Below are 72,089 nucleotides of genomic sequence, written 5' to 3'. Positions count from 1 at the left end.
ATGAATAGACATGATGCATTTCTAAATAGTATTAAAGGTTACTTGCATGGCCCTTTTTTAATCAAATCGATGGGCCTATTTGACCATCAAATAATCATTGCTAGGCCTTTTTTTGGGCCGCGAGCCACATACGAAAAACGTAATCTCCAGTCCAATAGGCTGTAAAGCATTGATATTTCATGTGAAACAATCCCATCTCGTTTCTTTAAGACAATTTCCACCAGTTTATATAGATCCACAAAGTTGGTTGTAATATCAACAAGAAAGCTAGAAAAAAGAAAGGTGACAACGGACAAGAGGGTGATCAAACCGTTGAAAAGAATGATGGATTGTGGATGTGTTGCACCATGCAAAGAGGGACAAGTGGGCTGAAAGAATTGGCTTGACTACGAAGGATCGTGTGTATGTGGGCTGGAAGGAACATCCAAGGAAGGAAGCAAGAAGATGAATTCTAGGGCTGCAAAGAGGGACATATGTGTGGGCTAAAAGAAAAGAATTAACTTGAGTAGGAAGGATTGTGTGTGTAGGCTGCAAGGAAAGAAACAACTAGCTGTGTTCTAAAAGAAGTAACAATGATTTGTGTGTGGGCTGGAAGGAATATACAAGGAAGGAAGCAAGGGAATTTGAACTAGGGCTGCAAAGAGGGACCTAACTTGAGTAGGAAGGATTGGCATATGTGCTACGTGTTGGGGAACGTAGTAATTTCAAAAAATTTCCTACGCACACGCAAGATCATGGTGATGCATAGCAACGAGAGGGGAGAGTGTTGTCTACGTACCCTCGTAGACCGGCAACGGAAGTGTTGACACAACGTAGAGGAAGTGGTCGTACGTCTTCCCGTTCCGACCGATCCAAGTACCGAACGTACGACACCTCCGAGTTCTGCACACGTTCAACTCGGTGACGTCCCTCGAGCTCCGATCCAGCCGAGTGTTGAGGGAGAGTTTCGTCAGCACGATGGCGTGATGACGGTGATGATGTTCTACCGACGCAGGGCTTCGCCTAAGCATCGCTACGATATGACCGAGGTGGAATATGGTGGAAGGGGGCACCGCACACGGCTAAGGAACGATCACGAAGATCAACTTGTGTGTCATGGGGTGCCCCCTTGCCCCCGTATATAAAGGAGGGAGGGGGGAGGTGTGGCCGGCCCCTAGGGGTGCGCCTGGAGGAGTCCTACTCCCATTGGAGAAGGAAAGGGGAAGGGGGAAAGAGGAAAGGGGGGCGCTGCCCCCCCTTCCTTGTCCTATTCGGACTAGGGGGGAGGGGCGCGCGGCCTGCCCTGGCCGGCCCTCCTCTTCTCCCTTAGGGCCCATGTAGGCCCATTAACCCGGGGGGGGGGGGTGGTTCCGGTAACCCCCCGGTACTCCGGTAAAATCCCGATTTCACCTGGAATGATTTCGATATCCAAATATAGGCTTCCAATATATCAATATTTATGTCTCAACCATTTCGAGACTCCTCGTCATGTCCGTGATCACATCCAGGACTCCGAACAACCTTCCGTACATCAAAACATAAAAAACCCAATTACGATCGTCACCGAACTTTAAGCGTGCGGACCCTACGGGTTCGAGAACTATGTAGACATGACCGAGACACGTCTCCGGTCAATAACCAATAGCGGAACCTGAATGCTCATATTGGTTCCTACATATTCTACAAAGATCTTTTATCGGTCACACCGCATAACAACATACGTTGTTCCCTTTGTCATCGGAATGTTACTTGCCCGAGATTCGATCATTGGTATTCCAATACCTAGTTCAATCTCGTTACCGGCAAGTCTCTTTACTCGTTCCATAATACATCATTCCGCAACTAACTCATTAGTTGCAATGCTTGCAAGGCTTAAGTGATGTGCATTACCGAGTGGGCCCAGAGATACCTCTCCGACAATCAGAGTGACAAATCCTAATCTCGAAATACGCCAACCCAACAAGTACCTTCGGAGACACATGTAGAGCACTTTTATAATCACCCAGTTACGTTGTGACGTTTGGTAGCACACAAAGTGTTCCTCCGGTAAACGGGAGTTGCATAATCTCATAGTCATAGGAACATGTATAAGTTATGAAGAAAGCAATAGCAACAAACTAAACGATCAAGTGCTAAGCTAACGGAATGGGTCAAGTCAATCACATCATTCTCCTAATGATGTGATCCCGTTAATCAAATGACAACTCATGTCTATGGTTAGGAAACATAACCATCTTCGATCAACGAGCTAGTCAAGTAGAGGCATACTAGTGACACTCTGTTTGTCTATGTATTCACACATGTATTATGTTTCCGGTTAATACAATTCTAGCATGAATAATAAACATTTATCATGATATAAGGAAATAAATAATTGCCTCTAGGGCATATTTCCTTCAGTCTCCCACTTGCACTAGAGTCAATAATCTAGATTACATAGTAATGATTCTAACACCCATAGAGCCTTGGTGCTTATCATGTTTTGCTCGTGGAAGAGGCTTAGTCAGCGGGTCTGCAACATTTAGATCCGTATGTATCTTGCAAATTTCTATGTCTCCCACTTGGACTAAATCCGGAATGGAATTGAAGCGTCTCTTGATGTACTTGGTTCTCTTGTGAAATCTGGATTCCTTCGCCAAGGCAATTACACCAGTATTGTCACAAAAGATTTTCATTGGACCCGATGCACTAGGTATGACACCTAGATCGGATATGAACTCCTTCATCCAGACTCCTTCATTTGCTACTTCCGAAGCAGCTATGTACTCCGCTTCACATGTAGATCCCGCCACGACGCTTTGTTTAGAACTGCACCAATTGACTGCTCCACCGTTCAATATAAACACGTATCCGGTTTGCGATTTAGAATCGTCCGGATCAGTGTCAAAGCTTGCATCAACGTAACCATTTACGATGAGCTCTTTGTCACCTCCATATACGAGAAACATATCCTTAGTCCTTTTCAGGTACTTCAGGATGTTCTTGACCGCTGTCCAGTGATCCACTCCTGGATTACTTTGTTACCTCCCTGCTAGACTTATAGCAAGGCACACATCAGGTCTGGTACACAACATTGCATACATGATAGAGCCTATGGCTGAATCATAGGGAACATCTTTCATGTTCTCTCTATCTTCTGCGGTGGTCGGACATTGAGTCTTACTCAACTTCACACCTTGTAACATAGGCAAGAACCCTTTCTTTGCTTGATCCATTTTGAACTTCTTCAAAACTTTGTCAAGGTATGTGCTTTGTGAAAGTCCAATTAAGCGTCTTGATTTATCTCTATAGATCTTAATGCCCAATATGTAAGCAGCTTCACTGAGGTCTTTCAAAAAACTCTTATTCAAGTATCCCTTTATGCTATCCGGAAATTCTATATCATTTCCAATCAGTAATATGTCATCCACATATAATATCAGAAATGCTACAGAGTTCCCACTCACTTTCTTGTAAATACAGGCTTCTCCAAAAGTCTGTACAAAACCAAATGCTTTGATCACACTATCAAAGCGTTTATTCCAACTCCGAGAGGCTTGCACCAGTCCATAAATGGATCGCTGGAGCTTGCACACTTTGTTAGCTCCCTTTGGATCGACAAAACCTTCTGGTTGCATCATATACAACTCTTCTTCCAGAAATCCATTCAGGAATGCAGTTTTGACATCCATCTGCCAAATTTCATAATCATAAAATGCGGCAATCGCTAACATGATTCGGACAGACTTAAGCATCGCTACGGGTGAGAAGGTCTCATCGTAGTCAATCCCTTGAACTTGTCGAAAACCTTTCGCAACAAGTCGAGCTTTGTAGACAGTAACATTACCGTCAGCGTCAGTCTTCTTCTTGAAGATCCATTTATTCTCAATTGCTTGCCGATCAACGGGCAAGTCAACCAAAGTCCACACTTTGTTCTCATACATGGTTCCCATCTCAGATTTCATGGCTTCTAGCCATTTTGCGGAATCTGGGCTCACCATCGCTTCTTCATAGTTCGTAGGTTCATCATGATCTAGTAGCATGACTTCCAGAACAGGATTACCGTACCACTCTGGTGCGGATCTTACTCTGGTTGATCTACGAGGTTCGGTAGTAACTTGATCTGAAGTTTCATGATCATTATCATTAGCTTCCTCACTAATTGGTATAGGTGTCACAGAAACTGGTTTCTGTGTTGTACTACTTTCCAATAAGGGAGCAGGTACAGTTACCTCATCAAGTTCTACTTTCCTCCCATTCACTTCTTTCGAGAGAAACTCCTTCTCTAGAAAGGATCCATTCTTAGCAACGAATGTCTTGCCTTCGGATCTGTGATAAAAGGTGTACCCAACAGTCTCCTTTGGGTATCCTATGAAGACACATTTCTCCGATTTGGGTTCGAGCTTATCAGGTTGAAGCTTTTTCACATAAGCATCGCAGCCCCAAACTTTTAGAAATGACAACTTTGGTTTCTTGCCAAACCACAGTTCATAAGGCGTCATTTCAACGGATTTCGATGGTGCCCTATTTAACATGAATGCAGCCGTCTCTAAATCATAACCCCAAAACGATAGCGGTAAATCAGTAAGAGACATCATAGATCGCACCATATCTAATAAAGTACGATTACGACGTTCGGACACACCATTACGCTGTGGTGTTCCGGGTGGCGTGAGTTGCGAAACTATTCCGCATTGTTTCAAATGTAGACCAAACTCGTAACTCAAATATTCTCCTTCATGATCAGATTGTAGAAACTTTATTTTCTTGTTATGATGATTTTCAACTTCACTCTGAAATTCTTTGAACTTTTCAAATGTTTCAGACTTATGCTTCATTAAGTAGATATACCCATATCTGCTTAAATCATCTGTGAAGGTGAGAAAATAACGATATCCGCCACGAGCCTCAACATTCATCGGACCACATACATCTGTATGTATGATTTCCAACAAATCTGTTGCTCTCTCCATAGTACCGGAGAACGTCGTTTTAGTCATCTTGCCCATGAGGCACGGTTCACAAGTACCAAGTGATTCATAATCAAGTGATTCCAAAAGTCCATCAGTACGGAGTTTCTTCATGCGCTTTACACCGATATGACCTAAACGGCAGTGCCACAGATAAGTTGCACTATCATTATCAACTCTGCATCTTTTGGCTTCAACATTATGAATATGTGTATCACTACTATCGAGATTCATCAAAAATAGACCACTCTTCAAGGGTGCACGACCATAAAAGGTATTACTCATATAAATAGAACAACCATTATTCTCTGATTTAAATGAATAACCGTCTCGCATCAAACAAGATCCAGATATAATGTTCATGCTTAATGCTGGCACCAAATAACAATTATTTAGGTCTAATACTATTCCCGAAGGTAGATGTAGAGATAGCATGCCGACTGCGATCACGTCGACTTTGGAACCATTTCCCACGCGCATCGTCACCTCGTCCTTTGCCAGTGTTCGCTTAATCTGTAGTCCCTGTTTCGAGTTGCAAATATTAGCAACAAAACCAGTATCAAATACCCAGGTGCTACTCCGAGCTCTAGTAAGGTACACATCAATAACATGTATATCACATATACCTTTGTTCACCTTGCCATCCTTCTTATCCGCCAAATACTTGGTGCAGTTCCGCTTCCAGTGTCCAGTCTGCTTGCAGTAGAAGCACTCAGTTTCAGGCTTAGGTCCACATTTGGGTTTCTTCTCCTGAGCAGCAACTTGCTTGCTGTTCTTCTTGAAGTTCCCCTTCTTCCCTTTGCCTTTTTTCTTGAAACTGGCGGTCTTGTTGACCATCAACACTTGATGCTCCTTCTTGATTTCTACCTCCGCAGCTTTTAGCATTGCGAAGAGCTCGGGAATCGTCTTATCCATCCCTTGCATGTTATAGTTCATCACGAAGCTCTTGTAGCTTGGTGGCAGTGATTGAAGAACTCTGTCAATGACACTATCATCAGGAAGATTAACTCCTAGTTGAGTCAAGTGATTATGATACCCAGACATTTTGAGTATATGTTCACTGAAAGAACTATTCTCCTCCATCTTGCAGCTATAGAACTTATTGGAGACTTCATATCTCTCAATCTGGGCATTTGCTTGAAATATTAACTTCAACTCCTGGAACATCTCATATGCTCCATGACGTTCAAAACGTCGTTGAAGTCCCGATTCTAAGCCGTAAAGCATGGCACACTGAACTATCGAGTAGTCATCAGCTTTGCTCTGCCAGACGTTCATAACATCTGGTGTTGCTCCAGCAGTAGGCCTGGCACCCAGCGGTGCTTCCAGGACGTAATTCTTCTGTCCAGCAATGAGAATAATCCTCAAGTTATGGACCCAGTTCGTGTAATTGCTACCATCATCTTTCAACTTTGCTTTCTCAAGGAACGCATTAAAATTCAACGGAACAACAGCACGGGCCATCTATCTACAATCAAACATAGACAAGCAAGATACTATCAGGTACTAAGTTCATGATAAATTTAAGTTCAATTAATCATATTACTTAAGAACTCCCACTTAGAAAGACATCCCTCTAATCTTCTAAGTGATCACGTGATCCAAATCAACTAAACCATAACCGATCATCACGTGAAATGGAGTAGCTTTCAATGGTGAACATCAATATGTTGATCATATCTACTATATGATTCACGCTCGACCTTTCGGTCTCAGTGTTTCGAGGCCATATCTGCATATGCTAGGCTCGTCAAGTTTAACCTGAGTATTCTGCGTGTGCAAAACTGGCTTGCACCCATTGTAGATGGACGTAGAGCTTATCACACCCGATCATCACGTGGTGTATGGGCACGATGAATTTTGGCAATGGTGCATACTCAGGGAGAACACTTTTATCTTGAAATTTATGAGAGATCATCTTATAATGCTACCGTCAATTAAAGCAAGATAAGATGCATAAAAGATAAACATCACATGCAATCAATATAAGTGATATGATATGGCCATCATCATCTTGTACTTGTGATCTCCATCTCCGAAGTACCGTCATGATCACCATCGTCACCGGCGTGACACCTTGATCTCCATCGTGGCATCGTTGTCGTCTCGCCAATCTTATGCTTCAACGATTATCGCTACCGCTTAGTGATAAAGTAAAGCATTACACGACGATTGCATTGCATACAATAAAGCGACAACCATATGGCTCCTGCCAGTTGCCGATAACTTGGTTACAAAACATGATCATCTCATACAATAAAATATAGCATCATGTCTTGACCATATCACATCACAACATGCCCTGCAAAAACAAGTTAGACGTCCTCTACTTTGTTGTTGCAAGTTTTACGTGGCTGCTACGGGCTTAGCAAGAACCGTTCTTACCTAGGCAACAAAACCACAATGATAGTTTGTCAAGTTGGTGCTGTTTTAACCTTCGCAAGGACCGGGCGTAGCCACACTCGGTTCAACTAAAGTTGGAGAAACTGACACCCGCCAGCCACCTGTGTGCAAAGCACGGCGGTGAAACCAGTCTCGCGTAAGCGTACGCGTAATGTCGGTCCGGGCCGCTTCATCCAACAATACCGCCGAACCAAAGTATGACATGCTGGTAAGCAGTATGACTCATATCGCCCACAACTCACTTGTGTTCTACTCGTGCATAACATCAACGCATAAAACCTGGCTCGGATGCCACTGTTGGGGAACGTAGTAATTTCAAAAAATTTCCTACGCACACGCAAGATCATGGTGATGCATAGCAACGAGAGGGGACAGTGTTGTCTACGTACCCTCATAGACCGGCAACGGAAGCGTTGACACAACGTAGAGGAAGTAGTCGTACGTCTTCCCGATCCGACCGATCCAAGTACCGAACGTACGGCACCTCCGAGTTCTGACACGTTCAACTCGGTGACGTCCCTCGAGCTCTGATCCAGACGAGTGTTGAGGGAGAGTTTCGTCAGCACGACGGCGTGATGACGGTGATGATATTCTACCGACGCAGGGCTTCGCCTAAGCACCGCTACGATATGACCGAGGTGGAATATGGTGGAAGGGGGCACCGCACACGGCTAAGGAACGATCACGAAGATCAACTTGTGTGTCATGGGGTGCCCCCTTGCCCTCGTATATAAAGGAGGGAGGGGGGAGGTGCGGCCGGCCTCTAGGGGTGCGCCTGGAGGAGTCCTACTCCCACCGGGAGTAGGACTCCCCCCTCTTGCCTTGTTGGAGAAGGAAAGGGGAAGGGGGAAAGAGGAAAGGGGGGCGCTGCCCCCCTTCCTTGTCCTATTCGGACTAGGGGGAGGGGGCGCGCGGCCTGCCCTGGACGACCCTCCTCTTCTCCCTTAGGGCCCATGTAGGCCCATTAACCCCCCCGGGGGGGGGGGGTTCCAGTAACCCCCCGGTACTCCGGTAAAATCCTGATTTCACGCGGAACAATTCCGATATCCAAATATAGGCTTCCAATATATCAATCTTTATGTATCGACCATTTCGAGACTCCTCGTCATGTCCGTGATCACATCCGGGACTCCGAACAACCTTCGGTACATCAAAACACAAAAAACCTAATTACGATCATCACCGAACTTTAAGCGTGCGGACCCTACGGGTTCGAGAACTATGTAGACATGACCGAGACACGTCTCCGGTCAATAACCAATAGTGGAACCTGGATGCTCATATTGGTTCCTAAATATTCTACGAAGATCTTTTATCGGTCAAACCGCATAACAACATACGTTGTTCCCTTTGTCATCGGTATGTTACTTGCCCGAGATTCGATCGTCGGTATTCCAATACCTAGTTCAATCTCGTTACCGGCAAGTCTCTTTACTCATTCCGTAATACATCATTCCGCAACTAACTCATTAGTTGCAATGCTTGCAAGGCTTAAGTGATGTGCATTACCGAGTGGGCCCAGAGATACCTCTCCGACAATCGGAGTGACAAATCCTAATCTCGAAATACGCCAACCCAACAAGTACCTTCGGAGACACCTGTAGAGCACCTTTATAATCACCCAGTTACGTTGTGACATTTGGTAGCACACAAAGTGTTCCTCCGGTAAACGGGAGTTGCATAATCTCATAGTCATAGGAACATGTATAAGTTATGAAGAAAGCAATAACAACAAACTAAACGATCAAGTGCTAAGCTAACGGAATGGGTCAAGTCAATCACATCATTCTCCTAATGATGTGATCCCGTTAATCAAATGACAACTCATGTCTATGGTTAGGAAACATAACCATCTTCGATCAACGAGCTAGTCAAGTAGAGGCATACTAGTTCTATGTATTCACACATGTATTATGTTTCCGGTTAATACAATTCTAGCATGAATAATAAACATTTATCATGATATAAGGAAATAAATAATTGCCTCTAGGGCATATTTCCTCGACGTGTTGCGGATGACGTCGATGTTTGACCCTCTCGGCATGATTCATGGCCCCGCCGATGTCGCCAACGGTCGACCCGCTCGGCGTTCTTTGGTCGGATCGTCTTCAACAACTCCAACCCACGTGGCCTAGAGGCTTGCAGCCTTGCAATCTTTAGCCGCGACATGCATGCAATACTGGTTACCGGAGTCTCAACATGTACATGCACGACTTGACTGCCCATCCATACCGTAGAATGGTCACCTTTCATGTTCTACTAAGGAGAGATAAACAAAAGCCACACCCACTACTCGGTTCTTACCCCAATGTTGTTGGGGAACATAGTAATAATTCAAACTACGTGTCACCAAGATCAATCTAGGAGATGCTAGCTACGAGAGAGAGGGAGTGCATCTTCATATCCTTGAAGATGGCTAAGCGGAAGCGTTACAAGAATGCGGTTGATGGAGTCATACTCGCGGCGATTCAAATCGCGGAAGATCCAATCCAAGCGCCGAACGGACGACGCCTCTGCGTTCAACACACGTACAGTCCGGGGACGTCTCCTCCTTCTTGATCCAGCAAGGGGAGAGGAGAAGTTGAGGGAGAACTCCGGCAACACGATGGCGTGGTGGTGGTGGAGCTCATGGTTCTCCAGCAGGGCTTCGCCAAGCACTACGAAGGAGGAGGAGGTGTAGGAGGAGGGAGGGGTTGCGCCTGGGAAGGGGTGTGGCTGCCCTCCCACCCCCCACTATTTATAGGGGGAAGGGAAGAGGGGGCAGACTTGCCCCCCAACAAGGTGGGAGGCGCCCCCTCCCCTAGGGTTTGCAACCCTAGGCGCCTTGGGACCTTGGGGGCGCACCAGCCCACTAGGGGGCTGGTTCCCTTCCATATTCAACCCATTAAGTCCTCCAGGCAGGTGGCCCCACCCGGTGGACCCCCGGACACCTTTCGATGGTCCCGGTATAATACCGATAACCCCCGAAACCATTCCAACGATTGAAACTGGACTTCCCATATATAAATCTTCACCTCCAGACCATTCCGGAACTCCTTATGATGTCCGGGATCTCATCCGGGACTCCGAACAACCTTCGGTAACCACGTATAATTTCCCATAACAACTCTAGCGTCACCGAACCTTAAGTGTGTAGACCCTACGTGTTCGGGAACCATGCAGACATGACCGAGACATCTCTCCGACCAATAACCAACAGTGGGATCTGGATACCCATGTTGGCTCCCACATGTTCCACGATGATCTCATCGGATGAACCACGATGTCGGGGATTCAATCAATCCCGTATACAATTCCCTTTGTCCATTGGTATGTTACTTGCCCAAGATTCGATCATCGGTATCCCCATTCGTCGTTCAATCTCGTTACCGGCAAGTCTCTTTACTCATTCCGTAACGCATGATCCCGTGGCTAACTCCTTAGTCACATTGAGCTCATTATGATGATGCATTACCGAGTGGGCTTAGAGATGCCTCTCTGTCATACAGAGTGACAAATCCCAGTCTCGATTCGTGCCAACCCAACAGAAACTTTCGGAGATACTTGTAGTGCACCTTTATAGCCACCCAGTTACGTTGTGACGTTTGATACACCCAAAGCACTCCTATGGTATCCGGGAGTTGCACAATCTCATGGTCTAAAGAAATGATACTTGACATTAGAAAAGCTCTAGAAAAAGAACTACACCATCTTGTGCTATGCTTAGGATTGGGTCTTGTCCATCACATCATTCTCCTAATGATGTGATCCCGTTATCAACGACATCCAATGTCCATGGTCAGGAAACCACAACCATCTATTGATCAACGAGCTAGTCAATTAGAGGTTCACTAGGGACATATTGTGATCTATGTATTCACACATGTATTACGGTTTCCGGTTAATACAATTATAGCATGAACAATAGACAATTATCATGAATAAGGAAATATAATAATAACCATTTTATTATTGCCTCTAGGGCATATTTCCAACAGTCTACCACTTGCACTAGAGTCAATAATCTAGTTTTGTGATGAATCGAACACCCATAGAGTTCTGGTGTTGATCATGTTTTGCTCGTGGAAGAGGTTTAGTCAATGGATCTGTGACATGCAGATCCGTATGCACTTTACAAATATCTATGTCTCCATCTTGAATATATTCATGAATGGGGTTGAAGCGACGCTTGATGTGCCTGGTCTTCTTGTGAAACCCGAGCTCCTTGGCAAGGCCAATAGCTCTAGTGTTGTGTAAGTGCATCTAGTGCCCCTTAGTGATTTTGGTGTATTGAAGACTTATAGGTTAAGGGACTAATGCGTTTGTGAGTGTACACAGGTCTATAAGTCTATGAGGAGTTTGATATTTACAGAGAAAGTTGACCCCTAAAAATGAAGTTCTTCAACTGAAGACTTTGGATTTCTAAAGACTTTCTGAAGACTTTGAAAGTGAAGAAATTGGTGTGACCTTGAAGACTTGGTATTCATTCGAGGAACATGAAGCGTGAAGACTTTTGTTTTCGTAGTTTCATTTTTCTCTTTCTTGAGTCATAGGAAACACCGTACTGTTAAAGGGGGTCGAGGAAATACTAAGGAAAAATTTCCATGTGATGCTCAACTCAAAATCCTACACCTACCAATCCCTTCGAGTGAAGCCATTGGAAATCTCATACAGTCCAGTCATATTCTTCACTGACAGAGACGAAGTTCTTCTGGTCTATGAGGAATTTGTTCTGACTGAGGAGTTAGGAATTCACCAGTGCGGATTGCCTACATAGTGAGGAACATGATAGCCCTGAGGATTTTGCTACTCAAAATTCCGACCGTTGCTGTGCTATGCGCCAGCTGTCCCAAAATATCTATCCACCTAACGGTCATATCGTTGAAGGGTATTTATGTCTTATCATGTCGGGCTGCTCCCTAGGCTATAAATAGCCGCCCCCTACAACCACTAGCTGGTTGGCTGCTCTAAGAGAAACTGACACTTGTCATTTGAGAGCAACCCATCCTCCGCGGACTTTGAGCGAAAATCATCAAGTGAGGAAAAACCCAAACCCAAACACCTACAAACCCCAAGTGATTGAGCACCACTGAAGAGATTGATCCTGCATGGATCATACGCTTGTTACCTTTGAAGACTGTGCTTTTTCCAGATGGTTAGGCGTCATGGTCTAGAGCATCCAAGAGGAATTGTGGATCGCCGAGTGACCAAGTTTGTGAAGGTTTGGAAGTCGCCTGAAGACTTACCACGAGTGATTGGGTGAGGTCTGTGTGACCTTAGCTCAAGGAGAATACGGTGAGGACTTGGTGTCCTGAGCTGCGTGTTCAGGACTGGGTATCCGAGACTGTGTGTCCTCGAGTTTAAATACTCAGCCGCTCAAACCAAACGTACAACTGAGACAACAGTTGGAACTGGTCTACCAAATCATTGTCTTCACCAAGCTTATTGGTTCTATTCCCTCAACTCTTTCATTTCCTCATAAATGTGTTGTGTGTTTGTTCATATCTGTGTTTGAAGACTTTGAGTGAAGACTTTCTCAATTTCCTCAGTTCAATTTCTTCAGTCTGTTTGTCTTCATCCTGTGTTATCCTGTGCTTACGCTTCCTGTACTCTGTGCCTGTCTTCATTTCATCATGATGACTATGCTTGTATTCTTCTATGTTTACTTTTGACTACTTATTCTGCTGCTAGTAGTTCTTCGCTAAGGAATTTCCTCACCGACAAATTCCTGAGTGAAGAATTTCATAAAAATCGCCTATTCACCCCCTCTAGTCGATATAACGCACTTTCAATTGGTATCAGAGCAAGGTACTCCCTTGTTCTGTGTGATTTTGGTTTAACCGCCTGGAGTTTTAGTTATGTCGACCGCAGGTATGATCAAGGTCTCTGCTGGGTGTCCTACCTTCGATGGGACGGACTACCCCTACTGGAAGAATAAGATGCGAATGCATCTTGAGGCAATTGATAACAATCTCTGGTATGTTGTGGAAAATGGTGTTCCCTCAGTTACACCTTCTCTGAATGCTGCTGCTGATGTGAAGAGATTCAAGCAACTCGATTCTCAAGCAAAGAATATCATCTGTGGCCATCTGAGCAAAGGACAGTATGGAAGAGTGAGTGCTTTGGAAACTGCTAAGCTTATCTGGGATAGACTGTCCAAGGTGAATGAAGGAGTCTCAACACAGCGTGACTCTTGAGTTGATGTTCTTTGCAATCTCTTCAACCGCTTCAAAAGACTCGACAATGAAAATGTTCAACAAACCTTCAATCGCCTCACTGACATCTCAAATGAGCTTCAAGCACTTGGTGCCACTGACATCACCGACCATGAGGTGGTGAAGAAATTGCTGAGATCGCTTGATTCCTCATTTTACACTCTGGCATTGATGATACAAGAACGTGCTGATTACAAGTCACTTGATCCCGCTGATATTCTCGAGAGGCTAAATACTCATGAGTTCCAACTTGCTGAAAAAAGAGATCTCTATGGTTCGAGCTATGGCAGATCACGTGCACTGAAGGCCAAGGCACTATCTGAGTCCGAAGATGAAGACTCTGGTAGCAGCCTTGGTGATCCTGAAGAACTAAGCCATGATCTAGCTCTGCTCGTGAATAAGTTCCAAAAGTTCTCAAGACATGGTCGCCTTGGAAGACCCTCAAGGAGCAATGATTCCTCATCCAGTGACTACAAGAGGAGGCTCTGTCACAAATGCAAGAAACCTGGACATTACATTCAAGATTGTCCTCAGTGGGAAAAGGAATCAAAGAAGAAGAAATACAAGGATTACAGTTCTGATGATGTGAAGAAAAAGAAGAAATCCACAAAATCTTCATCGTCAAAATCCTCAAAGTCTTCATATCACAAGAAGAGCAGCTCCAAGAAGGCTAGGGCATTCATTGGCAAGGAAATGGACCCTGAGGCTGAATCTGAAGAAAATGAGGAAGAGGAGACATCTGAGGATTCCGAATCCGGAGTGGCGAGCCTAGCTCTTGCTACTGCATTCGTCAGCAAGTCTATCTTCAACACTAAAGAAAATGACCTCACCAACAAGGCTGATGAAGGCGATGATGACTACGCTCCCACCTATTGCTTCATGGCAAAGGGTGCCAAGGTACTCAAATATACCTCTCTGAATCAAGTGAGAATGAATCTGATGAAAACCTTAAGCCCAGCTATTCTAAACTTCCTAAGATTGCTGTAAAACAACAACAGGCTTTTGAAAAGGTTCAAAACATGATAGACAAAAGTGATGATAAGAAATGGATCGCACTGAAGCTTTGACTGAAAATCTTCAGAGACTTCAGACTAGGTTTGACAATCTTTAAGGTCATCATAACACTCTCTTATCTGATCATGAGAAGCTTTCTTATGAATTTCTTCAAAGAAAGCAAGACCTTGAGAAGCTAAGAGTGAGTTATGAAGATCTTCAGAAGGAGCGCGATTCATTACTTTCTCAACAAATCAGCGCTTCTCAGGAAGAATTTGTTCCTCCTTGTTTGAAATGCATTGAACGTGAATTTGCTAATTCTTCACCTGAATGTTCAAATGTTGCTAATGTTTCAAATTCTTCACATGCCTCTGCTATCACTAATTCCTCATTTGAGGACACTGCTAGTATCACTGATGATGCAGGGCTGAAGGAATTGTACATGACAGGCATGTACAAAAGCCTCAAAGGGCATCAGACTCTTTGTGATGTGCTTAAAAAGCAGATCCTCAACCGGAACCCTAGGAAAGAGGGTATTGCCTTTGAGAGGAAACTTAATGCTGATGGTACATATTGGAAGCCTGAGCAGTACCCCCAAAATACATGGGTTGCTGCAAAGGGACCTCCAGTTGATCCATCTAACTTATCTAGATTTGCATGTGAATCTCCTCGTTCTGATGATGAATCAATTGACTCCAACTATAAACTGTTCAAAAATCAGAATGGTGAAGTATTTGCTACATATGTTGGCACTAACTGCAGGAACGGTCCCCCTATGAAGAAAATCTGGGTTCCCAAAAAATGCCTTGAAAATCTTCAGGTGAATGTCATCATGACGCCACCTGTGAAGAATAGGAACCCCAGATAAAATTCTTCGTATGGACCAAATTATTCATATGGATCCAAGTCCTCATACAGACCAAACTCCTCACATGGATCATATTCCTCAAAAGGATCAAAGTCCTCATATGAACATCATCGTGCTAACCCGTATGTTTCGCAGGGAAGACCTAAGGATTATGGATATGTGCATTATTCTTCAAATCATTATGTCCATAAGTCCTCGAAGAATTTCTCTGCTTACTCTTATGCTTACTCTAACCCCTCTTATGTGAAACGAAATGGACTGTCATCTATGCCACCTTCCTCTTATGGAGCTCGCAGAATGATGAACTCTTTGCCACCCCTTCAGATGCGGGTGGTGAAGAAAAAGAACTAATCTCTTCTGCAGGGTCAGGTCTCCAGACATACGTAATCGTCTGAAGAATTTGCTGGAGACCTGAGCATGCCTGAAAGGACACGGGCTAATCATGAAGAAATGAACTTTCATTTCTCACGTCCTCATACTGCTTCATCTGTTCTTTTGCTTGATGAAATTGATCTGATGAATTGATGTCATATTCTTCACTAATGAAGTATATGAGTTTGTAAGCTGCACTAATTCATCTGCAGGATGATCAACCCAAAGCCACTGAGTGGGTCCTCGATAGTGGATGTACAAATCACATGACTGGTGACAAGAATCTATTGATGGATGCTCCATTATCTCCGTCGCATCTAAAGCATATCATCTTTGCCGACAAAGGCAAAAGTCAGGTATTGGGTCTAGGTAAGGTTATGATCACAAAGGATCGACACATGGACAAAGTCATGCTTGTTGAGTCCTTAGGAAACAACCTTATGTCTGTCTCAATGCTTTGTGATCTTGATATGGTTGTTGTCTTTGGTAAGTACCGTTGTGTTGTGGTTATGGAAGCTGACAATTCCAAAGTCTTCGAAGGCTTTAGGAGAGGAGACATGTATATTGTTGATTTCTCTACAGGACCACAACCAGCCGTGTGCCTACTTGCAAAAGCTTCAGAAGGCTGGCTCTGGCATCGGCGACTTGGTCATGCAGGCATGAGGAATCTGCACACGCTTGCGAAGAAGAAGCATGTCATCGGCATCGAGAATGTCAAATTCCTCAAGGATCACCTATGCGGAGCCTGTGAAGCTGGGAAGATGAAAAAAGCCAAGCATCCAGCGAAGACTATCATGATCACTACTCGTCCATTTGAATTGCTTCACATGGATCTCTTTGGTCCTAACCATTATTCTGCTGTTTCAAATGATGCATCTCAATATGGCTTTGTTATTGTTGATGATTACTCTCGATAAACATGGGTACACATTGTTACTTACAAACATGAAGTGCAGGAAGTCTTCAAACGATTTTCCTCGAGGGCTTTAACCAACTTTAGTGTGAAGATCAAGCACATCGGAAGTGACAATGGAACTGAGTTCAAGAATTCTGGTCTAGATGACTATCTTGATGAACTTGGTATTAATCATGAGTTATCTGCTCCTTACACTCCTCAGCAGAACTGCGTCGTGGAGCGCAAGAACAGGACTCTTGCTGAGATGGCTCGCACTATGCTTGATGAATACAAAACGCCTCGTCGGTTCTGGATTGAGGCAATTGATACTGCGTGCCACATCATCAACAGAGTATATCTTCACAAATACTTCAAGAAGACTGCCTATGAACTCCTCACTGATAAGAAACCCAATGTAAGTTATTTCAAAGTCTTCGGTGCTAAATATTGGATTAGAGATCCTCATCACAACTCAAAATTTGCACCGAAAGCACATGAAGGTTTTATGCTTGGTTACGGAAAGGACTCGCACACCTACAGAGTCTTCAACAACGTTCTTCACAAGGTTGTTGAAACTGTAGATGTGTGGTTCGATGAGACTAATGGCTCGCAAAGAGAGCACCTACCTACTGTGATAGATGAACCAGCACATGAGGAAACTATCAAGTTCAAGGCTACTGAGGATGTCATTCCTACTGAAGAATCTGCTGAAGAATTCATTCCAGAACAAGAAGAACGTCGAGCTAATGCACTTGAAGAAAATACTAAAGAAAATGGTGCTGAAGAGAATGCTGATCAAATTCCTCAACAACAACCATCTCATGCTCGCATTGCAAAAGAAGTGCAAGTTGAAAAGATCATCAATGACATCAAAGCGCCAGGTCCTCTCACACGCTCAAAAACTTCACATTTATCTAACTTTTGTGGGCACTATGCCTTTGTCTCTATCACAGAGCCCACTAAGGTAGATGAAGCATTTCTGGAGCCTGAGTGGATTCAGGCCATGCAAGAAGAACTACATCAGTTCGAGCTCAACAATGTCTGCGAACTGGTCAAACGTCCAGATCCTCACAAGCACAATATCATTGGCACAAAGTGGATCTACCGCAACAAGCAAGATGAAAATGGTCTTGTGGTGAGGAATAAGGCACGGCTTGTAGCTCAAGGCTACACACAGGTTGAAGGAATTGACTTTGATGAAACTTTTGCACATGTTGCTAGACTTGAGGCTATTCACATATTACTTGCCTATGCTAACCATCATGATATCACTTTATATCAAATGGATGTGAAAAGTGCATTCCTCAATGGTAAGCTTGAGGAAGAAGTATATGTTGCTCAACCCCCAGGTTTTGAAGATCCGAAGAATCCTGACAAAGTCTTCAGACTCAACAAGGCCCTCTATGGCCTCAAGCAGGCCCCACGGGCGTGGTATGACACCTTGAAGGAATTCTTCATGAAGAAAGGCTTCAAACCCGGTTCACTCGACCCTACTCTTTTCACTAAATCTTATGATGGTGAATTGTTTGTGTGCCAAGTATATGTTGATGATATTATCTTTGGCTGTACTGACCAATGTTATACTGATGAATTTGCCTATATGATGAGTGAAGAATATCAAATGTCTATGATGGGAGAGTTGAAATTCTTCTTAGGTCTTCAAATTCGTCAACAACTCAATGGCATATTCATATCTCAGGAGAAATAACTCAAGGATGTACTGAGGAAATTCGGCATGCAAGATTGCAAAGGCGTCAAAATTCCTATGCCCACAAATGGCCATCTGTGCACTGATGAAAATGGTATTGACTTCGATCATAAGGTATACCGCTCCATGATTGGTTCTTTATTGTACTTATGTGTATCTAGGCCAGATATAATGCTTAGTGTTTGCATGTGTGCCCGATTTCAAGCTACACCGAAGGAATCACACCATAAGGCTGTGAAGCACATTCTTCGATATCTAGCTCACACACCAACACTTGGATTATGGTACCCCAAGGGCTCGGCTTTTGATCTCATTGGATATTCTGACTCTGACTATGCTGGTGATCGTGTGGACCACAAGTCAACATCTGGTACATGTCATTTCCTCGGACGATCTTTGGTCTGTTGGTCCTCAAAGAAACAGAACTGCGTATCACTATCTACTGCTGAAGCTGAGTATATTGCCGCTGGTTCTTGCTGTGCTCAATTTCTATGGATGAAGCAAACTCTCAAGGACTACGGCGTCAACATGAAGAATGTGCCTCTCTTCTGAGACAATGAGAGTGCCATCAAGATTGCTCACAACCCAGTTCAGCACTCGAAGACTAAGCACATTCAGATTCGTCATCATTTTCTTCGTGATCATGTGTTGAAGGGCGACATTTCTATTGAGCATGTGAAGACTGAAGAACAGCTAGCCGATATCTTCACAAAGCCCTTGGATGAGAAGAGATTTAGCAAGTTGCGGTGTGAACTAAATATCCTAGAATCTTCGAATGTTCTTTGAAAAGGACACTCATCCTAACTCTGATGCAAAATTGATGACTTAGATGTGCAACACATGAAGAAACGTTTTTCTTCAATCAATGAAGAATAACACTCTAAGTGAAGAAATTAATGAAGAATTGATTCTGAGAACCCTACGATAATTGTATGCGGTGTCTGAAATCATCATTCTTATACGGTGGGTCATGCCACCACCAGAAGTTGAAATTCCTCAGTTGTTCATATTCTTCAACTTTGCATTGTCTTCACTGTTTCCGTCGTTTTTCTTCATTGGCTATATATATGTATGAGTTTATGTCCTCTACAGCATTCACTTATTGCTAATTCTTCAAGTTGTTTTTTTCTACTAAGTGAATGTAATCGGACCCTTTCCCCCTATATGCTATACTCAACCCAATCTGTTCACAAATTCTTCATGTGCGTTCTATTTGAAACTCGTTCAAAATCTTCACTATGTCCTTGTCAGCTGAAGAAATTGCGAACAGAACTTTAAAACCTATCTTATCTAAATTTTCGGCTTTGCCGCTCAAACCGTTCCGCATCCTACGATACACTTATCCTTTCACCCACGATCGCACACGATCTCCACCTCTCAGTACGTGGGTGACACATGTCAAGCGAATGAGAAGGGTCAGGGGCACGTTCATCCAATTTCTTCGGGCGAACAATTTTTTACCATGGCTATAAATACCCCTCTTCCCCTTCCTCACTTCTTTTACTCCGCCCGACCTCTCTCCAGCTCGAGCTTCTCAAACCCTAGCGCCGCCGCTACTTCATCGTTGCCGGTGAGGAAGAGCTTCACTGCCTCGACCTCGTCGCCGTCGTACTCGTGCCGACCACAGAAATCTTCACTCCGCCGCCGCCGTAGCCGTCTTCCTCCGCCAAGTTAGGGCGTGGAAGATCTACACAGACGAACTTCACCTCTCCACCTCACTGTTCATCGTGTTCTTCATCCAGGGTAATTAAAAGTTACTTTTACTGCCCTCTTTGATTCGAATGTTATCTACAAAATCTTCAAAGGTGTTTTTCTTCATATATTCACACACTAAATCACCTCTCATATCATCTGTTCTTGATTCGTTTCTCTAATCTATGTTTTTCTTCAAGATTCCTCAAATGTGTGGATTTTTGATCTACACATCTCTGGAACCTAAGACAAAGAACGCTTAGTGAAATTCTTCAAGACTCATCTGGTCAAATTCCTCAAACTTGTTCTTTTTACAAAACCTTCTGAGAACGCATATGACCTCTCCAAATTCCTCGCAACTATACTCTGTTCACAGGTACTCATGTCAGCTGCTGAATCACTAGGTTCTCATCAACTTAACTCATTTACAGCGTTCCTTGAAGAAAAGTTGCATACTTCTTCAGAGAATTAAATTGTTCAAATTCCTCAACTAAAGAAAATGGCTGACGGTAAGAAGCCACGGAAAGGAGGAAAGCGGGCTGAGGTTAACACATCATTTGAGATCCCTGATGATATATATGCTGGGTACTGCACACCTCCTGAGGAAGACAAAAATCAGTGCAAGGTGCGCATTCAGAAGATAGAGAGGAGATGGGCAAGAGAGTGGAGGGAGTACAGGTATGTTACTCCCAAGTACATGAAGAAATTCACACTCAATCCTCCATGCCCAAGACCTCCATTGGCACCTGGCAAAATCGCTGATCCCACCAGCCTCAAGCGCGGTGAGGATTATCCTGACGAATGGGCAAAGCGCTAAGCCAAGCTGGCCAGGCAAGCCAGAGAAGCAGTGAGGAAATTCAATGAAGACTCTCCTGCTGCTGCTGCCACTGAGGCCTCTGCTGTCAAGTCGAAGAAGGCTATGTCAAAGAAGCCTGCGTGTAAGCCAAGTGCTTCACCAATAGTGCCCTCAAGGCCAAGTTCCTCAGCAATGCCCTCACGGCCAAAATCCTCAAAGCCCTCACGGCCAATTCCTCATGCTGATCCTGCTCCTCAAAAGTCCTCAGCTCCTCCGCCAAAGTCTTCGGCCGCTCTGACAAAGTCCTCTGCACCCTGATGATATATATGCTGGGTACTGCACACCTCCTGAGGAAGACAAAAATCAGTGCAAGGTGCGCATTCAGAAGATAGAGAGGAGATGGGCAAGAGAGTGGAGGGAGTACAGGTATGTTACTCCCAAGTACATGAAGAAATTCACACTCAATCCTCCATGCCCAAGACCTCCATTGGCACCTGGCAAAATCGCTGATCCCACCAGCCTCAAGCGCGGTGAGGATTATCCTGACGAATGGGCAAAGCGCTAAGCCAAGCTGGCCAGGCAAGCCAGAGAAGCAGTGAGGAAATTCAATGAAGACTCTCCTGCTGCTGCTGCCACTGAGGCCTCTGCTGTCAAGTCGAAGAAGGCTATGTCAAAGAAGCCTGCGTGTAAGCCAAGTGCTTCACCAATAGTGCCCTCAAGGCCAAGTTCCTCAGCAATGCCCTCACGGCCAAAATCCTCAAAGCCCTCACGGCCAATTCCTCATGCTGATCCTGCTCCTCAAAAGTCCTCAGCTCCTCCGCCAAAGTCTTCGGCCGCTCTGACAAAGTCCTCTGCACCTATGCATCTCGCCACATGTCAAAGGACCACAGGCGTCTCAATTTCCTCAGGAGCTTCAGCTAGTTCCTCAGCTACACCAATTTCCTCAACGGGACCCTCTCTACTGAAGACAAAGGCCACTGCTGGACGAGGTCCTCGCCCTAGTCCTCAGAAGAAGCAGGTCGCCTTCCAAGTGCCGTCTGAAGAAGACGAAGCTGATGGTGATGAACTTGCTGAAATCATCAGAGATAGGCAAGTCAGGGCCGCTAGAGCCAAGGGAACAGATGTGCCACTACTTTTGGATCCCAAGTTGATTCTCGAATACATTGATGTTTGGCACAAGAACCCCAACACTCCCATGCCTGATTTCAAGCTGACTCCTGGCCAAAGTCACATGCTGACCCACTTCATTCAAGAAGAAAAATGGAAATTTGAGAAGGCCAGGCAGATCAAGAAAGCGCAGTACAAGAAGGAGCGTTATCTGAAGAAAAACGTTGTCTCTATGACAACTGAAGAACTTGTCGCTATTCAAACTGAGATCAAGAAACTCAGTGATGAATTTGACGCATACCGCACTGATTGGCTTGGAGCCAAGGTTCGTTTTGTAAGACTTGCTGATAACTTCACTTCCAATGTTGCTGCCCCAACGCAACAGGAAATTCCTCAGACTGAAGCATCTGCTCAGCTGAATGAAGAACATGCCAGCACCGCTGATGAAAATCAGGCTGCTGAAAAAAATGTGAGTTCCAGGGCTGATGACTGCATTCCAGCCGCTGAAGAAATTGCCAGGGCATCCTCTAGTGGTGCGCCTGAAGAAACTGAAGAAATCAGGGCAACTGCATCAGTTGCGCCTGAAGAAAATCAACCAGATTCCTCTGCTCCTCCTGCGCCAACACCAACTCCGATCCTTCCATCTGCATCAGATGTGAAGAAGACCAAGGCTGCAGAGCATGCAACAGTGAAGAAAAGGAAAGCATCAGCTACTTCAGATTCTTCAGCTCCGAAGAAGATGAAGCCTTTGACCAGTTCATTTGCTAATCCCATTGATGCTATTCCGATCTCAACCATGTCATCAAAGGACCTTGTTCCTTTTGGTGAAGAATATGAGATCCCTAGCGGATCTGATGAAGAAAATCATTCTACTGCTTCGTCAGAGCAGATTGATGAAGAAATTGAAGTGGATACGATCCCTTCAACACATGTTATCTCCTCACCTATGCCTTAGTTCACAGCTGAAGAGGCTGGCGTTGAAGAAATGGAAGATGAAGATGTGGACGTTGGCTGCTCCACACCAGTGATAAGTGATGAATCCTAGGAAAGTCAGCATCCAAACTCTCCAATGTTCACACCGTTGCAGCAAATACCTCAGTCCCCTGCACAAACTGTTCAAATGGACTTTGAAGAAACTCACCCCACTTCATCTGTACGTGAGGAAATTCCAGCCACTAGCGCTGAAGAAACTACTGCTGCTGAATATCTGAAGACACAGACTGCCACTGAAGAGGAACCGGAAATTCCTCAGCCTGAAGAACCCGCGATTGCGATTCCTGAGGTCGTGATGCAACTCACTGACACTCCTCTGCCCAAGCCAAAGGATCCATTCTCACGCAAGCAAAAGTTCAAGGCTGATGATTTCTTCGGCGAGCACGTATTCTTCGAAGACTACAACCCATATGATTCCGCTCGTATAAGGAAGAGGCGTTTCTGGACTGCTAGTCAAGCAAATTTCTATTCCCCAGTGCTGTTCAACAAAGAGAAAATCTTCTACCATGAGCACATTCCTCACGTGGATATGGAATCTCTGCCGTGTTTCGTGCCAGTCCTCAGTGGTCTTCACGACGCTGGACTGTTAAACTTTTGCTCTGACATCTGTGATTGGAATGAAGAACTGATTCTTCAATTTTATGCGACGCTGCACATCACAGGAGATTCTGAAGATGTGAATTCATGGGTGCTGGACTGGATGTCTGAGAACACTCACTACACAGCACCAGCTACCGAATTGCTTCGTGCCTTACCACTCAGTCCTCCCCTTGAAGAAGATCGTTGCATCTACAGTGAACCTAAGCTTACAAATCACTACATGCAAGTTCTGATGAAACCTTTGAAGCTAGGTCAGGCCCCACGAACCAAATTCCTCGTGAAGGAATTACTTTATGTGCCCAGAACTGTCTATCGTATTCTTACGAGGACCATGAGTCCTATCAAAGGTCACGACTCATCTGATGAGGAAATCATTGGCATCATGAAGAATCTAGTATTCAATATCGTTCATGGCATTCCTGTCAATTATCACGATTTCTTCATGAGGACTCTGGCAAATGTTGCACTGTCTCCGTTTGAGCTGAAGCCTTATGCACCTTGGATTATGAGATTCCTCAGGACAGGGTCTTCACTCAACTACAAAGCTGATTTTCAGAATCACCTCAGCTACTTGCCCCCAATTGAAGTTCTCAAGCGGACCTATTCCTTAGTTGATGAAAAGGGCAAGGCACCAGCGGTTATAGATGAAGGCATTCGTCCATTGAATGGATAGTTTCGCAAAGCTGCCTCTTATTCCACCAATGATGACTCTGCCACACATGACTCTGCCAATGCACCCAAGTCTACTCCTCAAGCCACTACTCCTCGTGTGATGACTGATCGTGAGCTTCTGCTTAGTCTTCACCAGAAGGTGGATCAAAATCATAAATGGGTTAAGCGTTAGTTTGGTTCCTTTCTTCACAACATGACTGCTACACACAATGCAGTGAAGAAAAACCATTACTACCTCCATGAAGTCTTCGGTCGCACCTGGGCAATACTGTCACATCTGTATGGTGAAGAAGATCTGAAGAAAGTGGGTCTCAAGGAAGATTTTGACTGGTCTGCACCTCCACCGAAGAAATTCAAGAAGGTCAAGGTTCCTTCCTTGGTGGCCAGCTCATATTCTTCATCGCACGACACTGATGAGAATGAAGACTTGGACGACACTGCGGCAGGCCCTACTACGACAAACGACCCCAACAACGCTGGTGCTCCTTCATTAACTTGATATTCTTCAGGGGCGTTAGTCCTCATATTCGATCCTTTTGGTCATTTGATGACAAAGGGGGAGAATTTTGAGTAAGTCTTCAAGCGGGTCTTTCTATATGGGCGTTTCTTTTTAAGTTACAACTCTCGTTCTTCTAAGACTTTATTGGATCGAGTTGTAAACTTAAACCCGATGGTGCTCTGATACTTTTGATATGTTTTTCTTCATGCTTATTCCTCATATATGCTAATGCACGCATGCTGAATTACAACAGTCACCATATTTCAGCATGCATTTCAAATTCTTCACTGTTATATGTCAAATGCGTGTATGAATTACAAGATATAGGGGGAGATCTCCATGATTTAACTCTTCAAGTGTGCATTGCTTCAAAAGCAAATTCCTCACTATGCACATCTTCAGGGGGAGTTCTTCTATATCTTGCAATCAAATTCCTCAATATCAGTACTTACACTTCATATGTTTATCCCCATTGAAAACTTAACCTATATTGTCATCAATCACCAAAAAGGGGGAGATTGTAAGTGCATCTAGTGCCCCTTAGTGATTTTGGTGCATTGAAGACTTATATGTTAAGGGACTAATGCGTTTGTGAGTGTACACAGGTCTATAAGTCTATGAGGAGTTTGATATTTACAGAGAAAGCCGACCCCTAAAAATGAAGTTCTTCGACTGAAGACTTTGGATTTCTGAAGACTTTGAAAGTGAAGAAATTGGTGTGACCTTGAAGACTTGGTATTCATTCGAGGAACATGAAGCGTGAAGACTTTTGTTTTCGTAGTTTCATTTTTCTCTTTCTTGAGTCATAGGAAATACCGTACTGTTAAAGGGGGTCGAGGAAATACTAAGGAAAAACTTCCATGTGATGCTCAACTCAAAATCCTACACCTACCAATCCCTTCGAGTGAAGCCATTGGAAATCTCATACAGTCCAGTCATATTCTTCAGTGACAGAGACGAAGTTCTTTTGGTCTCTGAGGAATTTGTTTTGACTGAGGAGTTAGGAATTCACCAGTGCGGATTGCCTACACAGTGAGGAACATGATAGCCCTGAGGATTTTGCTACTCAAAATTCCGACTGTTGTTGTGCTATGCGCCAGTTGTCCCAAAATATCTATCCACCTAATGGTCATATCATTGAAGGGTATTTATGTCTTATCATGTCGGGCTACTCCCTAGGCTATAAATAGCCACCCCCTACAACCACTAGCTGGTTGGCTGCTTCGAGAGAAACTGACAGTTGTCATTTGAGAGCAACCCATCCTCCAAGGACTTTGAGCGAAAATCATCAAGTGAAGAAAAACCCAAACCCAAACACCTACAAACCCCAAGTGATTGAGCATCACTGAAGAGATTGATCCTGCATGGATCCGACGCTTGTTACCTTTGAAGACTGTGCTTTTTCCAGACGGTTAGGCGTCATGGTCTAGAGCATCCAAGAGGAATTGTGGATCACCGAGTGACCAAGTTTGTGAAGGTTTGGAAGTCGCTTGAAGACTTACCACGAGTGATTGGGCGAGGTCTGTGTGACCTTAGCTCAAGGAGAATACGGTGAGGACTTGGTGTCCTGAGCTGCGTGTTCAGGACTGGGTGTCCAGGACTGTGTGTCCTCGAGTTTAAATACTCAGCCGCTCCAACCAGACGTACAACTGAGACAGCAGTTGGAACTGGTCTACCAAATCATTGTCTTCACCAAGCTTACTGGTTCTATTGCCTCAACTCTTTCATTTCCTCATAACTGTGTTGTGTGTTTGTTCATATCTGTGTTTGAAGACTTTGAGTGAAGACTTTCTCAATTTCCTCAGTTCAATTTCTTCAGTCTGTTTGTCTTCATCCTGTGTTAACCTATGCTTACGCTTCCTGTACTCTGTGCCTGTCTTCATTTCATCATGATGACTATGCTTGTATTCTGTTATGTTTACTTTTGAGTACTTATTCCGCTGCTAGTATTTCTTTGCTAAGGAATTTCCTCACCGGCAAATTCCTCAGTGAAGAATTTCATAAAAATCGCCTATTCACCCCCCTCTAGTCGATAACGCACTTTCATGTTGTCACAGAAGAGAGTCATCAGGCCCGACGCATTGGGAATTACTGCTAGGTCGGTGATGAACTCCTTCATCCAGACTGCTTCTTGTGCTGCCTCCGAGGCAGCTATGTACTCCGCTTCACATGTAGATCCTGCCACGACGCTTTGCTTGCAACCGCACCAACTGACTGCCCCACCATTCATAATGTACATGTATCCGGTTTGTGACTTGGAGTCATCCAGATCTGTGTCGAAGCTAGCATTGACGTAACCCTTTACAACGAGCTCTTCGTCACCTCCATAAACGAGAAACATATCCTTAGTCCTTTTCAGGTACTTCAGGATATTCTTGACCGTTGTCCAGTGTTCCATACCGGATCACTTTGGTACATCCCTACCAAACTTATGGCAAAGTTCACATCAGGTCTGGTACACAACATGGCATACATCATAGAGCCTATGGCTGAGGCATAGGGGATGGCACTCATCTTTTCTCTATCTTCTGCCGAGGTCGGGCATTGAGCGGTGCTCAATCTCACACCTTGTAATACAGGAAAGAAACCCTTCTTGGACTGATCCATATTGAACTTCTTCAATATCTTGTTAAGGTATGTGCTTTGTGAAAGACCAATGAGGCGCCTCAATCTATCTCTATAGATCTTGATGCCGGCATTGAGCGGTGCTCAATCTCACACTTTGCAATACAGGCAAGAACCCCTTCTTGGACTGATCCATATTGAACTTCTTCAATATCTTGTCAAGGTATGTGCTTTGTGAAAGACCAATGAGGCGCCTCGATCTATCTCTATAGATCTTGATGCCTAATATATAAGCAACTTCTCCAAGGACCTTCATTGAAAAACACTTATACAAGTAGGCCTTTATGCTTTCCAAAAGTTCTATATCATTTCCCATTAATAATATTTCATCCAAATATAATATGAGAAATGCTACGGAGCTCCCACTCACTTTCTTGTAAATATAGGCTTCTCCATAAGTCTGTATAAACCCAAACGCTTTGATCATTTCATCAAAGCGAATGTTCCAACTCTGAGATGCTTGCACCAGCCCATAGATGGAGCGCTGGATCTTGCATACCTTGTCAACATTCTTAGTATCGACAAAACCTTCCGGCTGCATCATATACAATTCTTCCTTAAGGAAACCGTTAAGGAATGTCGTTTTGACGGCCATTTGCCATGTCTCATAATCATAGAATGCATCCATTGCTAACATGATTCGGACGGACTTCAGCTTCGCTAGAGGTGAGAAAGTATCATCATAGTCAACCCCTTGAACTTGTCGATAACCCTTAGCGACAAGCCGAGCCTTATAGACGGTCACATTACCATCCGCACCAGTCTTCTTCTTAAAGATCCACTTATTCTCTATGGCTTACCAATCATCGGGCAAGTCCATCAAAGTCCATACTTTGTTTTCATACATGGATCCTATCTCGGATTTCATGGCTTCAAGCCATTTGTTGGAATTTGGGCCTGCCATCGCTTCTTCATAGTTCGAAGGTTCACCGCTGTCTAACAACATGATTTCCAGGACAGGGTTGCCTTACCACTCTGGTGCGGAACGTGTACTTGTGGACCTAGGAAGTTCAATAGCAACTTGATCCGAAGTTTCATGATCATCATCATTAACTTCCTCTCTAGTCAGTGCAGGCACCATAGAAACATCTTCCTGAGCTGCGCTACTCTCCGGTTCAAGAGGCAGTACCTCATCAAGTTCTACTTTCCTCCCACTTACTTCTTTCGAGAGAAACTCTTTCTCCAGAAAGGATCCATTCTTGGCAACAAAGATATTGCCTTCGGATCTGAGGTAGAAGGTATACCCAATACTTAGGGTATCCTATGAAGACGCATTTTTCTGACTTGGGTTCGAGCTTTTTAGGTTGGAGTTTCTTGACATAAGCATCGCATCCCCAAACTTTCATAAATGACAGCTTAGGTTTCTTCCCAAACCATAATTCATACGGTGTCGTCTCAACGGATTTCGACGGAGCCCTATTTAAAGTGATTGCGGCAGTCTCTAAAGCATAACCACAAAATGATAGCGGTAGATCTATAAGAGACATCATAGATCGCACCATATCCAATAGAGTGCAATTACGATGTTCAGACACACCATTACGCTGAGGTGTTCCAGGCGGCGTTAGTTGTGAAACAATTCCACATATCCTTAGGTGCGTGCCAAACTCGTGACTCAAATATTCTCCTCCACGATCTGATCGTAAGAATTTTATTTCCCTGTCACACTGATTCTCTACCTCGCTCTGAAATTCCTTGAAATTTTCAAAGGTCTCAGACTTGTGTTTTATTAAGTAGACATACCCATATCTACTTAAGTCATCAGTGAGGGTGAGAACATAACGATAGCCACCGCGAGCCTCAACGCTCATTGGACCGCACACATCAATATGTATGATTTCCAACAAGTTGGTTGCTCGCTCCATTGTTCCGGAGAACGGAGTCTTGGTCATTTTGCCCATGAGGCATGGTTCGCACGTGTCAAATGATTCATAATCAAGAGATTCCAAAAGTCCATCTGCATGGAGTTTCTTCATGCGTTTGACACCAATGTGACCAAGGCCGCAGTGCCACAAGTATGTGGGACTATCATTATCAACCTTACATCTTTTGGCATTCACACTATGAATATGTGTAACATCACATTCGAGATTCAATACAAATAAACCATTGACCAGTGGGGCATGACCATAAAACATATCTCTCATATAAATAGAACAACCATTATTCTCAGATTTAAATGAGTAGCCATCTCGCATTAAACGAGATCCAGATACAATCTTCATGCTCAAAGCTGGCACTAAATAACAATTATTGAGATTTAAAACTAATCCCGAAGGTAGATGTAGAGGTAGCGTGCCGACGGCGATCACATCGACCTTGGAACCATTCCCGACGCGCATCGTCACCTTGTCCTTCGCCAGTCTCCATTTATCCCGCGGCTCTTATTTTGAGTTACAAATGTGAGCAACCGCACCGGTATCAAATACCCAGGAGCTACTACGAGCACTGGTAAGGTACACATCAATAACATGTATATCATATATACCTTTGGCGTTGCCTGCCTTCTTATCCGCTAAGTACTTGGGGCAGTTCCGCTTCCAGTGACCATTTCCCTTGCAATAAAAGCACTGAGTCTCAGGCTTGGGTCCATTCTTTGGCTTCTTCCCGGCAACTGACTTACCAGGTGCGGCAACTCCCTTGCCGTCCTTCTTGAAGTTCTTCTTACTCTTGCCTTTCTTGAAACTAGGGGTCTTATTCACCATCAACACTTGATGTTCCTTTTTGATCTCCACCTCCGCTGATTTCAGCATTGAATATAACTCAGGAATGGACTTATCCATCCCTTGCTATTATAGTTCATCACGAAGCTCTTGTAGCTATGTGGAAGCGACTGGAGGATCCTATCAATGACTGAGTCATCTGGAAGATTAACTCCCAGCTGAGACAAGCGGTTGTGCAACCCAGACATTTTGAGTATATGCTCGCTGACAGAACTGTTTTCCTCCATCTTACAACTATAGAAATTGTCAGAGATTTCATGTCTCTCAACCCGGGCATGAGCTTGGAAAATCATTTTCAGCTCTTGGAACATCTCATATGCTCTGTGTTGCTCAAAATGCTTTTGGAGCCCCGGCTCTAAGCTGTGAAGCATGCCGCACTGAACCAGGGAGTAATCATCACTACGCGACTGCTAGGCGTTCATAACATCTTGAGTTGCTGGGAAAATGGGTGCGTCACCTAGCGGTGCTTCAAGGACGTATGCTTTCTTGGCAGCTATGAGGATGATCCTCAAGTTACGGACCCAGTCCGTATAGTTGCTACCATCGTCTTTCAGCTTGGTTTTCTCTAGGAACGCATTGAAGTTGAGGGCAACATTAGCGTGGGCCATTTGATCTACAAGACATATTGTAAAGATATTTTAGACTAAGTTCATCTAATCAAATTATTTAATGAACTCCCACTTAGATAGACATCCCTCTACTCATCTAAGTGATACATGATCCGAATCAACTAGGCTGTGTCCGATCATCATGTGAGACATGCTAGTAATCAACGGTGAACATCTCCATGTTGATCGCATCTACTATACGACTCATGTTCGACCTTTCGCTATCTCGTGTTTCGAGGCCATGTCCGTACATGCCAGGCTCGTCAAGTTAACCTAAGTGTTTCGCATGTGTAAATCTGGCTTACCCCCGTTGTATGCGAATGTTAGAATCTATCACACCCGATCATCACGTGGTGCTTCGAAACAACGAACCTTAGCAATGGTGCACAATTAGGGGGAACACATTTCTTGAAACTTTAGTGAGGGATCATCTTATTTATGCTACCGTCGTTCTAAGCAAATAAGATGTAAACATGACAAACATCACATACAAATCATAAAGTGACATGATATGGCCAATATCATCTTGCGCCTTTGATCTCCATCTTCGAGGCGCGGCACGATCACCTTCATCACCGGCATGACACCATGATCTCCCTCATCATGATCTCCATCATCGTGTCTTCATGAAGTTGTCTCGCCAAATATTACTTCTACTACTATGGCTAACAGTTAGCAATAAAGTAAAGTAATTACATGGCGTTTACATTGACTCGCAGGTCATAAGATAAAATAAGACAACTCCTATGGCTCCTGCCGGTTGTCATACTCATCGACATGCAAGTCGTGATTCCTATTACAAGAACATGATCAATCTCATACACCACATATATCATTCATCACATCCTTTTGGACATATCGCATCACATAGCATACCCTGCAAAAACAAGTTAGACGTCCTTTAATTGTTGTTGCATGTTTTACGTGACTGCTATGGGTTTCTAGCAAGAACGTTTCTTACCTACGCAAAAGCCACAATGGTGATATGCCAATTTCTATTTACCTTCATAAGGACCCTCTTCACCGAATCCGATCCGACTAAAGTGAGACAGACACCCGCTAGCCACCTTATGCATCAAGTGCATGTCAGTCGGTGGAACGAGTCTCACGTAAGTGTACATGTAAGGTCGGTCCGGGCCGCTTCATCCCACAATGCCACCGAATCAAGATAAGATTAGTAATGGTAAGCAAATTGACCAAATCATCGCCCACAACTACTTTGTGTTCTACTCGTGCACAGAATCTACACAGAGACCTAGCTCTGATACCACTGTTGGGGAATGTAGTAATAATTCAAAATTTTCCTACGTGTCACCAAGCTCAATCTAGGAGATGCTAGTAACAAGAGAGAGGGAGTGCATCTTCATACCCTTGAAGATCGCTAAGCGAAAGCGTTACAAGAACGCGGTTGATGGAGTCGTACTCGCGGTGATTCAAATCGCAGAAGACTCGATCCAAGCGCCGAACGGACGGCGCCTCCGCGTTCAACACACGTACAGCCCGGGGACGTCTCTTCCTTCTTGATCCAACAAGGGGAGAGGAGAACTTGAGGGAGAACTCCGGCAGCACGACGGCATGGTGGTGGTGGTGGAGCTCGTGGTTCTCCGACAGAGCTTCGCCAAGCACTACGGAGGAGGAGGTGTAGGAGGAGGCAGGGGCTGCGCCTGGGAAGGGGTCTGGCTGCCCTCCCACCCCCACTATTTATAGGGGGAAGGGAAGAGGGGACCGCCCCTCTAGATACATCCAGAGGGAGGGGGCGGCCAGGAGGGGGGACTTGCCCCCCAAGCAAGGTGGGAGGCGCCCCCTCCCCTAGGGTTTGCAACCCTAGGCGCCTTGGGCCCTTGGGGGGCGCACCAGCCCACTAGGGGGCTGGTTCCCTCCCATATCCAGCCCATTAAGTCGTCCGGGCACGTGGCCCCACGCGGTGGACCCCCGGACACCTTTCGGTGGTTCTGGTACAATACCGATAACCCCCGAAACCATTCCGGCGACTGAAACTGGACTTCCCATATATAAATCTTCACCTCCGGACCATTAAGGAACTCCTTGTGACGTCCAGGATCTCATCCGGGACTCCGAACAACCTTCGGTAGCCACATATAATTTCCCATAACAACTCTAGCGTCACCGAACCTTAAGTGTGTAGACCCTACGGGTTTGGGAACCATGCAGACATGATCGAGACATCTCTCCGGCCAATAACCAACAGCGGGATCTGGATACCCATGTTGGCTCCCACATGTTCCACGATGATCTCATCGGATGAACCACGATGTCGGGGATTCAATCAATCCCTTATACAATTCCCTTTGTCCATTGGTGTGTTACTTGCCCGAGATTCGATCGTCGGTATCCCCATACCTCGTTCAATCTCGTTACTGACAATTCTCTTTACTCGTTCCGTAACGCATGATCCCGTGGCTAACTCCTTAGTCGCATTGAGCTCGTTATGATGATGCATTATCGAGTGGGCCCAGAGATACCTCTACGTCATACGGAGTGACAAATCCCAGTCTCGATTCATGCCAACCCAACAGACACTTTCGGAGATACTTGTAGTGCACCTTTATAGCCACCCAGTTACGTTGTGACGTTTGATACACCCAAAGCACTCCTATGGTATCCGGGAGTTGCACAATCTCATGGTCTAAGGAAATGATACTTGACATTAGAAAAACTCTAGCAAACGAACTACATGATCTTGTGCTATGCTTAGGATTGGGTCTTGTCCATCACATCATTCTCCTAATGATGTGATCCCATTATCAACGACATCCAATGTCCATGGTCAGGAAGCCACAACCATCTATTGATCAACAAGCTAGTCAACTAGAGGCTCACTAGGGACATATTGTGATCTATGTATTCACACATGTATTACGGTTTCCGGTTAATACAATTATAGCATGAACAATAGACAATTATCATGAACAAGGAAATATAATAATAACCATTTTATTATTTCCTCTAGGGCATATTTTCAACAAATGTCTAATCAAGATCCCGCCGTTGCTGGCTCCTTGATTATTTGCAGCGACACACATGTTACTCGACATGCCTTCATCTCCACTCTTTTTTCCCAACCATCGTTATTATCGTTGGTAAAAATCTCACATGCATGTTTGTTTGACCCTTCGCCATTCTGTCACACAGATCAGTTTGTGCCACCATCCTACATAACTTGAATGTTTACTACAACAACCTGCCATGGAAAATCTAACCATTAGAGTGACTGCTTAGCTACTACGGCCTGTCCCTGCTAGCTCCGATCATCATGGTGACAATCGCTCGTCAAGAAAAACATGGTGACAACTACGGGGTGAGTTATTTTCTTGGTAGCGTTTGGACCTTCATAAATACGCGGTGCATTAGTTGGTGCATATATCATGCTAATTGCTGCATTAGCATCACTATAGAAAAAATACATGTAGCTGTGTATCATCGCGCGCGTACGCTGAGTGCAAAAACACGGGTTCTCGGCTTACAACAACATAAACCGAGGAGCGAGCAGAAATGCACATGCATGTTATGTGTTATCTTACCGCCATCTTTGCAAATTCATGATTAAGTAATCCATATCTGATCAGTTAGGATCATTTATACCATTGCATTTGTATTTGGGGATTAATGTATCATAACAATCATACATGATTCCATCATTAATCAAGTTAATATTGATCATGTTTTTGAATCTTGGATTGCTTGCAAATCTGACAATTAATTTACCACTCAAACAACTTTGAAAGTAGCAATAGAATAGTGCAAGTGCTCAAAAGTACAAAGTGCCATTCTTGAAAAAACATACACTCTCACATAGAAAACCTTCATACCAATCTCCCTCCAAAGACCTAGGTCATACCAGTACTTCTCTGGAATATGATCCACACTGATATGATCACTATATTCATTTATCTTGTACCCGTTGCAATACACGGGGGCTTTTGTTAATATGAATAATACTTTTAACTCCTATATTACTCGGAGATAGCTTCCAACCTAGAGAAACATATCATTTAGACGTGGCAAACAAATCAACATATGAAAACACATGCCTAATGCTCTACACATTTTTTTACAAAATAGATGCTTTGAAACTGCTATTTTTGAAAGTATTTTGGACACTGAATTTTTTCAAACTGACATTAGTGTCATTTCATCATGAAACTTTGCAGACAGATGAAACATTTAACACAGTTTGTCACAAAAATTCAGAATCTTTTGACATTATGTATTTATTTTTCTCTGTTTACTGTTCATCCCGGGTGCTTTTGCATCCACAGTCAGAAGTTAGACAGTCAGGTAGAGATAGAATTCAGTTTAAACATTGTTTGAGCTATCCTCCCAACTGTGGTCTCCTGTACTCTATCTTTTGTAACAGGAATGCATCCTTGCAATCGTTCATGTCTTGTACGCCACGACTGGTTATCGCCTCAATCAATATAAATACACGCGGTCACCTACGGGTGGAGATACGCTTCATCTTAAAAGAAGGCACTTTCGAAAGATTTCGACACTCATTGAGTGAGGATCCCATAAAAGAACTAAGTGCCTTTTTATCACACCTTATTGAGATAAATACACTGACAATACTAAAACTTGCATCAAATGGTCAATTTAGTTCTAAGACTTGTAAAGACGTGATTGTTGTTAGCTAACTTGTCATCTCATTCATATACATTGATTCCGTCCACATTCGTGCTTGTGTGGCATGAAGCGTGGCACTCCTCCATAGGTCAGTATCTGGAAGCCCACACACAATGGATTTTTTTAAATCGTTGGGTGGAGGGTTCGAACCTGCAACCTACTGCTAGCACAATCACGGGGATAGCAACAACACCCACTCACAGTTGATGTCTAATATGGATAACCATATTTTATATTCTTTTCCTACAACATTTTATATTCTTGCGGTGGTCGATTAGCTCATCCAACATGATGCTCTATCGCCTCCGTCAAATCTCTTACAAGAAGTCCTTCACGAAGGACACCATAAGCGAGGGACCAAGGGGAGTAGCGGCGAGGCATCGGTGCGCGCCACGGCCGGCACAAGTTTTCGGGCTGTGCGTCGTCGCCCTATCAAGCGTTCGTTCTTTGCGTCTGCCCGTGCGTCGAGAGGTAGAAGAAGAAGAGGGGAGAGAGCAACCATGGGACCCAATAGTAAGTGACTCGGCGAAGAGGTACACGCTGATGACCTGGATCACTTATCTTAAGAAAATAATATAGTGATCTTTGAGTCAAGAGAGAGTCTTTTCCCCTACGCACGAGGCTAGGGTTTTCTTTTCCTCCTGGGAGATTGCGATCGCCCTTGAGTCCTATCGATATATGACCGGCCCCGTGGTTCTGGCAGGCCGCCGATTGTCCTGGCCGGCCCTCCTGTTCCCTGCTTGATGGCGAACCCCTCCGATGCTCACTCCGCCACGAGCGGGGACTACGCGATGGCCGCTAAGGCCGATCTTGGAGAATTTTTTGATCAAATCGATCTCAACGATGAAGAACTTGACGATGTCATGGTGGATGAAGATGATCCAGAGATCAACGAGAGTGTTCAATGGCTTGCACTGGCGAGGGTTCATACGCGGAAAACCTTCAGCCAATCTGCATTTTATAAAGGCATGAGAGCAGCCTGGAATCCGGCGCAAAGTGTGAGGTTCCACCCCGTCGGCCCTAATCTGTTTGTTGTTCAGGCATACTGCCTAGGGGACTGGGAACGCATGCTGATGCAGGGACCATGGTTGTTCCGCAACTGGGCTGTTCTTTTGTGCCCGTATGATGGATTCAGCAATGCGGAGGAAATCAATTTTGTTCATATGCCTATATGGCTCCAGATTCACAAGTTACCTGAAGCTTATTGCAAGGAGAAGCTGGTTGTAAAACTTCTGAAGGATGCAGGCGAGATACTGGACATGCGTCTGAATGGTAATACCCGCGGTGATTATGTGAGGGTGCGGGTTAAGCATGATATCGACCGGCCGCTCACAAAGTATGTTAGCATTGTTCGCGGCAAGGAACGCCGAGTCTATCTGGTCAGGTACGAAAAGTTAGCAAGGTTTTGTAAAGTATGTGGGCTGATAGGGCATGAGTTCAAGGAGTGTGGCTTGGGTATTCATGATGAAACAAATATGAAGTATGGGGACTGGCTGTATGCCGAGGGGCCAAATAATACTCGTGCTGATGCTCCTCCTCAAAAAAATAGTGAGGCGAGAACTAGAGGAAAGCAAGACATACAACAAACCAAAGATGGAGGCACAGAGAAGGATCGTGATGGAGATGATACAGAGCTAGCTGATACGGCTTCAAGTCCAGTTAAAAGCCCTGGGGGACGGATGGAGGTGGATAAGGACCCGAGAAAGCGGTTAAATATGGATGCTACCGAGGTAATTAAAAGTGTTGGTGCAAACCATGCTCTCGGTCTGTTGGCCATCATAGATGGCAGTGGCGCTGATCAGAAGGAGGGGGTTTCTCCCTCTAGTAGTAATAGCAGCAAAATGGCAAGGATTGTGAAGAGTGGTGATACAAATGAGATATCGGCGGCCTCCCGCGAGGAGGACGGCCGGACACAATGAATATCTTGTCTTGGAACTGCCGGGGGGTGGGGAACCGCCGGACAGTTCGTGAGGTTGTGGCCCTCTCAAAAGCCAATAACCCCAAGCTAGTCTTCTTGTGTGAGACTAGACAATCGTCAGATAAAATTGAGAAAATCAAATGGAGATTAGGCCTGAAAGGTTTCTGTGGCGTTAGTAGTGATGGAAAAAGTGTCGGTTTGGCTCTGTTTTGGGACAAGTCTCTAATAGTGAATGTACTGGATGCTTGTAATCGGTACATTGATGTTTAGATAGAATATGTGGGAGCAGGAAATTCATGGAGAGGAACATTTGTTTATGGTGAACCGCGGGTAGAGAATAGACATATTATGTGGGATCACATGACTCGACTTCACGCTATCTCGCAGGCTCCGTGGTTTGTGTGTGGAGATTATAACGAGGCGATGTGACAACACGAGCATCTATCCAGAACCACACACTCAGAATCACAAATGGAAGCCTTGAGGGACTACCTCTTGCTATGTGAGTTGGAAGACTTGGGGTTTGCTGGAATCCCTTATACATACAATAATGGTCAGGCAGGAGATCGGAACGTACAAGTACGTCTTGATCGAGCATGTGCGGACGAAGGATGGCGTGAATTGTTCCCGGCGACCAGAGTACTCCACTTGGCATCGCTGTTTTCTGATCATTGCCCACTCTTGGTGCAGCTCGAGGATGTTCAGCTTCACAAAAAACGGGTATCCTTACCCCGATATGAAATCATGTGGGAGCGTCATCCAGCGCTTCCAGAAGTTGTGGCAAGTTCTTGGGCTAAGAATAAATCTAATGGTAAATTAGAGAACTTTGGTAATGTTCTGAAGGAAATAGAAACACTGAGGGAGCAGCTAGCAGACTTACAGTTCGCCGGGGCCGATCGTGCACACATACGCACCAAGATGAATCAGCTAGATGAGCTTCTGTATAGAGAGGAGATGATGTGGCTGCAACGTTCATGTATTACGTGGCTAAAAGAAGGGGAACGCAACACGACATATTTACATCGCCGAGCAGTTTGGAGAGCTTGTAGAAATTATATCCAACCACTCAGAAAGATAGATGGGACTTGGTAACATACACCAAGTGATATGGAAAGGATGGCCACTTCATACTTCAAGGAGGTGTACACCAAGGATCCCACTCTAGCTCCAGATGTGGTTCTGGAGTGTATACCTACCAAGGTTACTATGGAGATGAACGAACAATTGTGTCAACCTTATTCGGAGAAGGAATTTTCTGACGCATTGTTCCAGATTGGCCCTTTGAAGGCACCAGGTTCTGATGGGCTTCCTGCCCGGTTTTACCAACGGAACTGGGGGGTTTTAAAAATAGAGATAATTGCTGCAGTCCAGGAATTTTTTATGACAGGTGTTATGCCTGATGGAGTTAATAGGACAACCATTGTGTTGATTCCTAAGGTTCCTCACCCGAAGGAGTTGAAGGATTTTCGACCCATCAGTCTGTGTAACATGATATACAAAATTGTATCCAAATGCATAGTAAACAGGTTACGCCCATTACTTCATGAACTTATTTCTGAAAACCAAAGCGCATTCATCCAGGAAGGCTCATCTCGGATAACTCTATTATTGTGTTTGAATTTATCCACCATATACAGTCTCTAAAGGAGCAATCGCCAGCATTTTGTGTCTACAAGCTAGATTTATCCAAGGCTTATGATCGTGTTGACTGGGTGTTTCTGGAGAGGGCTCTTCTGAAGTGGGGTTTCTCTCAGCATTGGATTTCGCGGGTAATGGCATGCGTTTCTAGTGTGAAGTACTCGGTTAAGTTTAATGGGAAGTTACTTGAGCCCTTCATCCCATCAAGGGGCTTACGTCAAGGTGACCCATTGTCCCCCTTCCTCTTTCTGTTTGTAGCTAATGCTCTGTCGGCTTTGTTTAAAAAATCCATGGAGGAGGAGGGTTTGAAGGGGATAAGAATTTGTAGAGGTGCTCCGGAAATCTCTCATCTCTTGTTTGCGGATGATTCACTCTTGTTTTTTCAAGCTTCAGAACAGCAGGCAGTCATTGTGAAGGGTTTTTTGAACACTTACGAAGTGGCTACAGGCCAGTTAATTAATCCATCCAAGTGTTCCATCCCTTTTTCAGACCAGTGCCTGCCTATAGTTGCTTCAGGTATAAAGAGTGTGTTGGAGATAATTCAAGAAGTGTTTGAACCAAAATACCTAGGCCTGCCAGTGCCGGAAGGTAGGATGCATACAGGTAATTTTGAAACTGTCTAGGAAAGGTTGCAGAAATGATTGATTGATTGGAGTGAACAATATTCTTCCTGAGGGAATAAGGAGATCTTAATTAAGTCGGTGGCTCAGGCTATACCTGCATATGTTATGAGTGTCTTTAAACTCCCTGTTTCGGTATGTAATGAATTAACTCGCATGATGCGCCAATACTGGTGGGGAGTTGAGAAAGGAAAGAATAAAATGGCCTGGATGAGTTGGGACAAAATGAGGCTTCCAAAGTCTATGGGAGGTATGGGATTCCGCGATATGAGGGCGTTCAACCAGGCACTCCTCGCGAAGCAAGCATGGCGGCTGCTGGACACACCACAAAGTTTACGCACAAGGTTATTGAAAGCAAAATATTACCCCTCCGGTAATTTATTGGACATAGTGTTTTCACGCAATGGTTCAGCAGTCTGGAAAGGAATTGTACATGGTCTCGAACTGCTGAAGAAGGGGATCATTTGGAGGATGGGCAATGGTGCACTAATACGCACATGGAAGGATCCCTGGATTCCCAAGGGTGTCCTCTTTCCGGCTAATCACCCCGAAACGCAATTGCCGTCTGAACCGGGTTTCAGATTTTTTGGACGTGGAGGGCTGACCGGCTGCGAGAGTTTTTTTGGCATATGGACATTGAACATATCATGAAAATTCGTACATCCCCGAGGCAACGAACTGACTACATATCATGGTTTCCTGAGAAGACCTGTCAGTTTACGGTCAAGAGTGCTTACAAGTTGGCCACATGTGAGCATAACATTGCCTTCGCCGGGGTGCGTCTAGTTCAGAGCCAAGTGGTGTAAGGTTATGGAATGTTATATGGAAGTCTTCGGTTCCACATAAGATGAAAATATCGGCATGGAAATTGGCTACTGGAGTTCTTCCTACGGCGAAGTGCAAAGTGTATAGACATTTGTCGAAGCGAGCGACTTGCCCACTGTGTGGCGTCGAGGAAGAAGGAACTTTTCATGCGCTGGTGTCATGTGAGCAAGCGAGGCAAATCTGGATTCGTATGAGAACTCGCTGGCCCCTTCCACCCGACGAGTTTTTGCTGGAAAACGGGAATGAATGACTGCTACATTTGTTGAGCAGGTGTTCGGAGGATGTGCGTGATATGATAATTATGTTAATCTGGCGAGTATGGTAGCTTTGTTCGGATATATCACATGGGAAAGAAATACCACCTGTTGATGCTACGGTGGACTACTTAGATAGCTACTACAAATCCATCAAGCTTGCTGGCCCGTATTCTACGAAGGAGATATTGAAGGGAAAAATGCTAGTACATGCTGTTGTAAAGGAGCCAGTGGTGCATGCACGCTCCTCTAATACCCCTTGGCCTGCGCCTGGGCCTGATAAGGTTGCCCTGTCCTGCGCCTGGGCCTGATAAGGTTGCCCTATCCGTGGACGGTTCCTTCAAGGCATCGGATGGGACAGCGGTGGCTGGCATGGTTCTCAGAGACAGTGCGTGTCAAATTATCTTTGCAGCTTATAGAGTGATTTTTCATTGCAATGATGCATTGAAGGTGGAGTTGCATGCACTTATGCAAGGGATGGCTTTGGCCATCCAACATAGACAACTCCCGGTGGTGATCCAGTCAGACTCTTCGGAGGCATTTTCAGTTCTACCAAGCAATACGTTGGCTCGCTCGGCGTATGGACATTTAGTGGTAGAAATTAGAGATTTAATGTGTAATAGAGAGTTTTTACCTCAGAAGATACACGGTAGTCAAAATAGAGTTGCAGATCAGTTGGCCAATTATAGTCGCACCAAGTTCATCACGGCTGTGTGGGTGAACTCAGCTCCACTTTGTATCGAGGATTTGTAGCCTTTTGATTGTAGCATTACTATCATGCAATAAAAGCTCCCTTTACCCCACAAAAAGAAAAGAAAATAGTATAATGTAAAATTGTTCATATTAGACACCAATAGTCACTGGGTGGGATGGCTATCCATGTTTGCGTGGTAGCAGCACGTTGCTGGTTGGATCCTTGGCCCAGCAATTTACAGTTTTTTAATCCAAATTTATTACATGACAGGTGGGACCCATCGGTCTGTATTTGAAAGCTTTCCATGCCACTAAATAAAAATATGAGAATTCATCACGAGCATTGGACATATAAGTTGTAGCATCGCCGGTGCATGTACCTCCACCTTGTTTGTATTCATGAGCTTTTCTGTTGTAGCATCATATCTGGAACAAAAAATGACTATCTGAAATGTCGGTTTTGAGTTTACACAGTACACAAGAGACGACAGTGTATTAATAAAGTACATGTACTCCCTTTTTTATTTACTCCGCATATTAGTTTTGGTCAAAGTCAAGTTTTACAAGCTTTGAAAAAATTTATAGACAAAAATATTAACATATACAATAACAAATCAATACCATTAGATTCGTCGTTGAATGTACTTTCACATCATATAGATTTGTTATGCTAAATATTTATATCCATTTCTATAAATTTGATCAAACTTTACAAAGTGTAACTTCAGTCAACTTTAATATGCAGAGTAAATAAAAATGAAGGGAGTACCAAATTCTCATTTCATGTGGCTACCATGTGACGAATCTATCTAGATGGTGATGCAAGAGTTAAATGTGTGACAACGCAGACCATTTCGAATCGGAGGGATTGAATCTGAGTATGAAACAACCACACTTGTACTCCAACAAAGCACCAGATCACTGCTTCTCGTACTCAAATTAACACCAACATAATCTCATTTATATAACAGAAAATCGTATGTCTTATAATGGTTCTGCTGTAATTGTCTATATTTTGTAGTGAGTTTGTTGATGTTTTTGGCATCAACTTCAATAAAGATGGTTGTGTGAATCACAATGATGCAGAGGCCGGGGTTTTCGGAAGAACAGAAAATCATCCTCCCGACCTGACCTTGTGGCACTGGAAGTATAACAGTGTGAAGACGTGAGACTACTATTCAAGCTTTCAATCATACAGGAATCCTTTCAATGCAGCAGAAAAAATACTAGTACTAGTAGTTGTGATCCTATCACTAACCTCTTCTCAGTCTGAGACTGATCTATCCAGACACCTGTACTGACTTTTGAAATGTAAATCATGGCTAAACTTTCTTTGACAAGGGTGGTTTTTGGAGAAGGGTATTCACGTGGAACCAGCTTATGTTCTGCCTCTACTTACAGCGGGTGATCATCACAGGAAGAGACGGCGGGCGAAGCCGCTCCCGAGTGGCTAGCAGCAGCAGCAGCAGCAGCCTCGCTGCATCGGCTGATGCCTTCAAACGCCTGCACGCAGACTCCTGAGAACCCCGTCAGGGCATGGAACACGTTTGGGAGGCTCGTCTGAAGATGGTTCAGCGTCATGGCTCGACTGGTCCTCAAGGAGTTGATGTACCTGGCCTTCTCCTCCTCGACCTTCTTTCTGAACACGTCCAGCTTCGGGTCGTCCTTCGATACTGAGTAGCTCCTGGCGTGCGAACCCTGGCTTGAGCTCTGCATTGCGTTTTCGCTGTGTTTCTCCAGCTGGGTGTGGAACTTGCTCTCGATGTTGTCTGATTTCTTCTTCAGCTGACGCTCCTCAGCCTGCTGTAACACGATAGAGTGTATGACTGACAGAAAAGCTTTTATTGCTTCTGCTGCTACCTGTTTATACATACATAAAAAAGAAGGGAACATTAATTAAAGAAAGACCAAATGGTTAACATTAATTAAGAATGGAAGGTTCGTCGTCCAAATATGTATGATGAATGTTCAACCAAAACCACCCGCAAGCTTGATTTTGCAGTAACAAACAAAACTCTGAAAGAATATACCATGTTGGTTTTACTCTACCTTCTCAGGTAACTTCTTAAGAGCGTGCTCAAGTTCCCCACAGAGGCTACGGATTCCAGATGAACTTCTCATGAAGCCTTCATTATCAGGCAGGCAATCAGTGAGTCCAATCCATTCGTTAAGGATGGTTACGTACTCACGCTGCAAGGTGATCAGATTGCAGAAGGAATTGTGCCATGCAGAGACTTCGCCTTCCAACTGAGATGTTGCATAGCAATGGGAGTCAGTTGTCGGCTCACTGCCAGGTTGGTTGCCAAGGAGACTGGCTTGCTGGGCAATATGGTTCTGAACCTCATGGCACTCGTACATGTTTCTCCACATATGCACAAGTCTGAGTCACAAGCAAGGAAAATAAGTGTCAGAAGAGAACCGACATGAAAATAAACATTGCTATATACTCCCTCCGTTCCTCCCTCCGTATGTGGTTCATAGTGGAATCTCTCCAAAGACTTATATTTAGGAACGGAGGGAGTATCAGGAATCGAAAACAGAGACCGCACCCACATAAACAGAAGCAAGAAAAAAGTGTGTCAGAAGAGAAATCCGACATGGAAATAGCAGTCACAAGGGAGAACTGCAGAATTAACAGGACAGTATTGTAGCTATGGCAACTGAGTTGCGATTGCATCTGTCATTGGTGGGAAAAATACAAGCAGCACGCACCACAACAACAGTATGGCACAAGATGCCAGAGGTAAATACTAATTAGTATGGCTCAACATAAGTGCCGGCCATATCCTGAATGAAAATAGAGCTCCACTATGGCTCAACATAAGTGCCGTAAGAGCTATACTTGTGTCCCGCTTATGATGAAATTATTATAAGCTAGTATATCTTAACAAGTAACAAGGAAATGTGATAAACAGAGCTTCCTGAAAAGCATTGCTATATATCAGGAATCAAATACAGAGATCACACCCACATAAATAGCGTGATACTAGTAAAATATAAGCTTTTGAACTATATTGGATATGCTAGTTCACGGATTTTCAGAGCTCACCCTGCAGCTAATTCAATAACCTGAGGATATAACTCCTCATCCCTGATCTTTGATATGGTCAAACATGTCAAGCTTACAGCTTCCTCTAAGGACATTATCCGAGTTTGCAGTTCTTCGATATTTTCCCGAACTTTCTCTGCCTGCAACCTATCATGCTCCCCTGATTCTAGCTTCTTTAGCAATGAACTGTACTTTCTGTATTCAAGCCTTGCAAATTCTTCATCCTGCAATATAGGATAGTCAACAATGTGTCGACTTCTGGCAGCATAAGGTAACAAGTCAACATTTATTCATGATGCATCAATTTCCCCTATTGATAGAGGTAACAAAAAATTCCTAAACAATAAACGATTCATCAAAATCTAAGATACAAGCTATAAGCTGTTATCTCAATCCTTGAGCGTATTGTGCAATGCATTTCGGTGAACATAGACCAAATCAAAATAATACTTAAGACTCTCATAGTGCACCTTAACTAACTGATAGAGTTTTTGCTCCTCGTCATAAAGCTTATCTAGTGTTTTGCCATGATAACCGTATCCACAAGCATCAGTTGAGGATTCTCTGTTAGCATGTACAGACTTGAATGACCAGCTCCAGGAAAGTGTAGAGAAAACCTTGGCAGACTTCGAATTTTTTCCTGCACATAGAACAACAAACGGTATTCCTCAGGAAGTGATGGTTTGTTAAGAGGTAATAGGGAGACGTATGGAACATGGAATGTCGTTGATCCCGAAATATTAGTACTCCTGGTGCCATTACCTATTGCTTTGCAATGTGTTGGTGTATACTTGATACGTACATGACACTTGGAGAACCAACAATACATAGACAAGAAGGTTGGCATACTTCATAGTACATATGCATCATAAGAGGCTAGAGTATAAGGTTTTTTTTTCCGAATAGGCTAGAGTTTAACTTACCAAATGACATCTAAACAAAATATCAAGGATGATATATGGATGAGAAAAGCTAAATTTATTACCTTTCTTTACTTGCACCTCTGAGGGATCTAGCCGGCCGGTAGCAGAATCCAAAAGTATAACAACATCAGTCCCACTTGCGGCTGCTTTCAAGAAGTACTCATCAATCTCCTTGGCTATTTCTACCAGTGACTTGTCAGTCGCCCAGGCCATCACCGAAGTGTTCGAGTCCTTTGTTACCCAGCTGCTCATCATCGATGAGTTTTCATCACCCATAACCCTACTCTTTGCTGGGTGCAATTCCACACGCCTAAGTATGCCATCAGCATTGCCAGAGACACTTTGATCCTGTCCATCAAATTCTATGTTCGTTTCCACCCAATCGTCATCCATGCTGACCTGTGAGGCCATTTCTTTATCGTCCCGATCAGCCAACGAAGATGGAAGAAAATCCAAGGGACGCATAGTGATTGGGTCCGTGTACTCCCACTCCATACCGGGCGGCGGCGGCGGGGGCAGAGGCGTCGAGCAGCTGTCAGTGTCGTCGTCTTCATCCGTGGAATCATCCCCGTCGAGATCACCATCTCTCTTCTCCCTCTTTCTTATCCTTATCGGACTAAACGGTATGAGTGGTGGGGGGAGTGGTGATGGCGGCATTGAGGATGTCACCGAGTATGGTGGCATGGAAGAAGTCACAGAGTATGCCGGAGGCGGTGGTGGTGGCGGCGGCGGCGGAGGGGGAGGAGGTGGTGAGGCAACGACTGGAAGGGACTGGTGTGACGATGCAGTCTCCACCTCGGCGAATTGGCGGAGAGTGGCTCCTGTGTTGCGGAGTGCATGCAGGTAGGTGATGTGTGCGGCTGCAAGGTCGACACGGCGGCGCACGAGCTGCTTCATGAGGTTCCTCCTGTCCCTGCATCTCCTCACCGCCTCCTCGTCCTCCACTTTGGAGTGCCTGCAACCCATCTGCCGCCAACAACCTTGAAGAATGCAGATTGCAGCACCGGCTGAAAGGAAATCCCAAATCGGGGGCCTCAGTCAAGATTCCAGATCATCCGCAACACTCGGACTGTAGCAACTCCACCGAAACAAGAAAAGAAACTCTCACATCCTCGCACATGAGATTGCCCGCTCCTATATCAGTATCTGGCAGACAAAAGGGATGATCCAAACATCAAGATTCAGCTAACACAAACTGAGGCAAAATAATAATACTCGTAAAGAATAGCCCCGATTAACTCTAGCCTGCTCGGCTGACTTACTGGAAAGGAAGAAACGCCCGCCGGTCCGCAATCTTGGAGTCGGCGGCCAGCTTGAAAGCTAAGCAGCCCCGGTTGGAGAAACAAGGGATCTAGACAACCTCAAGAGCCCTCCCTCCCTCCCTCTGGTCAAGCACACGGACTGGTAGATGGTGAAGCAGAGGCGAAGAGAGAGGGCGAGACAATTGGGAACCGAGGGGGAGAGGGGAAAAGGAGAGGGGAAAGGGGAAAGCGAAGGTGTGGGATTTGGTTAGCTTTCTTTCCGGGCTGCGGTAAAGTAGCGGTGCGAGGAGGAAGAAATTGTGCAGGAAGGATGGTGGTGGTCAGAGGGGCTGAGCTGCTCCGCCGCTTTCCCCTGTCTGTCACGGAAACTCCTCCACTTGTCCTCTCATTTTCTTTTTTCCTTTGGCCTTCTCTTGCTTGCAGGTGGTATCGTATCGTTAGGTCCACGCCGTCCATGCAAGTGACTTCCAACATTTGCTATACGAGCTAACTACCTTTTTTTCGAATTATACGAGCTAACTACTCCCTCCATATCATATCACAATATAAAATCATTTTTCAAGCTAGTCTTATTGTAAGAGGAATAGAGGGAAGATTGGTTGAATGTATGTTTATTGCATGAGCTTCATGGACATATATACTCCCTCCGTTTCAAAATAGATGACCCAACTTTATACTAAGTTTAATACAAAGTTGGGTCATCTATTTTGAAACGGAGGGAGTATATAAGAATACATGATTAATTTGGAGTACATGACAAGTAGAAATAAATCATGCGCTATCTGATGCTTTCTGATATACTTATATGATATTAATAGTTTGGTACATATGGTATGAAATTAAAGTATGGGACGGTTTCGAGATATATCAAAATTACTTAGGTATGATTCCGCTGCCGTGAATTTAAAAAATGACAATGATTTTTTTTACAAGTTGATGACTCAAACTCTTTTATAACAAAAATATAAAACTATATATATTTGCAAGAAACGTATGCAAGTATATATATGCATGCATGGATTCAAGCCTTTATGGCTGGTCATGCATGCAATTTATGCTTTGCTTTGTTTATGGACGAGCTTAACTCTTTTTTGTGAGAAAAATGAATACATTACTAGAAAAATGAATACATTACTAGAAAAATGAATACGTAACAAAAAATGAACGTGATTAGCAGGGAATATGGCTCATGTATAAGAAAAAGGACTACATTATAAGTTTTTTTTGGGCCTTTAGTTAGCACATTAACCTTTCTATGGGTCTGGGTGAGCAGGTCGTAGCTCCTTTTAATGGGCAATGTATACTAAAAATGACAACAACTTTCTTACCACCTCGCTTGCCGGCCTGGTGAAAAATAGATATAAAAGCATCTACAGTTGGACTTAGCAAATTCGGCCCTCAAACGTCCATGGGCGGATCCGGGCACGTTCGTGGACACTGACTGGGCACCCCTTAAATATTGGGCCGGACATCCATATACGCAAATTCCGATTCTCAAATCCAAGCAATCCATGCACGTCAATCATACGATACAAACTGTTCGAACGCCAAAGTGTGAAAGAAAAAAAAAAGCAAATCATAGTTCAACAAACCGGACATAGCAAAATGAAATCAATGTCCGAGCATGACGGATGACCTAGGATCATTGGTTGGGCGCCTGCTCCTGCTCGTCCTGCTCTGCCTGCATCTGGGCAGCCTCCTCCGCCTGCATCCGGGCTGCCTGCTCCGCCTGCATCCATGCCGCAACCGCCCTCGCCGCCTCATACTTCCTACGTTCGTTGATCTCCTTCTTCTTGTCCACAAGTTGCTTCTTCACATGCTCATCCAAGAGGGTCTTGTCCGCCAACATGATCCTCGCATCTTCCGTGCCCCGTGCGAGTTGCAACCTCTCCATCTCAATCTCTATGTCACCAAATGTCTTGGACTTCTCGAGCTCCCATTTGATCGCTGCTTGTTGCTTCTCGAGCTCGATCTTCTCCCTCTCAATTTCCATCTTCTTCTCTGCCCTCTTTCGGCCCCACTCCATTATTTCCTTTTGCGCATCCAACATGAGCTTGTACCTCTCCTCCTTGTTCTCCGTCACCGAAAAATGCCCGTCCATGTGGATGACATTTTGGTAGCCGCAGCATCACGGGCGGCACGTGCCTTCACCCATTTGTTTCCCATGACTCGGCAATTGTCCTTTGGCACGGTGGCTTTTCCATTCATCATGACAACATCGTCCTCTTCATCGTCCAACCCAATTGATTGGTTTGAGATTGAGCCATCATTCGTCTTCTTGCCGGACTTGAGGTCGGCCACAAGTTGGTTCCACTTCGGCTTGCCGTTCAATATGACCCAACAATGGCTAAAAGAAAATGGCTTCTTCTCCATCTCATGATACAAAGTGGCTGCCACCGCCGTCTAGCAAACAACACATGTATGAGCACGAGAATGCAAACAGAAGAAGCATATGCAATGGACGACAAGATGAAGCAATTAAGCTTACGTGAGTTGCGACTCCCATCCTACTTTGAGGGCATTTGGTCACTTGTGAGTAGTAGGCGACGTACTTGTTCACTTCCCCTTGAATGATCCCCCAACGACGTCGGAGGGATGCCACATTGCGGGTGGTCACAAGATGCGACTCCACATACCCCTTTTGCTCGGTGCCGCATATTGGATCCATCGTTGTGGCCAACAAGATGTCCTCAAATCTTGAGAATGTCGGACCTCTTGCCTTCGGCGTGTTGGTCTTCTTCTTCCTTTTGCTTGGATTGGGATTGGATGTTGTCCCAACCTCAAATGTGATGGTGGCCTCCAATTCATACTCCATTTCGCTCAGATCTTCATTGTCATTGATCGTGTTCGACAGGAACGCCTCCTACATGATTATGGTTTGCAAGCATTCATCATGTGCGCAATGAACTAGTGGTCTATGCTAAAAACTGATCGGACAGGAGCAAATAAAACGCACTGACATTCCGTTGAACATGTCGAGGGCAGCCCGGGCAGTGCCAGTGCCCGTGCTCATCCACGTCCGAACGAGCTGCGGTGAGTCACACATGTCGACCACTGGCATCTGCGTGGGCGGAAAGCTATCCGGAATGGCCCAGCTGGCGGTCGAATCATCCTCTATCCCAAGGGGGTCGGACGATGTAATATGCGTTGGCGCTCGAAGGGAAGGGGTGCGGGGATCCGGGCGCGGCGGAGGAGACAGCTGCTCCGCCACGTCCTAACCTCCTTGTGACGCCCTCGTCGCCTCCCTCTCTCGCTGTCGGCGTCACCGCAACTTGCGGGCGACGTTCTCCGCCTTGCAAGTCGCAACCGATGAATTGACACCACCGACGGACGAGGCGGACCGCGTCTCCATCGTGGCGGTGTGGGTCGGGCTGAACGACATCTCCAGCGGTGGATCGGGACCGGAGGTGAGGATTGGGAGAAAGGGTGGAGGACGGCGAGGGTTCGGGCGCGGGAAAGGTTGGAGGCGGCGGGAGGAGGACGAAGGGTTTGGTGGATTTGGTGTAATTTGGGGTGGGGTCGAGCTGTTGGGTTCGACGTGGCGGGTGTGTCCAGGCGCCCCCATACCCAACCCCATATTTGGGCTGGATATGGGGGGTGCCGGTTAGCCCGGGCATTTGAGGCCCGTTTAAGGAGCCCGTCTGGGTCGAAAAAACATGACTGGACAGTGACCGGGCGGCTCGCCCGGGCGTATGATGTAGGTTTGAGGCGTCAAACTATAGATGCTCTAAGGTCTATATAACAATGTCTCTAGTGTCTCAAAAATAAATAGTCCCTCCATTTCATAATGTAGAGCGTCCACGCCTTTTAAGATTTAACTTTGACAATAAATTTAACCAACACGAGCGACTGCGACGGGAGCATGACATACACCTTTGAATTCGTATTCGAAAAAAAGTTTTTAAAGGTATAATTTTTGTAGCGATCCGACCTCAAACGGTCAAATCTCTGTGTATAAGTGTCATCCCTGGATTGGTAATGCTGACACACACACACAATACTTTGAAGGATTTATAACAGAGTTCAATCACACACTTATTATATCGAAGATCTCAAAAGAGAGTACTTATTACAATAATATGGCTGAAGGTCATCTAATGAAGATAACCGCAGAAGGCTTTGAAGGCAAAATGAGTCCATCAACTCCAACGGCATAGCTGAGTGCAAGACAACGACCTAGCACACCTTACTCTTCATCTAAAAAGTCTACAATATAATACGTTGCAACCCGAAATGGGTCAGCACATGGAATATGCTGGCAAAATAACACTGTAGAGCAATGAACAAGTAGCGGCTATAACTATATGCATATTTGGCTGGTGGAGGCTCTATGGTTATTTAGTTTTTTCCTACAACAAAGGAATATATTTTATTTAACTACAAAGTTTGTTGAAAATATTGAGAATGGTAACCCCATCTCAATCCCAGTTAAAGTAATCATTAACCCAACAATTTAATTAAATAAAGTGATGAGATCAACATAATAATTCAAGCACCAGATACTCAATATGTCCATAACCGGGGACACGGCTAACCATGATTAGTTTGTACACTCTGCAGAGGTTTGTGCACTTTTCCCACAAGACTCGATCTCCTTCATTGATTTCTTGCACTACTTGATGTTTGAGAAATAGATGACCGAGACACAGTCTTTCAGAAGCATTAGCCCCTTCGACGGGTAAACCGTACCACCTACATCCCCTACATCTGCTAGTTTATCACTGAAAGAGGTCACACAACATACTCAACTATGCTAGAGCCCATAATGGCTTGTGGCTGCACACGGAAGTTTCCAGCATGAATAACATTATGATCCCTTTGAGCCTGGATGGCGGACCATAGGATGATCACACGGATTCCTCGGGATCTCCTTGGACAACACTGGATTGCCCCAAGTGCCCATAAACAATCCACCCAGATGTGTATTAAAATAGCCACCTTAAGTTAACCCTTAGATATAACTAACTGTCACATCTTTCATGAATCTCACAAACCAATCCACGTCTACGAGCATAGCATAGCAGTATAAGCATAACGTAGAAGTAACTCTCAAGGTTTGAATGAAAAGGGCAATAGGTACTACCTCAACAACTACTTCCCAATACCCACATGTTAAACAGATCCTAAACATGCAATGTTTGAGGGTTGAAACTAATGCATAAAAACTGGGTAATAAGGGGTATGATCAAAGTGTTACTTGCCTTGCTGACGATCTGAAAACCCTAGTGACTCGTAGTAGCATGCTTCGCACTCCGGAAACTCTATCGCAATCAAACCATAACATACATAAGCAATCAGGCAATAGATGCAAGGGTAAACTCAAGAGAAAAGATCCAAATCAAAAGTTCAAGAGAAGAGCTTCGATTTGCAAAAAGAATCAATCGAATCGGAGCTACGAAACTCAAACCGCGGTCAAACGAAGTTCAAATTCAAATCTGCTTGCAACCAAATTTTAAATTGTAAAAATCATATTCAAGTTGGTTAACTGGGAAGAGGGGTTCGAGACGCAGATTTTTGAGTTGGTTTCACTGGATTTGGACGAACGGTTAAAAAGTTGTGAGCGTTTGAAGATCAGGGGCTAATCTGCGATAAAAATAATCGCAGATAGGTCCCTGGATGAAAATAAATAAATAGAAAAACGCTAACGAACGAACGTTCGCTAATAGGGACAAACGAACGAAGACGTTCGGGTGAACGATTGCTAAATTGATCCGATCAGAAAAACCGAGAAAAACCGAGAAAACCCTAACCCTAAAACAAAACCGATCTACACCAAAAATCGAAAAAAACGGCAGTGGTTTTTACCCGTTCACGACGAAAACCAAGGTCAGCGGCGAGGCTAGATCCGGCGAGTCCGGCGGCTCCGACGACGGCGGGCAACGGCGGGGCGGGCGGCGTCGCGTCGGCGGCGGCGACGCTGTGGTGGTGGTGCGGGCTACGGCGGCGGGGCGGTGCGGGGACAAGGGGCGGCGAGGGCGGCGTATATAAAGGCCGGGGGGCAAGGCGGCGTGCGGGTGGTGCTGGGCCGTGGCCTGCTCGGCTGGGCCTTCGGCCCAGTCGGGCAGGAACTTAAAAAAAATCCGCCGAATAAAAATCCTAATAAAATATAAAAAAAATCTAAAAAATGCCAAAAATCACCATCTAAATAAAAAATTTAGAACAAAGTGAACATTTTTCTGGCCTAAAAACGCAATTTTCAAAAATGCATATTTTTTCAATTCAAATAAATTCTCAAATAAAATCCAAATAAAATATATATTTGATATTAATATTTTTTCCTCCAATATTCCTCTTTTTTAAGAAGTCATATTATCTTCACTCTTTTAATTTAAATATTGGAAATAATTGGAGAGAAAAATATTAAAATCAAATTGATCCCTCTTTTCAAATTTGAGAAAAAGTTCAAATATGAAAAAAATGAAATCCCCAAGTCTCTCCTTGGGTCCTTGAGTTGCTTAGGATCTCTAGGATCACAACCAAAATGCAAATAAAATATGATATGCATATGATGACCTATGTATAACATTCAAATTGAAAATTGGGACGTTACAAACCTACCCCCTTAAGATGAATCTCGCCCTCGAGATTCGGGTTGGGTAGAAAATAGGTGTGGGTGATCTTTCCGTAGGTCTTCTTCTCGTTCCCAGGTGGCTTCATCCTCGGTATGATGGCTCCACTGAACTTTGCAAAACTTGATAACCTTGCTGCGTGTAACTCGACTGGCAAACTCGAGGATCTTGACGGGTTTCTCCTCGTAGGTCAGATCACTCTCCAACTGAATTGCTTCCAGGGGCACTGTATCTCTTAGGGGAATATCGGCCATCTCAGCATGGCACTTCTTCAACTGGGAAACGAGAAACACATCATGAACTCCTGACAATCCTTTGGGTAACTCCAACTCGTAGGCAACCTCTCCCATATGTTTCAGAACTCGGTATGGTCCTACAAATATCGGGGCTAACTTTCCCTTAACTCCAAATCATTTAACTCCTCACAGTGGTGACACACGAAGATATGCTCGATCTCCAATTTCATAGACTACCTCCTTTCGTTTAGTATCGGCATAACTCTTCTGCCTGGACTGAGCTACCTTCAGTCTATCTCGAATCAACTTAACCTTCTCTTCAGACTCTTTGATCAGATCTGGTCCAAACAACTGACGGTCTCCAACTTCATCCCACATTAACGTTGTCCTGCATCTCCTTCCATACAAAGCTTCAAAAGGTGCCATCTTCAAACTAGCCTGATAACTGTTGTTGTAGGAGAACTCTGCGTAAGGCAAATTGTCATCCCAACTAGATCCATAATCTAGCGCACAAGCTCTCAACATGTCCTCCAGAATTTGATTGACTCTCCCTGTCTGTCCATCAGTCTACGGATGGAAGGTTGTACTGAACTCTATCCTGGTACCCAAAGTCTAGTGCAGCTGATTCCAAAACTTCGAGGTAAACTGTGTCCCTCTATCTGATACGATGGTCCTCGGAACTCCATGCAGACATACGATCCTTGTCATATATATCTTGGCCAACTTCGCGCTTGTATAGGTGGTTTTCACTGGGATAAAGTGAGCTACCTTGGCCAAGCGATCAACTACTACCCAGATAAAATCCATGCCAAGCTTGTCCCACTTCCATTCGGGTATCGACATAGGCTGAAGCAATCCTGCTGGCTTCTGATGTTCCGCCTCCACTCTCTGACATACATCACATACTGCTACATACTCGGCAATATCCTTCTTCATACATGTCCACCAGAAACGCTCCTTCAAGTCCAAATACATCTTGGTGTTTCCGGGGTGAATCAAGTATGGAGAGTCATGAGCTTCCTGAAGTATTAACTTCCTGATCTTCGCATTATTGGGCACATATATACGATCCTCAAACCATAAAGTTTCGTGCTCATCCTCACGAAAACCTTTGGCTTTTCCTTTGCTCATCTTCTCCTTTATCTCAGCAATTTCCTTATCATCCTTCTGAGCTTCTCGAATCTTCCCTAATAATGTAGACTGAACCTCCATTGTTGCCACAAAACCTCTTGGAACTATCTCCAAACGAAGTTCCTTGAGATCGTCAACCAACTCCTGTGGTAATCCTCCGCTTACGAGGGTATTGGCATAACTCTTGTGGCTCAAAGCGTCTGCTACGACATTGGCCTTTCCTGGATGATAGTGTAACTTCATATCATAATCCTTTATGAGCTCCAACCATCTCCTTTGTCTGAGATTTAACTCCTTCTGAGTGATAATGTACTTCAAACTCTTGTGATCCGTGTACACATCACATCTGTTCCCAATCAGAAAATGTCTCCAGGTCTTAAGCGCATGCACTACGGCTGCTAACTCCAAATCATGGGTGCCATAATTCAACTCATGAGGTCGAAGCTGTCGTGAGGCATATGAAACAACTCTTCCATCTTGCATAAGTACACCTCCAAGTCCTAAGCGAGAAGCGTTGCAATACACTTGGAAATCCTTGCGTATATCTGGAAGAATCAACATTGGGGCTGTAACCAAATGTTTCTTCAACTCCTGAAAACTGGCCTCATAATCTTCAGTCCATTTGAACTTGGTGTCCTTCTTCAACAATTCGGTCATGGGTTTCGCGGTCTTGGAGAAATTCTCAATGAACCTCCTGTAGTATCCTGCGAGTCCCAGAAAACTATGGATCTCTCCAACAGAGGTGGGTGCCAACTTCTCAGTGACAGACTGAACCTTGGTGGGGTCTACCGCTATACCTTCTCCTGATATAACATGTCCAAGAAATCCAACTTCCTTCAACCAAAACTCACATTTGCTGAACTTGGTATACAACTGATGTTCCCTGAGCTTCTCGAGAACTAAGCGCAAGTGTTCCTTGTGTTCCTCTTCATTCTTCGAGTACACCAAAATATCATCAATAAACACCACTGCAAACTTATCCAAAAACTCCATGAACACCTTGTTCATCATGCTCATAAAATAGGCACGAGCATTGGTCAATCCAAATGACATAGCCGTGTACTCATATTGTGACGCCCCGAGACCGATGCGCCAGGTGTCTTCCTGTTATTCGTTGTTGTTGCCTTGTCATTCGCTTGTGTGTTGCATCTTGCCATGTCATCATGTGCATTGCATCATCATGTTTTCAAAACTTGCATCTGTCCGGGTTCCCCCAGTTTCGTTTGTTGTCCGTTTTGAGCCCAACCACACTTGCATGCGGCATGTCTGAAATAGTATTTTTTATAGGTGGCCAGAAAATGTTCTCAGAATGGGTTGAAAGTTGGCATGCGATGTTGTTATGTTGTCAGTAGGCCGCCTGCCAAGTTTCATCGCATTCAGAGTTTGTTTGATGCCCCAACGGATAACTATAGCAGCAATATAACAGGTCTTTTCGTCGGACGTTTTCGGTCTCCGAAAACTGTTGCCGGGTTTTCCCTCTCTTTCCTCCCTAGACCATCTACACAGTCCACTACCAACCGCCAAGTCCCAAAACCCCTCCTAACCACCTAACCCCCTCCTTGTACAGTGCATTGACCCCTCAAGTTCGCGTCCGAAGTTGACCCAAACCCGACCCACTCTATCGTTTCCAATGGGTCCGGATCATCCCTAAACATCTATTAAACATCTTCGTTTTTCTTTTGGTCTCCCTAGCCTATTTATCCGAGACCATCCGATTAAGATCGGAGGGACCAAATGCCCCTATCCAAAAATCCACTTGTTATATAAATGGGACCAAACCCTAAAAACTAGGTCATTTGTCCCCCTTAGGCGCCACCTACAGCCTCCTCCTTCCTCGGATCAGCCGCCGCCACCCACCTTGTTTTCTTCACCAGACCAATCCCGCAGCCTCCTCCCAATCCAGTCCAACCTGTCAGCCACGTCTCATCTGCTCTGTTGGATTTTGATCCAATGATGCAGTGCCCTCGAGCAGTTCCCGCACGAGCCCCCCCTCCTGCTTCGATCCCCGAGCGGATCGAGCCAGCAGTCCCCGGCGGCTAGGAGCAGTAGCGCCAAGATGACTTCCCCGTGAGCCGCCACTGATCCAGGCCGACATCCTCCCTCGCGACCCTCTCTCTCTCCCTTCATTCTCCTCCTCCTGTCTCTCTCGCACTCTCAATTTCCCTCTCTCTCGCCAGGTATAGGAGCAAGAGGAGCTCGCCCTGGCTGGCATGGCCACCGTTCCATGCCGTCGAGCCTCGCCAAGTCCTCCCTCGCACCGGATCCACCCGTCCCCGATGCCTGCACCTCCTTCCTGCTCGGTTCCGGCAAGTTCTGAGCCAAGTCGCTGCGTTCCCTGCCGCTGCCATCTGCTTCCCCTGCAACGAGAAGAGCCGCCGCCGCCTCGTGCCCGAGGGGCGCGCTTGTCCCTGAGCCCCGTGCGCCAACCTCGACCTCCTCCTCGTCGGAGTCCTGCACAAGCCGCTGCTGCGGGTCGTCCTCAACGCCTTCCCCACCTCCGGTCGCTAAGTGCCGGCGAGCCCAGTCACCGGTGAAGCCCCGCAGGTCACCGTGTGCCCCTGCTCCTCCTTCTCTTTCACTCTCTTCCTCCCCGACCCTTTCTCGCGCCCGTGTCCTGCAGGAGCTCGTCGCGTAGCCGCCGCCCGAATCCACCACCTGTTGCCGCCTCGAACCTCTCATGCCGGCCTTCAACGCAAGTCGTGCCCTTCCCCGCCTCAGATCCGGCAAGATCCGCCTCCTCCTCTAGCCACGGCCCTTCCTGGCCGGATCCCGTCGCCGTGCCCGCCGCTGCAAGTCCCAGCGCCGCCTCGCTCTTCTTCCTGGAGCGAAGCAGTCACATGCCGGATCCGGCCAAGCGAGCGCCTCGCCCGGGTTGACCCAGTCGTCGACCGCGCCTCACCCAGCTGACTGGGTCACAGCCTCGTCAAGGCCTAGCCGCATGCCACGCCGGCCTGCTACTTCGTCCGCCACCAAACGGGCCAAGCCCATTGTGAGTATCAGATCCAGTGCCCCCCCGTGCACTGTTGAGCCAGCCAGATTTAGGCCCGAGACAATGATTTTTTTTCTTTTTTCTGCGGAATGTTTTAGCTATTATCCACAGGACTGCAGTTTTTCAGAAAACCCCCTAGTTTTCATGAATATAATAAATCATGAACCGTGCTTCATATGTAAAAACTTCATATATGTAAAATGCTTAGTTTTTCTTGTACTTTCACAATATGCAACTTTCATCCATGTTTAAAATGTTGTTTGATTAAATTTGCTCATATGCCATGTTAAAATGATTTAATTCATAACTAAATAACCGTACCTCCATTTTAAATAAACTTTATATGTAAATGGGGTAGAAAAATGCCTAGGTTAACATGGTAGCATTACTTTGCATGTTTAATAACTCTAAAATTGTGTATAGGGCAGAACAGTTCCAACCTTAAAATATGCACATGGGGATTTTTCCGGACTTGTTACTTATTGTTCCGGCCTCATTTAAGCTTGCCTAGATAGGTAGTTTTATTATGCTTCACCTCTTGCCATGTTTAACAACATTTAATATTGTTGGGTACATAAACGAGAGAGAACTAAATAATTGATGTGGTGTTTCGTCAATATGCAACTCGTTGCATGTTGAGCTCCACTTAACTTGTAGTTTTGTTTGTGCACTTTGCTATGCCATGCATATTTAAATCGGACATGCATCATACTTGGTTGTGCATCATGCCATGCTTATGTGATGGTTGTTTACTATGTTGCTTGCTTATTTCCGGGTTGCTTATCTCGTTAGCTTCGGTTTCATTCCGGAGTTGTGAGGATCCGTTCGTCTACGTCCGTTTGTCTTCTTCATGGTCTCGTTCTTCTTCCTTGCGGGATCTCAGGCAAGATGACCACACCCTCGAAATCACTTCTATCTTTGCTTGCTAGTTGTTCGTTCTATCGCTATGCCGTGTTACCTACCACTTGTTATATCATGCCTCCCATATTGCCATGTCAAGCCTCTAACCCACCTTCCTAGCAAACCGTTGTTTGGCTAAGTTACCGCTTTTGCTCAGCCCCTCTTATAGCGTTGTTAGTTGTAGGTGAAGTTGAAGTTTGTTCCATGTTGGTACATGGATATGTTGGGATATCACAATATCTCTTATTTAATTAATGCATCTATATACTTGGTAAAGGGTGGAAGGCTTGGCCTTATGCCCGGTGTTTTGTTCCACTCTTGCCGCCTTAGTTTCCGTCATACCGGTGTTATGTTCCTTGATTTTGCGTTCCTTACGCGGTTGGGTGTTATGGGAACCCCCTGACAGTTCGCTTTGAATAAAACTCCTCCGGCAAGGCCCAACCTTGGTTTTACATTTGCCTAACAACCTATTACCCTTCCCTTGGGTCGGCCAACCCGAGGGTCATCTTTAATTTTAACCCCCCGGGCCAGTGCTTCTCTAAGTGTTGGTCCGAACCGGGCAACCCACGGGACCACCTCGGGGCAACTTGAGGGCTGGTTTTACTCGTAGCTTGACCTATCCGGTGTGCCCTGAGAACGAGATACGTGCGACTCCTATCGGGATTGTCGGCACATCGGGCGGCTTTGCTGGTCTTGTTTTACCATTGTCGAAATGTCTTGTAACCGGGATTCCGAGACTGATCGGGTCTTTCCGGGAGAAGGAATATCCTTCGTTGACCATGAGAGCTTGTGATTGGCTAAGTTGGGACACCCCTACAGGGTATAAACTTTTGAGAGCCGTGTCCGTGGTTATGTAGCAGATGGGAATTTCTTAATGTCCGGTTGTAGAGAACTTGACACTTAACTTAATTAAAATGCATCAATCGCATGTGTAGCCGTGATGGTCTCTTTTCGGCGGAGTCTGGGAAGTGAACATGGTCTTGTGTTATGCTTGAACGTAAGTAGTTTCGGGATCACTTCTCGCTTCTCGACCGTTGCGTTGCTTCTCTTCTCGCTCTTATTTGCGTATGTTGGCCACCATATATGCTTAGTGCTTGCTGCAGCTCCACCTCATTGCCCTATCCTACCCATAAGCTTAAATAGTCTTGATCTCGCTGGTGTAAGATTGCTGAGTCCTCGTGACTCACAGATACTTCAAAACAGTTGCAGGTGCCGATGATACCAGTGCAGATGACGCAACCGAGCTCAAGTGGGAGCTCGATGAAGATCTTGATCATTGTTTTGTGTCTTTTTCGGTTGATCAGTAGTGGAGCCCAGTTGGGATGATCGGGGATCTAGCATTTGGGGTTGTCTTCTTTTATTTTGGTTCCGTAGTCGAACCTTGATTGTATTCTGGATGATGTATGTTTATCCTGTTATTTGTGTGAAGTGGCGATTGTAAGCCAACTCTTTATCCCTTTCTTATTCAGTACATGGGATTGTGTGAATATTACCCCACTTGCGACTAAACCACCATGCGGTTATGCGTCTAAGTCGTGCCTCGACACGTGAGAGATATAGCCGCATCGTGGGCGTTACAAGTTGGTAATCAGGGCCCTCCCCGACTTAGGAGCCCCCTGCTTGATCGAATCACTGACGTTGTTGAGTCTAGAACAAAAATGTTTTGAGTCTTAGGATTATATATATCGGAGAGTAGGATTCTTTTACTCCTCAGTCCCTTCGTCGCTCTTGTGAGGCCTCCTGACGTAGAAGTTTTGACTTTTCTCTCCTCAAATTTCACGATTTTTTAGGATCACGCGGGTATCTTGGAATCATTCCGATATTCTTGTGATGAGAACATTGTTCTTGGTGCCTCCTGACATTTAGGGGTTGTGGCAGTGTCCCGGGGAGTTGAGCTTCGAGGTGTTGTCATCATGATTTTATTGTTGCAGTTCTAGAATACCTGAGTTCGCCGACATCGAAAATCTCTTTTATGAAGTTGTTGGTGAGATAACCTCGACGCCACCCAGTACTGGGGCGGGAGTTCGGGAGTATTGCCATAACTCGTATAACGGATGCTTTTCGAAGGTTGAGGTACATGATTTCCAAAGGTTTCTTGGTTATGTGTTGAAGGATGGATACAGCTGGATGTAGGGATTGTTAGTTTGGGTGAGATATTATGCTTCCCCTGTATCCCCAACACCTGATTGCATAACCAGATAGTTTCAGGAGTTTATATGTGGGAATTCAAGTAGCTCCTAGGATATCTTTCCGACAGATGCATGATATGAGATTGGGGTTCGACGTCTAGTGGTCCGCCTATCCACGGTTGGTTTTACAGTGGTCTCGTTGTGTCTTAAAGAGTCCTTGGCTATGCTGACTCGGGGACGCTTCGTATGTCATGTGTGCTGCCTTGTACATGATGGTGCTGTATGATCGAGCCTGTGTGGGCCCCACCACAAAAACTTCGGACAAAATCTCTATCATATGTTTGTTCCGGCTTATTCTGCAAGCCAAATCCTTTGTTTTGTTTTGAGTTGTGGTATTCGAGTTGCTTCAACGTCAAGTGTTGAATCCATACCTTTTCCTAAATGGTGTTCTCTTATTTCTATGGGAGTACTAATCATTTTTGATCATCGAGATGGTCATGCAAATTCTTCTTTTTCAACTGGCGTGTTTCTCTTCAAGTGGATCCAATCATTTCCAATATTTGCTAGATCAATTCTAAGTTTTCTCAATGGTATCCATTCCATCTTCCCCAAGTTGCCTTTGTTTCCCCCCCCCTCACACCCTTTTTCTTCAAGGACTTAGATTTCTTATCAAGTATCCATCTTATTGATGGGAAGCCTCTCCATTCTTTTCCATCAATGTTCTTATCCGGTGATTCTCAGGAAGGTACTAACGGAGCCTCAAGTTCATCATTATTCATTCTCTCTCTTCTCTGGTGGATTCAAGTCAAGTTTTCGGTGTTGATCATATTTCCTTCCTCGCTTCAAGTGCTTTCGTATGTCGGTGTATCTCTTAACCATTCACTTCTTGCTATTCAATTGTTCCGGAGTGCTGAAGATATCTCAGGAGATTCGTGTTTTCATTCCTAATCTGTTCAAGAGATATCTTGAGGTTGTTATCTCTTTGGGGCCATTTAATTCAACCGGCACAATCTCTCTTTCAAATCGTTCAACGGTGTTTCTTTTGAGTGGGCCCTAACCCACAGGTCTTTTCCTAGGATCTTACCTGACTCTTCTAATTTTTTCCGGAGTTATTTTCAAATTCATTTCAAAGTTTGACGTAAGAATGAATTGTCATCAGTCAAATGTCTTTCTCCAAGATCTTTCAAATTCTTTTCATCATTGCTTCAACCTTTCTAATTTTCTTTCCGGAGCGCCTCAACAATTCATGGGTTGTTTCTCGTCGTCATTCTCGGATTTTGAAGACCTAAGAAGAGTTCCTCTTAAATCCTTACCCATTCTTTCAAAGATTCGTGATTCTAGCTTGATGCCATCTTCATAATTGCTCCGATCGTCAAGGATTCTTTTCACCCATTCGGAGAAATTCAGGAGTCTTTTCAGTTTGATTCTCCGGAGCCCATCATCTCAGAATTATTCATTCAAGCTTTCAGCTCTCGTTCTCCAAATCACACCGGTGCATCGTTCAAGTATCCTCTAATCAGCTCGTGATCTATTCGTTTTCATGTATCAAATTCCCTCAAGTATCTTCATTCGTTCTCTAATTCTTCCTGGTGTTTCTTTATCTTTTCTTCGTTCATTTTCAATCCTTACGATGGTTCGCTCAAGAGTTATCTTCTTTGGTTATCATATCAATTCATTCGTTCTTTCCAATCCTACCGGTGGATCGTCGAAGACTTTTCTCAAGTTTGGCTATATCTCTTCAATCTTTTCAAGAAGAATAAGTAGTATGCCAATCCGTTGCTTGTCATCAATTTAAATTGGTGAAGGATACGCATAACATAATTCTTATTATTGTTTCATCCAAGTGATCGAGTTTCTTCTTTCCAGAGTTGTTCATAATGTCACATTTCTCGGTTCGAGATGCTTCATCTTTTGTTTTCCGGAGTTCCAGGTTTCCGCATTATCTCGTCGCGAAGCTCCATCTAAATCATCACAAGGCTTCACCTTGTGTTTTCAACTTCTCTTTATTTCTATCATCCTGCTATAACCGGAGTTCTTCACGGAGGCTCTACATGGTGGTTCGTCAAGGATTCTTTTCATTCTTAAATTGTTCTTCAAGATTTCTCTTGAAGTTAAGTTTTGCCAAGCTATACTCAAAAATAAACATGGTGTTCAACACATGTCTTGTTTTGAGGAGTTCAAGCATTCCTCATCTTGCATTCCGAAATGCAATTCGTTCTACCTTATCTTTTGAGGTGGTGTTACTTCACTCTTGACAATTTCCCTTCGTGTGTCATGATTCAACAGTTGTCAAGAATGAGATAGTTAAACCCATCATTTTCTTCGAGCATGAGCTATTCTCAATCCATCAATCTCTTCATTGGAGTTATCTTAAGTTATATTTCACCTAAAGCCTTCCCTAAGGATTGTTGCTATTTATGGTGCTTATAAATGACCCAAGTTCTTCATTTATCCTCCTGGTGAAATAAGCTTGTCATCTCCTTGTTGATGTCAATTCAATCTGTTGTTTCTGCTAGTGGCAGAATTTCACCTCAATTTCGGGATGTTTTCCCTAAGACCATTTGGAGCATATCATTTGGTTGTTGTTTTTTCAACAACACCGTTCAACCTTTCTTCGTAAGGATGCTATTTCAATTTTATTTGAGAGAGTTGTCATTCTTCTTCTTCGTTCTTTTCTTTCCAACCCTCTAGTTTTCCATTCATTTGTTCCGGAGGCATTGTGATGTTGCTCTTCGTCCCATCATCTCGTTTTTCCTATATCATGTTCTTTTCTTTGCTTATCCATTTAACCGGAGTGTTGTGTCATATCTTCAATTTCTTTTCATCTTATCAAGTTTTCTTCTCTTTTCTACTGGAGTGTTGTCCAAATTCTGTCATTCTTGTTCCTTGGCTGTCTCATTATACCGGTGCGGTCATATGCCTTTGGTTCTTGAAGCTCTTATTTCATGTCTTTCAACCTACAAGGTTCTCGAATGTTCCTTGTTCCTCTTTGCTAACGGACTGTTTGCAATATCGTTCACCTTCATTGTATTATTTCTTTAAATTCGTTCAACCTCTCAAGGTTCATGGTTTCACTCGTTTGTCAAAGAAGCAACTTTGTTTTACCTCTTCCTTTTCCGCTTCTCTCCGGTGCCGTCCTAGATCTCGGGTCGAGATCCTCTTGTAGTGGTGGAGTGTTGTGACACCCCGAGACCGATGCGCGAGGTGTCTTCCAGTTATTCGCTGTTGTTGCCTTGTCATTCGCTTGCGTGTTGCATCTTGCCATGTCATCATGTGCATTGCATCATCATGTTTTCAAAACTTGCATCCGCCCGGGTTCCCCCAGTTCCGTCTGTTGTCCGTTCTGAGCCCAACCACACTTGCACGCGCCCGCGGCATGTCCGAAATAGTATTTTTTATAAGTGGCCGGAAAATGTTCTCAGAATGGGTTGGAAGTTGGCATGCGATTTGTTGTGTTGTCAGTAGGCCGCCTGCCAAGTTTCATCGCATTCGGAGTTCGTTTGATGCCCCAACGGATAACTATAACGGTAATATAGCCGGTCTTTTCGTCGGACGGTTTCGGTCTCCGAAAACTGTTGCCAGGTTTTCCCTCTCTTTCCTCCCTAGACCATCTACACAGTCCACTACCAACCGCCAGGTCCCGAAACCCCTCCTAACCTCCTAACCCCTCCTTGTGCAGTGCATCGACTGTTGGGGAACGTAGCAGAAAACAAAAATTTTCCTACGGTTTCACCAAGATCCATCTAGGAGTTCATCTAGCAACGAGTGATTAGATGCATCTACGTACCTTGTAGATGGCGAGCGGAAGCGTTCAAAGAACGGGGATGATGTAGTCGAACACGACGTGATTCAAATCACCGATGATCAAGCACCGAACGGACGGTGCCTCCGCGTTCAACACACGTACGGAACGGATGACGTCTCCTCCTTTCTTGATCCAGCAAGGGGGAAGGAGAGGTTGATGAAGATCCAGCAGCACGACGGCGTGGTGGTGGATGCAGGGCGTCACAGTAGCAGGGCTTCGCCTATACTACGAGAGAGAGACGTAACTGGGAGAGAGGGAAGCACCAAAGGCTGAGGTATGAAATCCCTCCTCTCTTCAACTATATATAGGAGGGCCAAGGGGGGGGGGTGCGCCAGCCTAGGAGATCCAATCTCCTAGGTGCGGCGGCCAGGGGAGGTTTCCCTCCCCCCCAAGGCACTTAGGGGTGCCTTCCACTAGTGGGACTCCTCCCATATGGAAACCCTAGGCGCATGGGCCTATAGGGGCTGGTGCCCTTGGCCCATATAGGCCAAGGCGCACCCCCTACAGCCCATGTGGCCCCCCGGGACAGGTGGCCCCACCCTGTGGGCCCCCGGGACCCCTCCGGTGGTCCCGGTACAATACCGATAACCCCGAAACTTGTCCCGATGGCCGAAACAGCACTTCCTATATATAATTCTTTACCTCCGGACCATTCCGGAACTCCTCGTGACGTCCGGGATCTCATCCGGGACTCCGAACAATATTCGGGTTACTGCATACACATATCTTCATAACCCTAGCGTCACCGAACCTTAAGTGTGTAGACCCTACGGGTTCGGGAGACATGCAGACATGACCGAGATGACTCTCCGGTCAATAACCAACAGCGGGATCTGGATACCCATGATGGCTCCCACATGCTCCACGATGATCTCATCGGATGAACCACGATGTCGAGGATTAATCAACCCCGTATACAATTCCCTTTGTCAATCGGTATGTTACTTGCCCGAGACTCGATCGTTGGTATCCCAATACCTTGTTCAATCTCGTTACCGGCAAGTCACTTTACTCGTACCGTAATGCATGATCCCGTGATCAACCACTTGGTCACCTTGAGCTCATAATGATGATGCATTACCGAGTGGGCCCAGTGATACCTCTCCGTTATATGGAGTGACAAATCCCAGTCTCGATCCGTGTCAACCCAACAGACACTTTCGGAGATACCTGTAGTGCACCTTTATAGTCACCCAGTTACGTTGTGACGTTTGATACACCCAAAGCACTCTTACGGTATCCGGGAGTTGCACGATCTCATGGTCAAAGGAAAAGATACTTGACATTGGAAAAGCTCTAGCAAACGAACTACACGATCTTTGTGCTATGCTTAGGATTGGGTCTTGTCCATCACATCATTCTCCTAATGATGTGATCCCGTTATCAATGACATCCAATGTCCATAGCCAGGAAACCATGACTATCTGTCGATCAACGAGCTAGTCAACTAGAGGCTTACTAGGGACATATTATGGTCTATGTACACATGTATTACGATTTCCGGATAATACAGTTATAGCATGAATAAAGACAATTATCATGAACAAAGAAATATAATAATAATGCTTTTATTATTGCCTCTAGGGCATATTTCCAACAGTCTCCCACTTGCACTAGAGTCAATAATCTAGTTACATTGTGATGAATCGAACACCCATGGAATTCTGGTGTTGATCATGTTTTGCCCTAGGGAGAGGTTTAGTCAACGGATCTGCTATATTCAGGTCCGTATGTACTTTACAAATCTCTATGTCTCCATTTTGAACATTTTCACGAATGGAGTTGAAGCGACGCTTTATGTGCCTTGTCTTCTTGTGAAACCTGGGCTCCTTGGCAAGTGCAATAGCTCCAGTGTTGTCACAAAAGAGTTTGATTGGCCCCGACGCATTGGGTATGACTCCTAGGTCGGTGATGAACTCCTTCACCCATATTGCTTCATGTGCTGCCTCCGAGGCTGCCATGTACTCCGCTTCACATGTAGATCCCGCCACGACGCTCTGCTTGCAGCTGCACTAGCTCACTGCTCCACCATTCAACATATACACGTATCCGGTTTGTGACTTAGAGTCATCCAGATCTGTGTCGAAGCTAGCGTCGACGTAACCCTTTACGACCAGCTCTTCGTCACCTCCATAAACGAGAAACATTTCCTTAGTCCTTTTCAGGTACTTCAGGATATTCTTGACCGCTGTCCAGTGTTCCTTGCCGGGATTACTTTGGTACCTTCCTACCAAACTTACGGCAAGGTTTACATCAGGTCTGGTACACAGCATGGCATACATAATAGTACCTATGGCTGAGGCATAGGGTATGACACTCATCTCTTCTATATCTTCTGCCGTGGTCGGGCATTGAGCCGAGCTCAATCTCACACCTTACAAAACAGGCAAGAACCCTTTCTTGGACTGATCCATTTTGAACTTCTTCAAAATCTTATCAAGGTATGTTCTTTGTGAAAGACCTATGAGGCGTCTTGATCTATCTCTATAGATCTTGATGCCTAATATATAAGCAGCTTCTCCAAGGTCCTTCATTGAAAAACTCTTATTCAAGTAGGCCTTGATGCTGTCCAAGAGTTCTATATCATTTCCCATCAAAAGTATGTCATCTACATATAGTATGAGAAATGCTACAGAGCTCCCACTCACTTTCTTGTAAACGCAGGCTTCTCCATAAGTCTGCGTAAACCCAAACGCTTTGATCATCTCATCAAAGCGAATGTTCCAACTCCGAGATGCTTGCACCAGCCCATAAATCGAGCGTTGGAGCTTGCACACCTTGTCAGCATTCTTAGGATCGACAAAACCTTCCGGCTGCATCATATACAATTCTTCCTTAAGGAAACCATTAAGGAATGCCGTTTTGACGTCCATTTGCCATATTTCATAATCATAGAATGCGGCAATTGCTAACATGATTCGGACGGACTTCAGCTTCGCCACCGGTGAGAAAGTCTCATCGTAGTCAACCCCTTGAACTTGTCGATAAGCCTTAGTCTTCTTCTTAAAGATCCATTTATTTTCTATGGCTCGCCGTTCAACGGGCAAGTCAGTCAAAGTCCATACTTCGTTTTCATACATGGATCCTATCTCGGATTTCATGGCTTCCAGCCATTTGTCGGAATCCGGACCCGCCATCGCTTCTTCATAGTTCGAAGGTTCACCATTGTCTAACAACATGATTTCCAAGACAGGGTTGCCGTACCACTCTGGTGCGGAACGTGTCCTTGTGGACCTTCGAATTTCAGTAGGAGCTTGATCAGAAGTATCTTGATCATCATGAATAACTTCCTCTCTAGTCGGTGCAGGCACCTCAAGAACATTTTCTTGAGTTGCGCCATTTTCCGGTTCAAGAGGCAATACTTCATCAAGTTCTACTTTCCTCCCACTTACTTCTTTCGAGAGAAACTCTTTATCCAGAAAGAGTTCGTCTTTGGCAACAAAGATCTTGCCTTCGGATCTTAGGTAGAAGGTATACCCAATAGTTTCTTTAGGGTATCCTATGAAGACGCATTTTTCCGACTTGGGTTCGAGCTTTTCAGGTTGAAGTTTCTAGACATAAGCATCGCATCCCCAAACTTTTAGAAACGACAGCTTAGGTTTCTTCCCAAACCATAATTCATACGGTGTCGTCTCAATGGATTTCGACGGAGCCCTATTTAAAGTGAATGCGGCAGTCTCTAAAGCATAGCCCCAAAAAGATAGCGGTAAATCGGTAAGAGACATCATAGATCGCACCATATCTAATAGAGTGCGATTACGACGCTCGGACACACCGTTACGCTGAGGTGTTCCAGGCGGCGTGAGTTGTGAAACTATTCCACATTTTCTTAAGTGTGTGCCAAATTCGTGACTCAAGTATTCTCCTCCACGATCTGATCGTAGAAACTTGATTTTCCTGTCACGTTGATTCTCAACCTCACTCTGAAATTCCTTGAACTTTTCAAAGGTTTCAGACTTGTGTTTCATTAAGTAGACATACCCATATCTACTCAAGTCATCAGTGAGGGTGAGAACATAACGATAGCCACCGCGAGCCTCAACACTCATTGGACCGCACACATTAGTATGTATGATTTCCAATAAGTTGGTTGCTCGCTCCATTGTTCCTGAGAACGGAGTCTTGGTCATTTTTCCCATGAGGCATGGTTCGCACGTGTCAAATGATTCATAATCAAGAGACTCTAAAAGTCCATCTGCATGGAGCTTCTTCATGCGTTTGACACCTATGTGACCAAGGCGGCAGTGCCACAAGTATGTGGGACTATCATTATCAACCTTACATCTTTTGGTACTCACACTATGAACATGTGTAGTAATACGCTCGAGATTCATTAAGAATAAACCATTGACTATCGGAGCATGACCATAAAACATATCTCTCATATAAATAGAACAACCATTATTCTCGGATTTAAATGAGTAGCCATCTCGTATTAAACGAGATCCTGATACAATGTTCATGCTCAAACATGGCACTAAATAACAATTATTGAGGTTTATAACTAATCCCGTAGGTAAATGTAGAGGTAGCGTGCCGACGGCGATCACATCGACCTTGGAACCATTCCCGACGCGCATTGTCACCTCGTCCTTCTCCAGTTTTCGTTTATTCCACAGCTCCTGCGGTGAGTTACAAATATGAGCAACGGCACCGGTATCAAATACCCAGGAGTTACTACGAGTACTGGTAAGGTACACATCAATTACATGTATATCAAATATACCTTTGGTGTTGCCGGCCTTCTTGTCCGCTAAGTATTTGGGGCAGTTCCGCTTCCAGTGACCCTTCCCTTTGCAATAAAAGCACTCTGTCTCAGGCTTGGGTCCATTCTTTGACTTCTTCGCAGCAGCTTGCTTGCCGGGCGCAGCAACTTCCTTGCCGTCCTTCTTGAAGTTCTTTTTACCCTTGCCCTTGTTGAACTTAGTGGTTTTATTCATCATCAACACTTGATGTTCCTTCTTGACTTCTACCTCTGCTGATTTCAGCATAGCAAATACTTCAGGAATGGTCTTTACCATCCCCTGCATATTGAAGTTCATCACAAAGCTCTTGTAGCTTGGTGGAAGCGACTGGAGGATTCTGTCAATGACCGCGTCATCCGGGAGATTAACTCCCAGCTGAGTCAAGCGGTTATGTAACCCAGACATAGTGAGTATGTGCTCACTGACAGAACTATTTTCCTCCATCTTACAGCTGAAGAACTTATCAGAGACTTCATATCTCTCGATCCGGGCATGAGCTTGAAAAACCATTTTCAGCTTTTCGAACATCTCATATGCTCCATGTCTCTCAAAACGCTTTTGGAGCCCCGGCTCTAAGCTGTAAAGCATGCCGCACTGAACGAGGGAGTAGTCATCAGTACGTGTCTACCAAGCGTTCATAGCGTCTTGGTTCTGTGGGACGGGTGGATCACCTAGCAGTGCTTGTAGGACATAATCTTTCTTGGCAGCTATGAGGATGATCCTCAAGTTCCGGACCCAGTCCGTATAGTTGCTGCCATCGTCTTTCAGCTTGGTTTTCTCTAGGAACGCGTTGAAATTGAATACAACGTTGGCCATTTGATCTACAGGACATATTGCAAAGATTTTAGACTAAGTTCATGATAATTTAGTTCATCTAATCAAATTATTAATGAACTCCCACTCAGATTAGACATCCCTCTAGTCATCTAAGTATTACATGATCCGAGTGAGCTAGACCGTGTCCGATCATCACGTGAGACGGACTAGTCAACGTCGGTGAACATCTTCATGTTGATCGTATCTTCTATACGACTCATGCTCGACCTTTCGGTCTCCTGTGTTCCGAGGCCATGTCTGTACATGCTAGGCTCGTCAAGTTAACCCTAAGTGTTTTGCTTGTGTAAAACTGTCTTACACCCGTTGTATGTGAACGTAAGGATCTATCACACCCGATCATCACGGCGTGCTTCGAAACGACAAACTGTAGCAACGGTGCACAGTTAGGGGAGAACACTTCTTGAAATTGTTGTAAGGGATCATCTTATTTACTACCGTCGTTTTAAGTAAACAAGATGCAAAACATGATAAACATAACATGCAATCAAATAATAATAGTGACATGATATGGCCAATATCACATAGCTCCTTTGATCTCCATCTTGGGGCTCCATGATCATCCTGTCACCGTCATACTCATTGATATGTAAGTCGTGATTCCTATTACAAGAACATGATCAATCTCATACATCACATATATCATTCATCACATCCTTTTGGCCATATCACATCACATAGCATACCCTGCAAAAACAAGTTAGACGTCCTCTAATTGTTGTTTGCATGTTTTACGTGGCTGCTATGGGTTTCTAGCAAGAACGTTTCTTACCTACGCAAAGACCACAACGTGATATGCCAATTGCTATTTACCCTTCATAAGGACCCTTTTCATCGAATCCGATCCGACTAAAGTAGGAGAGACAGACACCCGCTAGCCACCTTATGCAACTAGTGCATGTCAGTCGGTGGAACCTGTCTCACGTAAGAGTACGTGTAAGGTCGGTCTGGGCCACTTCATCCCACGATGCCGCCGAATCAAGATAGGACTAGTAACGGCAAGCATATTGAACAAAATCAACGCCCACAACTACTTTGTGTTCTACTCGTGCAAGAGAACTACGCATAGACCTAGCTCATGATGCCACTGTTGGGGAACGTAGCAGAAAACAAAAATTTTCCTACGGTTTCACCAAGATCCATCTAGGAGTTCATCTAGCAACGAGTGATTAGATGCATCTACGTACCTTGTAGATGGCGAGCGGAAGCGTTCAAAGAACGGGGATGATGTAGTCGAACACGACGTGATTCAAATCACCGATGATCAAGCACCGAACGGACGGTGCCTCCGCGTTCAACACACGTACGGAACGGATGACGTCTCCTCCTTTCTTGATCCAGCAAGGGGGAAGGAGAGGTTGATGAAGATCTAGCAGCACGACGGTGTGGTGGTGGATGCAGGGCGTCACAGTAGCAGGGCTTTGCCTATACTACGAGAGAGACGTAACTGGGAGAGAGGGAAGCACCAAAGGCTGAGGTATGAAATCCCTCCTCTCTTCAACTATATATAGGAGGGCCAAGGGGGGGGGGTGCGCCAGCCTAGGAGATCCAATCTCCTAGGTGCGGCGGCCAGGGGAGGTTTCCCTCCCCCCCAAGGCACTTAGGGGTGCCTTCCACTAGTGGGACTCCTCCCATATGGAAACCCTAGGCGCATGGGCCTATAGGGGCTGGTGCCCTTGGCCCATATAGGCCAAGGCGCACCCCCTACAGCCCATGTGCCCCCCTGGGACAGGTGGCCCCACCCTGTGGGCCCCCGGGACCCCTCCGGTGGTCCCGGTACAATACCGATAACCCCGAAACTTGTCCCGATGGCCGAAACAACACTTCCTATATATAATTCTTTACCTCCGGACCATTCCGGAACTCCTCGTGACGTCCGGGATCTCATCCGGGACTCCGAACAATATTCGGGTTACTGCATACACATATCTTCATAACCCTAGCGTCACCGAACCTTAAGTGTGTAGACCCTACGGGTTCGGGAGACATGCAGACATGACCGAGATGACTCTCCGGTCAATAACCAACAGCGGGATCTGGATACCCATGATGGCTCCCACATGCTCCACGATGATCTCATCGGATGAACCACGATGTCGAGGATTAATCAACCCCGTATACAATTCCCTTTGTCAATCGGTATGTTACTTGCCCGAGACTCGATCGTTGGTATCCGAATACCTTGTTCAATCTCGTTACCGGCAAGTCACTTTACTCGTACCATAATGCATGATCCCGTGATCAACCAC

The 72,089-nt window shown here is 44.9% G+C and overlaps 1 protein-coding gene across 2 annotated transcripts; it reads right to left on the bottom strand.

The window, feature by feature from the left end:
* Positions 1 to 41,394: 41,394 nt before the first annotated feature.
* Positions 41,395 to 46,857, bottom strand: LOC125544049 (protein ALTERED PHOSPHATE STARVATION RESPONSE 1). Of its 2 annotated transcripts, none has more exons than XR_007299249.2 (7): positions 46,503 to 46,857; positions 45,303 to 46,386; positions 44,788 to 44,957; positions 44,318 to 44,541; positions 43,318 to 43,648; positions 42,527 to 43,128; positions 41,395 to 41,694 (listed from the first exon to the last, which is right to left on the bottom strand). XR_007299249.2 is itself a non-coding variant. In XM_048707587.2 (7 exons), the coding sequence occupies exons 2-7, from the start codon at positions 46,204 to 46,206 to the stop codon at positions 41,580 to 41,582; spliced, it is 2,205 nt and encodes a 734-aa protein (XP_048563544.2). In that variant the 5' UTR covers positions 46,207 to 46,386; positions 46,503 to 46,857; the 3' UTR covers positions 41,395 to 41,579. The 2 variants fall into 2 exon arrangements, 1 of the variants encoding a protein (XP_048563544.2); XM_048707587.2 differs by having other exon boundaries at positions 42,668 to 43,128.
* Between the last annotated feature and the right edge of the window lie 25,232 nt (positions 46,858 to 72,089).

This window comes from Triticum urartu, chromosome 3A (assembly GCF_056163025.1).
Source record: "Triticum urartu cultivar PI428250 chromosome 3A, HENAU_Tu73, whole genome shotgun sequence".
Classification (NCBI taxonomy): Eukaryota; Viridiplantae; Streptophyta; class Magnoliopsida; order Poales; family Poaceae; genus Triticum; species Triticum urartu.
Note: the sequence above shows the minus strand (reverse complement) of the source record. Positions and strands in the feature narration are given on the sequence as shown.

Bases quoted from the DNA above. Each gene is read 5' to 3' on its own strand.
- LOC125544049 (XM_048707587.2), bottom strand. From the start codon at position 46,206: ATGGGTTGCAGGCACTCCAAAGTGGAGGACGAGGAGGCGGTGAGGAGA. The intron at 44,542-44,787 runs GTGCACTATGAG...CCTATATTGCAG, and splicing joins AACTCTATCAGTTAGTTAAG to GATGAAGAATTTGCAAGGCT. The intron at 43,129-43,317 runs GTAGAGTAAAAC...ATGTATAAACAG, and splicing joins TTAAGAAGTTACCTGAGAAG to GTAGCAGCAGAAGCAATAAA.